Genomic DNA, 72089 nt, shown 5'->3' with positions numbered 1-72089 from the left:
TAATAATATTCAGGGGTCAGCGATAGCGGGGGCGGCAGATTAGGGGTTAATAAGTGTAAGGTTAGGGGTGTTTAGACTCGGGGTACATGTTAGAGTGTTAGGTGCAGACGTAGGAAGTGTTTCCCCATAGCAAACAATGGGGCCGCGTTAGGAGCTGAACGCGGCTTTTTTGCAGGTGTTAGTTTTTTTTTCAGCTCAAACAGCCCCATTGTTTTCTATGGGGGAATCGTGCACGAGCACGTTTTTGAAGCTGGCCGCTTCCGTAAGCAACTCTGGTATCGAGAGTTGCAGTGGCGTTAAATATGCCTGTACGCTCCCTTTTTGGAGCCTAACGCAGCCATTCTGTGAACTCTCAATACCAGAGTTATTTAAAAGGTGCGGACAGAAAAAAGCCAGAGTTAGCTACGCGGGTCGTTACCGACAAAACTCTAAATCTAGCCGTTTGTGTTTTTCTTTCGTGTTTATGGATTGATTTTGAATAAAACATTCACATTTTTCTACTGGGTATAACTTATTCCCTACATAGTGGTTCAGCTGTGCAGATCTTTGCAGGGGTCTGTAAATCTTTAGTCTTCAAAGGGTCCAGAAGATTTGCTTCAGGAGGAGATTTTCCTGAGGCAAAACTTCTAGTTACTTTGGAGAGAGTCCAATGAAGATCTATTTCATGTGCAATATCAGATTTTCCTTGTCAAACTATGGCACTCCTGCAGCTTTCAAATTGTGTCAAAGGTTGTATGGTCCTTGAGGCCTAGTTATTATGCAAAACTGTCATGCCACTTAGAAATATGATGATTAAAGGTGCAGTAAAGTCAAAATTAGTTTCATGATTTAGATCATGTGATTTAAAACAACTTGGCAGTTTACTTCTATTACCAAATTTGCTCTGTTCTCTCTGTATCGTTTGTTAAAAGTCTGTACCAGCAGTATTTTAAACAATGTTTGTTGTAATATTATATCAAGTTTCAAATACTGCTGATATAGTAGTATGGACACATGGACGCAACTCAATTCCTATGAGCCTACCAACGGTTATTCTTTATCAATGATACAACAAGAACAATTCAAATTTGGTAAAAGAAGTAAATTGGAAAGTCGTTTTATCTAATGACATGCTCTATCTGAATCACCACCAATTCTGAATGCCTATACATCTATGATCTTGGGAGAGACTGAGGAAGACAGCGGTCAGATGTAAGGCAAGTACTTATGTAACATATATTTTTGTATTGTAATTCTGTTTTTGCAGTTTTGTTTGTTTATATAATCTATCTGAATCATGAAAGTTTAATTTTGACTTGAGTGTCCCTAAGAATCATATGCAAAAAAAGCATGGAGCAACCCAAAATATGTAATTTGGAAAAACACCCACAAATTAATTAATATAGCTGCAAGCAGCAATAGAGGTGGCCAAGCGCATCACCTTTGCAATGGCATACAAGCAGCTAAGTCACTTACGCCTAGATTACGAGTTTTGCGCTAAAAGTTGCGTTATTTCACCCTCCATAGGGCTGCCATTACAGGTTTCTGAAAATTGTAATCCAAACCTGCACAACGGAGAGCTACATGGATCCCTTTGTCAATACTTGTAAGTTATCTTCATTAGGCACGGGTGGAGAGAGGGTATAGGGATCATATCCTAAAAAGATTAATTAACGAAAATATACAGACGGCAGCCACTTTTCCCAGTGCATGTAGACAATGAATCCAAGTTTTGGGAAAAGAAGAAGCGCTCCAAGCCCATAAGATAAAAAGTTCAAAAATGTATTATATCTTTTAAAAGCAGTCAGGCACAGAGAAAAGTGCAAAAACCGGTAGTTGAACAGGTGATACAGCAAACGTTTTGTGCGCATAATTATAATAAAGTTTTTAGGACCGTAAGTTACATAACTCACTAAGGGACACAGTGATTCCCACGACAATAACCTTTGTGAATAAATAGTCTGCTGCCTCAGAATATTTAGAAGTAAGGAAATGTCATATGTAGCACAATTTCACTCAGCATTCATGTAATATACACCTTTAAACATATATGACACACGCCTAAATGTCTCTATAAATGCTTATCCAGGCCATACACCTATGCTTGGTAATTATAACCTAATCCGGAAGTATCCAGCCTGCTTCTGTATACGTTCTGAGCGCATTATATTCAAATCTCTGACTGATCAGCTGTTCTCAGTCGAATTCCTCACAGACTCTTCAGCTGTTAGCGGTGACGTCACACGCCATCTCGGATCTTCTCTCAGCTAGCTGCTTCATCTCTCGTAATGTTCTCATTCCGGGGTTGTTTCAAAAGTAAGTAATTTCCTAAAGTTTACTTACCGACATGTCTGTGTTCTATCTGAACTTACTTCAGTGACTTTTGCTTAGATCGTTTCCTGAGATTCACAGTAATGATCATTCAGCTTAACAAACGGATCAGCATTTGTTTCAACTTGCTCAAGCATCAGCTCATTCACTTATGTGGATTCTTATCCATATATTTATACTAAATAAAGTTTATCCTGATTATTTATTCATCTATTCCTGACAGTTTCTATTGTAAGATATCCAACATTGAACACCTTTGTTATTTGTCAATATTGGTTTGGTGGTTACATGTACACAGGTAAGCTTCTTTGTAAACTTAACAAGATTTGTGTGACAGTATGCCTGCACCTTATATCAAATGTTTGTATCCCTGAACATACAAAGAATCCCTGATCCCCAGTAAGATTTTTTACTTTACTCCTCCTATGTATTCAGGGAAACTTCCAAATTTTTGTTGTGGTTCAAACATCTAAAAATACAATGCTCCTTTTTCCTAGGTGGTCATCTCTTGACAGTATTACCAAGCTCAAAAAACAGTTTAAACTTTTTTTTTTTAATTTCACAGGTAAGTTTTTATTTATTTTAAGATAGGGATATTTTTATAGTTAGTGGATGATAGGTTTAGGGGTTAATAGTTTAATTTATTAGTGGCGATGTGGGGAGGCTGGCGGTTTATTTTTTTTTTGAGTGCAGGATTGATGTTGCATTACAGGCTAAAATGCTTGCAGTAGAGCTATACTGACACAACTTGTAATGGCTGCATTACTGTTTTTACGCTGAAATGGCCATTTTTTTCAGCATTAAAATCATAACGCAAAACTTGTGCGTGCTCGTCCAAGCACTTACGCAAACGGTTGAAACTCTTACTCAAGGCCTAACTACTCTCCAACACTTACGCAAAGGGTTGAAACTCTTACTCAAGGCCTAACTACTCTCCAACAAGAGAACATAATACTTAAGAATTACATCAATTAAAAAATTGAGTCAGTTAAACATTCTGATACCCCCCCAGAGCCACATCCTAGTCCCCCTGAGAAGTTTTCTGGCGATCGCAAAGAATTTATAGAATTAAAAAAAACACCAGTTTGCTATAATTTGCTCTGAAACCAAAAACAGATATTCTCTACCTTTAATTCAAGAACTAAATGAAAGACTCCAGGGAGCGGTATATTTCACCAAATTGTATTTAAGGGGGGCATATAATCTTGTACGCATAAAATCTTGTCTTGTGAATGGCTCACGGCATGTCAAACCCTTTATGGGTTATATGAATATACCGTGATGCCATTCGGGCTATGCAACGCCCGAGCCACCTTCCAGTACCTGATTAATGACATTTTCAAAGACTTACTCGACTTATATCTGGTGATTTACTTAGATGACATACTGATTTATTCTAAGTCACTAGACGACCATGTAAAACATGTCAGTGTTGTCCTATCAAGGCTACCTGAAAACTCTATGTTAAACTGGAAAAAATTATTTTTCATGCTAAAGAAATTACCTTCTTGGGATATACTATAACTCTGAAAGGTATTAACATGGAAGATGATAAAATCACAGCTATAAAAAATTGGCCTATCCCAACCACAAAAAAACAAGTTTAGGGGTTCATGAATTTTGCTAATTTTTATCGAAAGTTCATCAAATACTTTGCACAACTTAAAAAACCCCTGGCAAACCTCACAAAGTCTACCATAAAATTCTATTGGAATCTCCAGACCTAATCAGTTTTTGAAAACTTAAAGAATAAATTCACCTCTGCTCCTATCCTCCGCTTCCCTAACTCAAATCTGCATTATGTTCTTGAGGTTGATGCCTCCAATTCAGCAATTGGAGCCATTCTTTCTCAAAGAGAAAGTCTTACAGAACCTCTGCATCAAGTTGCTTACTTTTCTTGAGTTCTTACATCAGCTGAGGAAAACTATCCAATAGGTGAAAAAGAACTTTTAGCCATAAAATGTTCATTAGAACATTGGCGACACCTATTAGAAGGAACATCTTCCCCAGTCCTAATCTATACTGATCATAGGAATCTACACTATCTGAAGAGTAATCGCACCTTAACTTCATGTCGAAGATGGTCTTTACTACAATAATAAGCAACTCTATGTTCCTCCAACTTTAAGAAACATGATTCTATGTACTATACATGGCTCTCCTCTCACTGGATACACAGGGGTCAATAAAACACAAGAAATTCTCAAAAAAATTTTTGGTGGCCACAACTTAACAAGGATATTGAGCATTATGTATTGTCCTGTTATGGTAGTGGTTGACTTGTTTAGTAAAATGGTACACTTTATACCGTATCACAAACTCCCAATGGCTTCTGAAACTGTTCAACTTATGATCTCCAACATCTTTAAATTACATGGACTTCCAAACTCCATTACCTTTGACAGAGGTTCGCAGTTCACCAGTAAATTCTTGGTCCCAGCTCTGTCAAACCCTAAGTATCTCTAAAAGACTTAGCACTTCATTTCATCCCCAAAGTAATGGGCAAACAGAGAAAACTAATCAATGGCTTGAACAATACCTGAGATGTTTTACATTTGCCAGACAGGACAATTGGACCTCTCTACTAACCTACGCTGAGTTCTCCTTCAACAACACTGTTCATACCTCTACGAAACTTTCACCGTTTTACATTAACTACGGATTCCATCCAACTTTTCATTGGGAGACTACAACCGACGATGTTTGCCCTATGGTGAATGACCTGATAAACACTATCTCAGACTCCTTTGCCCTCACCAGAGATAACATAAACTAAGTAAAATATCTATAAAAAATCTACTACGATAAATATAAAACACCTTCTACTAATTACTCCATAGGAGACTATGTTTGGTTGTCCACTCGCAATTTGAAATTACCATACCCAGTGGGAAAATTGTCCTCTGTGTATGTGGGACCTTTTCCTATTGAACGAATTGTGAACCCAAATACGGTTACCCTTTTGCTACCTGATTCCATGAAATCGCACCCCACATTTCATGTCTCCTTACTGAAACCCTATAGGCGACTCAGTGACTTTGATGTCAATACTCCCATTGTACCGAACTATCCAGATCCTTCCATTGAATACAAAGTTCATTGCATCTTAGATTCCTGCCGACATTGTGGGCAACTCCAGTACTTGATCCACTGGAAGGGTTTTCCTGTGGAGAATAACTCCTGGGAGCTTACCTCAAATCTATCTGCTCCCAGGCTCGTTGCTCAGTTCCATCGTAGGCACACGGATAGACCTACATCAGATCCCCAGAGTTGATCTTTGAGGGGGGGTCCTGTCATATGTAGCACAATGTCATCTGCTTTCACTCAGCATCCATGTAATATACACCTTTAAACATATATGACACCTCCTTAAATGTCTCTATAAATGCTTATCCAGGCCATACACCTATGCTTGGTAATTCTAACCTAATCCGGAAGTATCCAGCCTGCTCCTGTATACGCTCTGAGCGCATTGCAAACAAATCTCTGACTGATCAGCTGTTCTCAGTCTAATTCCTCACAGCCTCTTCAGCCGTTAGCGGTGACATCACACGCCATCTTGGATCTTCTCTCAGCTAGCTGCTGCAGCCGAGGCTGCTTCATCTCTCCCCTGAGTCCGGACACTCTCGTAACATTCTCATTCTGTAGTTGTCTTAAAGTAAGTCATTTCATAAAGTTTACTTAACGATATGTCTTTGTTCTATCTGAACTTACTTCAGTGACTTTTGCTTAGATTGTTTCCTGAGATTCACGGTAATGATCATTCAGCTTAACAAACGGATCAGCATTTGTTTCAACTTGCTCAAGCATCAGCTCATTTACTTATGTAGATTCTTATCCAAATATTAATACCAAATATTAATACTCCATAAAGTTTATCCTGATTATTTATTTATCTATTCCTCACAATTTCTATTGTAAGATATACAACATTGAACACCTTTGTTATTTGTCAATATAGGTTTGGTGGTTACATGTACACAGTTAAACTTGTAAACTTAATAAGATTTGTGTTCCTGTATGCATGCAACTTATATCAAATGTTTGTATCCCTGAACATACAGAGGATCCCTGATCCCCAGTAAGATTTCTTACTTTACTCCTCCTATGTATTCAGGGAAACTACCAAACATATTCCATATATATATATATTCAAGCTGGGCATAAATGATTTTGCAGTTGTAGTTCAAACATCTAAAGATACACTGCTCCTTTTTCCTAGGGGGCCAACTCTTGAAAGGAAAATGCACAGACCTCACACTTGGGGCTAGATTACAAGTGCGACGCAATGGATTTTGCGCTAGTGCAATCGAGATTTTGCAATCCATTTTTCTTCCGCTGGTATTACAAATCAGGAGAAATCGTGAATGCGCTAACGCAATTGCCTTTTCTGCTTCAATCTATACCGCGATCTAAGAGCTCTGGTTTTATGACAATAAAAAGTTGCACAAAACACAACAAAAATACATTGCAAAGTATACCTACACCCATAAAATACACTATTAACCCCTAAACCGCTATCCCCCCACATCACCAACCCAAAATAAAACTATTAACCTCTAAACTGCCATTCCCCCACATCACAAACTAACTAAATAAACTATTAATGCCTAAACAGTCATCTCCCACATCGTAAACTAACTAAACTATTAACCCCTAAACCGCCATCTCCCCACAACGCAAAGTAATTAACATCTAAACCTCCTAAACTAACACCCCCTAACTTAACCCCAATTAAAATACCCATAAATTAACTAAAAAAATATCCTAACTACCTTAAAAGAAATAAAAATTTAATTTTACTTGTAAAATTAAATTAAAACCTAAACTTACCCTAAAAAAAAACTACCATTACTTACAAAGAAAGACTGTTGAATTTGATGAATCCCAAAATAGTGTGGGAGTTTGTGTATAAAGCACTTTCTCATGTATTTAAATATTGAGAGTAAGGGGTCCTAATACAAAACATCTGATGCGGTTTACAATGCAGAATAATATTTAAAAAAAAAACATTAAAGGGGCGTAAAAGTAAAAACGTTAAATTTTTATGATTTAGATACAGCTTGTTAATTTAAGAGACGTTTAAATTCACTTATAGTATAAAATGAACTTTGTAATCCAGGTATCATTTGTTGAAAGCATATATACATATCCTCATAAGCAGCAATGCACTACTGGGAGCTAGCTGGTGATTAGTGGCTACACACACTTGTCTCTTGTCATTGGCTCAGTAGATGTGTTTAGCTAGCTCTCAGTAATGCATTGCTGCTCACTAGCTGACTTTAAATATGTGCTTAGTTCTTAATTGCTTTGCAAAGTTTAAACGTATATGGGTCAATTTAAATCTTTCTGATCCTTTTTATCAACTGTTTTTCATTTCTCCATACGTGTTTTTCAAGCTCTGAGAAGGGGCGTATTTTGGCCTAGGCAAACTAGGCACTTGCCTAGGGATGCAGATTTTTGGTGGTCAGAATTTTTGAATCTCACTACACATACACACTCACTGCACAACGCACACACACACACTTGAACATGAACATTTACTTTGAAAATGCCATGAAACAAAAAGTCACGTTACACCCTATCCAAAAAATATTATAGCCTAAAACCTGGGGCAGCAGAATTACGAGTGCCTAGGGCAGCACAAAACCTAAATACGCCACTGGCTCTGAGTGGTCACAATTCGAGCTATAACACCATTTCCATATTGGGAATGGATCGGATGTGACCAGATGATTTGCAGTATATTTCATCAACAAAATGGACACTTTGAATTAAACACATAAATAGTGTTGCTAAAAATGCAAAACTAGCCTTTTCAGATGTTTGCCAGCATTCCAATGTGATTTTGAATAATTTTACTTTATTTAGCATGTGTAATACACTCTGAAAGGGTCACAGATGCCGTTATATACACACACACACATATATATATATATATATATACTGTATATATATATATATATACTGTTTGCTGTCCCATCTTGTTTATTGATCAGCTGCACGTGTTTTTAACTTATCATATTAAACAGAAGTCTCAAAAATTGAGTTTTAAACACCCCATTTTACAATATTTAGAACCTTACATTGCCATCGTCTTACAGTAATCCACAATCCTCTTCATGTACAGTGAGGTTTGGAACTTTTGCAGATGTTTTTAAATTCATCACTTAGCTAAGATGAAATAAGTTGCGGCCACTTTCGTTTATACAAATAGCATTACGATTGTTTAACACTTTTTAGAAACTCCGCTTTACCGAATTGCAAAATACATGGGGGCCGAATTATCAAGCTCCGAATGGAACTTGATGCTCCTGTTTACGCGCGAGCCTTCAGGATCGCTGGAAACAGAAGTTATGAAGCAGCGCTCTTAAGATCGCTGCTCCATAACTTGTCCGCCTACTCTGAGGCAGCGGACAGAAATCAACCTGATCGAATATGATCGGGTTGATTGACACCCCCTGCTAGCCGGGGGAGGCATTGCACAAGCAGTTCACAAGAACTGCTTGTGTAATGATAAATGCTGACACTAGCCTATGATGTCGGCATTTATCCATGTGCGACGGACATAACTCGCTACATTGTATCATGTCCGCTCACACTATGATATATTGGTCCCCAAGACTCCATTATTCCATTGGCATCCTTTACCAGTAGTTTAGGCTGCCATGCAGAGTCTACACTTTATCAACATAGATTTACACCTTGTTAGTTGCAATTTCTGTTCAACGGCCAAATTCCAACCATCATTTTCTTTATTTAGAGGAGCTAATTTGAACTTGAGTTTGGAGATGAGAAGGTTTGCAGAAAAGATAAGATAACAAAATGTGAATTAGGGACATACATGTGGCAAGTTTAAGCTTGTGAAGTCTGCCATGTGTTTTTCAGTTTTCAGGACTGTAAAATTATGTATAGTTAAACAACTTTACGGAATACTTTCATGATTTATACTGCCCCCCCTTTTTCTGAAATTATGTCTTAAATTACAGAAAGGGGGCAAGATAAATAATGAAAGTATACTGTTAAGTTGTGTCGCTAAACATAAGTATTTTATATCGCAATCTCAAAGGGTTTACTGTCCCTTTAAGTGGATTTGGACTCCTCCGACAAAGGGTCCTTTTCTTTCTCAGTGTTTCTTTTGGATTGTCTTTATAAAAATATCAGTTAGTTTTATTAATATTGAGATCTTTGATATATTGCAACAGCACTTAAGTGCACAGTATATGTAATACGATTTACACATAATATGCCTATATCATACACATCAGGGATTGTATCTTTAAAAATGCACCTGCTGCAGACACAAGAAAAAAATCTGTAAGCTGAGAAGAGTAAATTGGATATTTCTGAGCTTTGTAACCTCAGTATACTTGGTACAAGATCAAAGGGTTTTCTTTGTAGTTTTCTTCCTAAGTGAAAGTGGACTGTGTGGGAGATTTTGCTGCCCCTTCCAACCCGCAGAGTTAAATCCCGAAGCTAAACAATGTTCACCACATTTATAAAAATCTTAATTCCAATTAATATACCAAGAAAGAGCTTCACTTATTTGTTGCATTAACTTGTTATCATAAACCAGGGTTCTCTCTGTCCAAAGCTACCTTTTGTATCCTCCCTCCCTTTTTTTACAGAAAGCACATTTGTCTTGTTAGAATCCTACAGTACAATACTTGCATTTTTGCACATATTATAATATGAAAAGGCAGAAATTTGAAAGAAACCGTTTGGCCACTCTATGACTAACTCTTGGTTTCAATTCACAGAGTTATTTTCTTTCTCAGGCCTTTGGAATAAAGAAACTGATTGAATAGTTCTTTTCATCTCTCCAAACTTCATTTTACAAAGCGACAAAGTGCCTTCAAAGTAGTTCCTGCGAAAAGGAATGGATGTATAGTTATGTAAGGAGTGTACCACACACTCTACCACCTTCAAAACGAAGGGTTTTATTTTGTCGGTTTAGATGCTTAAGCTGCAAGATTCATGAGGAGACAAAGAACAACAATTCTATTTACAAAAAGACTTTGCAGAAAAGAACTAAATGCTGTGCCATTAGCATCTTAATGTTGAATGCTTTAGAACTAATGGTGTTGCATCAAGGCCCATGGTGAATTGTTCCACTTTATATTTTCCTCTCACAGAAGATCAGAATACCATGAGGACCACAGAACAAACCATACTGTCTTCCCACTGTCTCCCACTGGTTCTATTGTACACTTGAGCATTTAAAAAAGAAAGGCGAATCTTACCCCTTTTCAAAGTGGATTCATATTTCTGAGGTCCTGTAGAGTATCTGCAAGGAACTTACCAATGGCAAGTGCACAGGAGTACTTTATATAGAGAACTCCCAAAATGGGCACTTGATGAGTTATGGGCTCAGAGGCGTAACTAGAACTCACTGGGCACCAGGGCAAAGTCCGTGACAATGCCCGCCTCAGTTGAACAGCACCACTTCCAAAGCATAGCTAATATTATATATATATATATGTATATATACATACCTATATATTACATCTAAATTAGAAAAAGAAATAAAGAAAAAAGAAAGTGTACCCTAGTCAGCAACCAGTAAAAAACTGGCCAACCACAGAGCAGATTATAAGTAGCACTAACTATGCTCAAAGTAAAACTGATCTCGGCCACATTAGTGCGTGTATTACAAGTTGGAAGCAAAAAGGTAATGCGTGAGCAAAAGACAGAGGTGCACTAACTTCATAACTTCGGATAGCGACCATGTTATTGCATCCTTCTTCCCTGTAGGCTTTTATGGGGTGCACTACAATAAAAACTATTAGTTATCACTCACTCGCTAACTCAACACTGGGATAAACCAACTGTGCTAAAGCCAATGGTGTTTCAGATACTTTTCATTCCTATATTCCTAGGTTGCACTAGAGCAAAGTCCACCTCGCTAACCCTTATCTAGTTAATGTGTTTTGCCATGGACTTATGAAGTTGGGCGCCAATGTTAGCGCTGTCCAGCGATATTGCGCATCTCATCCCGAGCTATCATTAGCGCTCAGCTTGTAATCTGGCCCCACAAGTTTTGCAGTATATGTTTTTTTTTTTTTTTTTTTTTTTTATAAATTTTTTATTAAGGTTCACCAAACAAATCACAAAAAGTTGAAACAGACATCAGTACACTACAAAAACATCATAGTTCCATTGACAATGATTGGTACATAATTTTAAAGATACTACGAACTGAGAGTTGTAACAACCCAGCTTTACAATAGTGAGACTTAATCTTCAGTCCATTATAGTCCTTTTCATTTAGGAAATGTACCGTGAGTGAATGGTCTCTTTCGGACCCTATTTGAGAGGTGAAACCTCATTTTCCTTTTTTCGTTCAAAACAAATGTATGACATTGTATATGCATATACTAGAGGTGACCGGAAGATTCCGGAGAGTGAAAGAGAGAGAGTATTAGAATAGAAGGAATGAGGAGGAGAGGGGGAGGGGGGGAGAGGAGGGGAAGAGGGGGAAAAGAAAAAAAAAAAAAAAAAAAAAAAAAAAAATTAATGACAAAGGGGAAGGAGGTAGGCCCTAGTCCCTAACTAAGTGGTCAACATCGCTATATAGTTTTGTTCCAATATGCTACTAAAAGTTCATGGATATCTAATTTGTGGACTTTCAGATAATGGTATCTCTCTAGCAATAGCAGATCCTCCACTTGACTCCGCCATTCCTGTTCTGAGGGTATTGTTTGTGTTTTCCAGTATTTTGGAATGATCTTTTTGGCCGCTGTCATCATAAGCAAAAACAGTGCTCTTTTGCCCCTTGCTGTTAGTTGGGGTATAGAGCAGAATATTAATGTCTCAGGCACTTGCGGAACCGCTGTACCCAACACTTCCGACATAGCCTGGAACACCGCTCTCCAGTAACAAGTCAAGCGGGGGCAACTCCACCAGATATGGAGGAGAGAACCCACTTCCCCACACCCTCTCCAACAAGTGTTAGTTGTGCCGGGGAACATCTTGCTCAATCTTAATGGTGTCAAATACCATCGGCTAGTAAGCTTAAGGTGAATTTCTTGTACTTTTGCCGAGACCGAGGAGCACTTAATGAGCTTAAATGCTCTTAACCACGTTTCAGAATCAATGTCTTGGTTCAGTTCTCGGTGCCATGAGATTGTGTATGATGGGAGAGAGGCTGTGGAGGGAGCAGCAATGAGTTTATATAATTTGGAAATCAAGTGGGTAGGGTAACTAGTTTGTGTGCAGAGCTTCTCGAAGTGTGTGAGGGTTCTTCCGAAGTCTGGTCTGTGTTTGTGGTGTGAGATGTAGTGCATCAGTTGGTTATAGTGGAGCCATGAGGAGAATATTCCCCCATGTGTCTCCGCTAAAGTCTGTTGTGTTTTCAGCTTACCCTCCTCAGAAATGAAACTGATAGATCCAGTCCTGAGAGGATATGGGGTCAATATTTTACTTTTCAGCTTATGGTAAGGAAGATCAATGTTTTCTATCAACGGAGAGAGCGGACCTATTTTTGAAGATATATGTGTCGTGGTGGACATGATTCTGTCCCATTCCGATAGAATATGTGTTGTGATGAGGTATTGTTGAGTGTGTTTAGGTCTCTGTTGTGCCGGGGTCCAGGCCAGAGTTGCTACGTTATTTACCTTAAGTATATCTCTATCTATCTGGAGCCATGTCTTATTCTCAGTATTATGAGCCCATTCTGCTATGTGGCGGAGAGCTATTGCTTGTTTATAAGCTAAAAGATTCGGGATCCCTAACCCCCCGTTATCTCTAGGAAGGTATTGTGTTTTCTTTGGGACTCTAGGGTGGGTACCAGCCCATATAAATTGGTCTATTATTTTTTGTAGTTGAGAGAGATAGTTGTCTGAGAGTTGTATGGGCAGTACCTGCATTAGATATAAAATCCGGGGAAGGGTATTCATTTTTATCACCCCTATCCTTCCTAGCCAGGACAGGGGTTTGTTTTTCCAGGAGGATAAGTCTCGTGTTATATCAATTTTCAGGGGGCAGTAGTTAAATTTAAAGAGATCTTGGGTGTTGGATGTCAGTTGGACACCCAGATACCTTAGTGTATGTGTGGCCCAGGGAACTCCATAGGTGTCTTTAATGTCCTGTATAATTTTGTGGGGGGTGTTGATGTTCAATATTTCTGATTTTGATATGTTAAGTTTAAAGTTAGATACATTCCCGTAAGCTTCCAGCTCTGCCAGTAACTCCGGCATGGAGCTTTCCGCCTCTGTCAGGGAGAACAAAATGTCATCCGCGTACAGTGCTTGTTTATGTTCTATGTGACCTATTCTGAGGCCCTTGATCTTAGTGTTGTTCCTAACTTTCTGGGCTAGAATTTCTATTGAGATGGCAAAAAGCAAGGGGGATAGTGGGCAGCCCTGCCTAGTTCCGTTCTTTATGAGAAAAGGCTCTGATAGGGTGTTATTCACTCTTATCTTCGCATTAGGATTGGAGTACAAAGAGAAGGCCATATGTAGGAAAGATTCCGGAATTCCCATCTCAGTCATAGCCCGACGCAGAAAAGACCAGCGAACCCTATCGAAGGCCTTCTCTGCGTCAGACGAGAAAAGGACCATAGGTGTACCCGAAGCCTTAGCAAAATTAATGAGATGAATGGTCTTGATGACATTGTCTCTGGCTTCCCTACCCGGAATAAATCCGGATTGATCACAGGATATCAGATTGGGGAGATATTTGTTTAATCTGGTAGATAAAATTTTAGCTAGGATTTTCATATCAGTGTTGATGAGGGAGATGGGGCGGAAGTTTTCAGGACGAGTTGCGGGTTTGCCTGGCTTGGGGAGAACAGTGATATGGGCCTCTAATAGATTTTTAGATAGAGATGGGTTACTTCTTAAATCATTAAATAATTTTAATAGATGGGGGGACAGAACTTCCGATAATTTCTTGTAATAGCTCATTGTGTAACCGTCTGGGCCTGGGCTTTTCCCTGATGGGGAATCTTTGATTGCCTGTTGTATTTCTTCAATTGTGATGGGTGATTCTAAGTGTGTTTTCCCTTCGTCATTTAAGGTGGGCAAGTCCAGTCCCTGAAAGTAGCTGTCAAGTTGGTCAATATGTTCTGAGGGCTGAGCCTCTCCCTGTGTTTGAGCTCCAGATTGGTGTATGTTATATAGATTGCTGTAGTAGTGTCTAAATGTGGACGCTATGTTTTTATTGCTTTTCATTAAATGACCCTCCGAGGATTGGAGGCTGTGAATATAAGAGGATAACTGTTTTCTCCTCAAACATCTAGCCAAAACTTTGCCTGGTTTGTCCCCTCCCTCATAGTAGTGTTGCCTCAAGTGGAGAGCGTTACGTTGGTGTATTGTTATCAGGTGTGCTTTTAACTCCGCTCTAGCTTTAAACAAGTCGTCTCTAAGGGTATCGCTAGTAGTGTTACGTTTATGGGCCGCTTCTAGAGTTCCCACTCTATTCAGAAGATTTGTGTGTTTCTCTCTAGTTTGCCTATTGATCTTAGCTTTACGCTTGATGAATATACCCCTCATGACGGATTTATGGGCTTCCCATTCGCATTGGTGCGAAGCTGTCGAGTTGTCATTAAGCAAAAAGTATTCCACAACTTCCTTTTTCAGGTCTGCAAGCGCAATGGGGTCTTCTAAGAGGGTATCGTCCAGTCTCCAAATTTTGGATGTTATAGGAAGGTCAGGCCATTGAACTGAGCAGGTGACTGGTGCATGGTCAGTCCAGGTTATTTGGCCAATCTTACATTGGGTAGTCAGTGATAAGCCGTCGGCGTCAGTAAAGATATGATCTATCCTAGTGTAGCAATTGTGAGGGGGTGAGTAGTAAGAGTAATCTCTGGTTTGTGGATGTAAGGTCCTCCATGTGTCATGCAGGTGTAGGTTGTGAAATAGTTGCTTTATAGTTTTCAATTTGGACCTAGGGATAGATGAGACTCCTCTAGATGAGTCCATGCCTGGGTCAAATGCCAGGTTGAAGTCTCCCCCCAGGAATAAGGTCCCCTTGACCTTGTCTAAGATCAAGTTTGAGATCTTTTTAAAAAAGGTGGTGTGATCCTGGTTTGGGGCGTAGATGTTCAGCAATGATAGTTGTTGGCCGTATAGTTGACCTGTCATTAGGATATAACGTCCCTCAGGATCTTTATCAATTTGTGCAACCTGAAAGGGGAGGGATCTATGGATCAGGACACCCACCCCTCCCTTCTTATGGGGTCCTGAAGCAAAACTGGTGATGGGATACTGCGGGGTATTCCATTTAGGTTCCTTACCTTTCTGAAAGTGAGTTTCCTGAACCATAAGGATCTGGCTTCCTAATCTAGAAAACTCCCTGCATGCTATAGACCGTTTACCAGGACTGTTAAGGCCTTTGACATTAATAGTAGTAATTAGCAAGTTATGTTCTTGAAATCTGCTCAGTTTACCCGCCATGGTTGGGTTCCGTGTTAGTGGGGGGGAAGAAAGAAAGAGAAAAAAAAAAAAAAAAAAAAAAAAAGGGGGGGGGGAGGGGAAGGATTAAGGTGATTAGGGGTATTTAGATAATTGATGAGGAGGAAGGTTTAGATGAGATAGAGCGCTCAGAGGTCACGAGAAAGTGGGGGGGTCAGGAGGTAAGAAAGAGAAAGGAAAAAGGAAAAAAAAAAAAAGAGAAAGAAGTGTGAAATAAGAACACTTGTTAAGAGTACAAGTAAGAAAATAGAAAGTAAAGACACCTGGAGGGGGTATCTCTCTGTCCGGCTTGTTAAGGGATAGGGCTGAATAATCATTGGTTCCAAAAGGCATGTCACTTATGTTAAGTTGAAAAGGGGGAGAATGAAAGACGAGGTTGGAGGGGGAAGGAGGGTAGGGGAGAGGGAGGGAAGGAGGAGAAAGAATGTAAGGGAAAGGAGGGGGAGAATAAGAACAGCAGGAAATAGGTGGGGTTACTGGAAGGGAGAGTAGAGTAGAAGAGAGCAGGAATCGCCCCTTTCTGCTGTCTCGTGTAGATAGGATTAAAATTTAGTCTATTGTTCCCCCCCTATACTGAGCGTATCAGGCCTTGGGGGGGCCTGGGATGCTCTCAACAAACAAAACTGGTTATACATGTAAACAAACAACATTTCAACTGTCATAATAGAATGTAGGAATCTAGGTTACTGCTAATCCATTTTAATTAGACATTTCGAATAGGTTGGAGCAGTATTGAGCTCCCGTTTTTGAATGTTTCTTTTCTAGTTTTCGAAGGAATAGGGGAAGTGGAGAGGAGAGGAAAGGAGAGGGGGTGGGGGGAGCAATTGGGTGGGAAAAAGGGATGGGGGGGGGAGGGATGATAGGGTAGGGGGGAGAGGGGAGGAGGAAGGAAGGGAGAGAGGAGTTTGGAAAGACCTATTTAACTGTCTGGGTCATGTTTACAATAACTCACATCCTACCTTTCAACCCCAGTGTGGGGTGTTATAGGCCTCAAAGGGGTCTAAAAGACCATAACAGCTATAAACATTTGAACATATATAAATATCAAACTTTAAGAACAATATTACTAACACTGCTTTTGAAAGAGCAGAATCGTGAACACATTAAATACACAACAAAAAGCTTTGGTGACACAGCAAATAGTTCTTAGTGCAAAAAAGGATACATATTCACTTGCAGGGAGGGCCCTGCATTGTCCTGCTAGGGTGTCTAGAAACATAAACTTTGAAGCTCAGGTTTCACTGGCAGGCAAAAGTGTGAAGGTAAGTTCAGTCACTTTAAACTTTATTATTTTTTAACTCTCCAACTATCTTCTGTTTCTTTTCTTCTTATGCTTTCCCCTGTTCCCAGTTTCTTCCAGTGTCACTGGGAAGTGATTTCTCATGCAGAGGAGGTCGGTGGTAATAGGGGGAGTTATCATAGAATTCACCAGGGCCTTTTAATTTGATGCAGACTCATGTATAGAGGCTTGGCGGGGTCTGTGGTTTTCTGGTAAGCCGGGGGCTGGCCCACTGACCTCTTTTAGAACGAATGGAAATGAGAGTTCTTTGCATAAGGAGTCAAGATCGTCCCCTGGTCTAAAATTAGCTGATTTATTGTTGTAGGAGACTATGAGGGATACAGGAAAGCCCCATCTATACTGGATTTTGTGTCTCCTTAATGCTGTGGTAAGGGGGGCCATTTCTCTCCTTTTTTGTAGTGTAGCTTGAGAGAGGTCAGCAAATAGAGAGATTTCCTCTCCTGCGTGATAGATTGGGTGTTTGGCCCTTGCGCAGCGGAGAAGGTCCTCTTTGTCTTTGTATCGCAGGAATTTGACTATGATGTCCCTTGGTGGTGCCTTTGGGGGTGGTTTAGATCTAATAGCTCTGTGAGCTCTCTCAATAGGGATGTCATCTGCAGCTGGGTCATCTTTTATAATTCTAAATAATGCTTGTAGGTAGCCCTCTATAGCAGGAGGGAAAACAGTCTCTGAGACTCCTCTTATACGCAGATTACTGCGTCGGCACCTGTTTTCTAGGTCTTCTAGTTTGTCCGCCAGAATGTTGATCTGGTGGGATTGTTCAGTTAATTGTGTAGTGTTTGTCTGAACTTTTGTTTCTGTAGATGCTTGTTTTTCTTCCAAGGTGACTACCCTCTGATCTAGTGCCCCTATGTCCCTGCGTAGGTCTCCAAACAAGCTTCTCATCTCCTGCATGACTTCCCTGATGTCCTCTTTTGAGGAGAGATGTGTAATGTCCTTTTTTGTTAGGTACATGTCTATGGGATTCTCCTCTGGTTCCATTTGTAGGGGCCCAGGTATGGGAGAAGGTGGCTTATCTGCTGTAGCAGTTTGTATGTGGGTCTCCGCAGGTTTGAGGTAGTGGTTTAGGGTTTTGTTTGCAGCAGGTTTATCTGTTTTATTATTCTTTTTGCAAGGCATCACATTAGTAACAGGGAGCAGTCAGTTCAGGCAGCAAACGGATCAGTGTCCTTTTCTGCAAAAGCAGGCCTCTGTTTTAATTTAGGATTGTAAATATATGAGAAGCTGTGGAATAGTATCGTTCTAGGATTGCTGTAGGGGGAATGAGGGTGTCCGGTGGCACTGTATGTGATACAGATGAAAGTTATGCCTCTGGTCTATAGTTGTGGGTTCTTGGTTATAAGGGGGGTAGTTTGCTTAGGGTGCCTGAGTAATATTATTCCCCAAGGTTATATTACTTATTTTGAGTGTGAATTCAAGATTCCCCCTGTCTCTGTGTGTGAACTACTCACTATCTCCCACCGAGCCTATTGTTGCTGTATTTGGGAGAACGAGTCCCCGGTCTGGTGGTGCAGGCCCCTGTTGTGGTTTCGTTGTTAGGGTACTCACTGCTGTGTCTCAGGTTATCTCCGGAGCTTCCCTGGCCTGTTCCGTCTTGTAGGCGATCGGAGGAGAAGTGATTGCAGGTGGCCACGCGGGAGCAAGATGGCGACCGGGAGATCTGCGGTTAGTTCAGTATGCCCCAGTTTGGAGTGAGTTGTCCGCCGCCCGGTGTTGAAGGCTTTACACTGTCTTGATGTGATCCCGGCTAATGAGGAGTTTGGAGTATGTGCTGGCGAGGGGATCCAAGAAGTAATGGTTGATGATATCGGGTGGGAGCTGTCTGCAGTTAGTCCCTCATTCCTCCGGCACCGATAAGTTACTATCACCGTTATATTTGGTTAAATAGCGGCATTGAAAGGGTTGTGGGAGCTTCAGGAAATCCAATGGAGGGGATAGGGGGGAATTCAGAAGCTATTACATGCTTTTGGAGCTGTTTTTGCCGGGAAGGGAGATAGGAGCTCTAGCAAAATGCAGCCATCGTCCAGCGTGGCTAAGCTCCGCCCTCTGCAGTATATGTTTACAACAAAATAGATACAGTAAATTTAACAGACAAATGGCCAGATTACGAGTTTTGCGTTATGAGCTGTGCGGTACTAACTTGCACGTTATAGTCACTGCTCACTTACCTACAGCGCTGGTATTACAGGTTTTTACAAACCCGACGTTAAAAGGCAAGAAGTGAGCGTAGAGCAAAATTGTGCTCCATACCGCACTCCAATACCAGCGCTGCATAAGTCAGCGGTGAGCTGGTTGTACATGCTCGTACACGATTTCCCCATAGACATCAATGGGGAGAGCCGGCTGAGAAAAAGTCTAACACCTGCAAAAAAGCAGCGTAAAGCTCAGTAACGCAGCCCCATATGATTCCTACATTTTATGTTTACACCTAACACCCTAACATGAACCCTGAATACATCGCCGCCACCTATATTATACTTATTAACCCCTAATCTGCTGCCCCCAACATCGTCGACACCTACATTATATTTATTAGCCCCCAATGTTGCCGTAACCTACCTACACTTATTAACCCCTAATCTGCTGCCCCCAAAGTTGCCGCCACTATAATAAACATATTAAGCCCTAATCTGCCGTCTCTAACATCGCCGCAACCTACCTACATTTATTAACCCCAAATCTGCTGCCCCCAACGTCGCCGCCACTATACTAAATTTATTAACCCCTAAACCTAACCCTAACAACCCTAACTTAAATTAATTAAAATAAATCTAAATAAAACTTACTATTAATAACTAAATCATTCCTATTAAAAACTAAATACTTACCTGCGAAATAAACCCTAAGATAGCTACAATATAGCTAATAGTTACATTGTAGCTAGCTTAGGGTTTATTTTTATTTCACAGGCAAGTTTGTATTTATTTTAACTAGGTAGAATAGTTACTAAATAGTTATTAACTATTTACTAACTACCTAGCTAAAATAAATACAAATTGACCTGTAAAATAAAACCTAACCTGTCTTACACTAACTCCTAACCTAACCATACAATTAACTAAATTCAAAACAATTAGCTAAATTACAAAAAAAGAAATTAAAAAACAAATTACAAGCAGGGTGATGGCAGCATAAAACTTGGCTCTGATGCTCCACACCCGGTTAATATCTATAAATCATTATCAACATTCTTAAATTTGATAACTTTTGTAGCTGATCTTATTGAAACAACATCCTGCACCTTTTTGAGGGCGGAAAATATCCTGGGGCTGAGCTTTCTCTGTCGCCATACCGGGGCTTTCAAACTGAGGCCTGGTCTGCATCGGCACCCTACTGCGACACGGAAACGTTGAACCGACTGACGGGACAAACCCGCTCCTCTGAGTACACATAGAGGACAGCGGAATTGCGGATACTCACACAGTGGCCCTGTGGGGGGTATAACGATCCGCTCCTAACTGGGTCTAACCTTAAATGGCATTGGCTGCTGGCAGCTGCACCGCATCACGGAGGACGACGACACACGGCGATCAGCACAGAGGCTGAGAAGCTATTACCGGAGACCAGTTGAATACTTACAAAAGCCGGTAAGAAACCTCCTGCACGAAATATTCTTACACCTCACGCCCCACACACAGAACTATCATAGCAAAGACAGCCTCCGCATATAATACACAGTCCGGTGAAAAGCCTCACACTGAAGGATAGTTGGTGCACCAGGGGCTTACTTTTATATTTTACCTCAGGCCTCTGACCGCAGATCACTAAAGCCATCCTTATATCACAGAGCCACGTGGGGCCTTTACCAGCTTAATCGTCTGCACCAACTTAGCAGGCCTGCTGCAAAATTTCACTGTGCTTTCCCTGTCATTTTCCTAGAACACCGACTGAGTACTGGTCTAGAACACACAGACAAACATGACCAGCAGGAAAAACAGCAATAAACCTGACAAGGGAATCAAATCCTCCAGCCTCACTAATTTCCTCAGGGTTAACCCACCTAACTTAGAATCATCAGACTCCAGTCCCCCCTCTCCTACCCACATGGCTGCTGAGTTACCCAACACAGAGACCCCACATCAGCAAGTGTACCTTACAAGACATGACCTCAATACCATTTCTTCAAAGGAGGACATAAATAAAGTTCTCTCAGAAATGAGGGCCCTGTTTGGAGACCTAAAAAAGGATATAACCCAGGTTACCCAGCAAGTGCAGGCCTTAGAGGCCAAACACGAAACCCTTCAAACTACAGTTACCCCTAACTCCCAGCTGCTTAGTGACCATGAGGAGCACATTCAGTTTTTACTTTCAAAAGTTGAGGACTTGGACAATAGGGGGCGTCGCAATAACATAAGGATAAGGGGGGTCCCTGAATCCGTTTCCTCCACGGCCTTAGAGGGTTATCTGTAGGACCTGTTTCGTACACTGAAAGGTACACCAGAATTGCCAAGCATACCCATTGAGAGAGCTCACAGGGCCCTTAGACCTAGGCCCCCACCCAAAGCCCCACCAAGAGACATTATTGTTAAATTCCTTAGTTACAAGGATAAGGAAACAATCACATTAAAGGCGAGAAACATCAAAAACATCACCCATGCAAGAATCCCTTTACAGATTTTTTCTGACCTTAGTCTAATCACGCTACAGAAAAGAAGGGATCTCAAATTCATCACCTCAGAACTCCAGGCAAATGGGATACAATACAATTAATGGCTTCCAAAAATGGTGCTCAGGCCACATATAGGTCCCCCACTGACCTTTCTGAGTTTTGCAGGACACTTGATATAAACATCCAGCAACCGGAGCCTTCAGGGCTCCTTCCCAAGACTTTCCACCTCAAAGCTTCAGGGGCTCCTTTCGCACAAGGGACACCTGAAAAAATCTAGCCTCTGAGACTTTATTATCAAATTTAGTTACAACAGGGGTAAAGGTTGTCATTACTTCCCCATTGCATTGATTATGCCCCTGGAGACGCTATAATCTGAAGTGGCTTGGGTTTAAATGTTACTGTTTGATTGTTAATTGTTCTTTTTCCTCTTACAGTTGCCTAGGTTGGGATTTAACATGATTAGTAGCCTGATGATGCCCATTGTATGTGGATATTATTGTGCTTCCGGGGAAGCCGGGGGCCCACCGAGATGTTTCACACAATTCCACAAGTATGTTGGTTGTTTTTAGCACTATACCAGTTAGACATAGATGTCTGATGGCACATACCTCCCAGTTACCCTCATCCCACCGCAAGATGTCTCACCCATGCCCAGCAATTGGTTCTAGGTTATTCACTAATTCATAGAACTCTTACTTTCCAAGCGATTTGCCCTGTATGACCTTATGACTAGTGTCCACACTACACTAAAGCTCAATTTACATACCATAATTTGCCCATTGCCTTAGACAACTGAAAGGCTGGGTTCAAATATACTCCCATCCTCTAACCACCCAAGGAAGTGCCAGATCTAGTTTCCTCCAAATCCCTATGGGCACTTGCCCGAGAGCTGAGGGGACCCTTGGGGTAAGGGCTTATACCCGACTCCTCTGGGGAAACCCTACATATTCAGGACTTAGGCCTGGGAAATAAAATCCCTCCCGGGAGGAGCTACCTCACTAGTCTAGCTTTTATTTACCACGGTCCTATACACGAAAGGGGTTGTACTTGTTTTTGCAAATGTACTTGTTTTTCAGGCTTTTTATTTACGAAAAATGTTGTACCTGTTTTTGCATTTGTATTTTTTTCTCAGACAGTTTAAGTTGATTCACAAATTATGTGTTATATTTATTCATTGACCGGGTGTGGAGATACTGACCCCACACTTACTTTACTTTATCCTCCTATCCTTTCCTCTTACAGGTGTGAGGAATTGTATAAGTCTTTCTTCTTATTGTTCTTTTCATACTACTATAATCTTGTTTCTTCACTAAACTAATCTCTTTCTTTATACCTATCTCTATCCTTCTTCCTTCCTCCCCCCCCTATTTCATCCTCCTTCTTTTTTTTTTTTTTTTTCTCTCCACCAACCCATTCCCTCACTTCCCCCTTGTTCCTTGAACCCCCAACATCAACAAACACTTAGGGAACAAAATGGTACCCCAAACAGCCCATAATCTTTCTATCATGTCCCTAAACGTCAAAGGGATTAACATACCGGAGAAGAGGTCTCATCTCTTAAGAGATGCAGCTAGGCTGCATTGCAACATTTTATTCCTGCAGGAGACGCACTTCAAAAGAGGCAGGGAGCCAAATTAGCTGCACTCCAAATTTCCTCAGACCTTTTTTGCATCCGGCCCCTCTAAAAAGAATGGAGTGGGGATACTTATCCATCACTCAACGCCTTTTATTGCCCAGCAGGTAGAAAAAGACCCAGAAGGCCGCTATTTAATAGTAGTGGGCACCCTGCATGGCCGCCCAGTCACTCTAGCTAACGCCTACTTCCCCAATCAAAACCAACACAAATTTATGTCGACACTCACTAACAAAATATTGGACCTGCTGAAGGGAGCTTTGCTCCTCGCAGGAGACTTCAATTTGCCACTTGACCCTCAACTAGACACCTCCAGGGGTGTGGCCTCCACTCCAAAGAGAATCATTAAACAGTGCAACAGTAGATTGGAGGAACTTGCAGTTCATGACACTTGGCGTACCCAATACCCTACAAGACGAGACTACACATTCTTTTCCCATCCCCACGACTTATATACCAGAATAGATGATATATTTACGGACCAGTCCACACTGGCATCAGTGTTGAACACTCAGATTATGCCCATGACCTGGTCAGATCATGCCCCGTTATTTGTAGACTGACATGGCCCACAGCACCTGACCGGCCCTTTATTTGGAAATTTGACGATTTTATGCTCAACAACCAACTAATTAGAAGTAAGATTGAAAACACTCTGACCGACTATTTCACTCTGACCGATACACCTAAAATCCCTAAACACACAATATGGGAGGCACATAAATGTGTCCTGAGAGGGGAACTGATCAAACAAAAAGCCATTCTGGCGAAACAGACCAGAGTTAGGTACTCTTCCCTTCTATCTAATATAAGAGAATTAGAAATTAAACACAAAAAAGATCCAAAAGACAACACTACCCTCTCCGCACTGATACAAGCTAGAAAAGATATCCAAGACATTCACATGACTGAACATCAGAAAATGGCATTGAGGACTCAACAAAAATACTATGAGTTTGGTGACAAACCTGGGAAACTGCTAGCAAGAGCCATCAGGAGAAAGACCCTGAAATCACACATTCACTCCCTAGTCGACAAGCTAAACAATGTACATACAAACAGTCCGGATATAGCTGAAATCCTAAGGACATATTACTCTGGCCTATATAATTTGAAGGGCTCCCTCTGCCTCTCATCAGAAGATGACAACAGACAGCTTCCCCCCGACATGAGTCTATATCTGAATTCGGTCACATTACCCACTCTGTCACAGACAGAGGCAGAGGTTTTAGATGCTCCCATTTCTCCTGAGGAAGTACTGCATACCATTGAGGGCTTGCCTTCTGGCAAAAGCCCAGGCCCAGACGGCTTTAGTGCCAAGTATTACAAAATCTACAAAACTGTGCTGGCCCCTCACTAGGCCTGCTTATTCAATTCTATAGACACCGCTCAGGGCTTCCCCCCTTCCATGCTTCTGGCACATATAACGACTATTCCCAAACCGGGCAAACCACCTAATAAACCTGAAAACTTCCGCCCAATTTCCCTCCTTAACGTGGATATTAAGATATTTGCGAAAATCCTCTCAACTAGGTTAAATAAATTCCTACCCAATTTAATATCACCTGACCAGGTGGGTTTTGTCCCGGGCCGTGAGGCGAGGGACAACACCATAAAAGCAACCCTACTTGGAAACTATGCCCAATTGAATGGGATCCCGGCAATCTTGGTATCCACCGACGCCGAGAAAGCCTTCGACAGGATCAGCTGGAAGTTTCTGAAAACGGTCCTGTCGAAGATGGGGTTTGGCCACACCTTCACACACAGAATCTTTTCTCTTTACACAGGCCCCTCAGCACAGGTCAGGGTTAACAATATTCTCTCTGACCCATTTAGTATAACAAATGGCACTAGGCAGGGGTGTCCTCTGTCGCCACTGCTGTTTGTGCTGGTGATGGAAGTTCTGGCCCAAAGAATTAGAAGCAATACTAAGATAGGGGGAATTAAAATTAGGGACCAAGAACACAAGCTGTCCATGTATGCGGACGATGTCCAACTATCATTAACGGACCCCTGCGGGTCACTCCCCGAGGCTTTACGAGAATTTGAGGAATATGGTAGACATTTGAAATTCCATTTAAACAAAACCAAATCTGAAATTCTAAATATTAACCTCCCTCCAAAAGAACTTAGCCAACTCTCTTCCTTATGCCCCTTACGTATCCAGACACGCAAACTAAAATACTTGGGGATTAATGTCACCCGATCTGCGGAGGGACTCTTTGAGGCAAATTATACAAACCTGCTCACTATGATTGCGGGTGATCTTTCCTCGTGGAGAAACAAGCCCATCTCCTGGCTTGGGAGAATAGGCATTATCAAAATGAATATTTTACCCAGAATATTGTACTATCTCCAGACCCTTCCAATCCCCTTACCATCCCATTTTCTATACAAACTACAAAATGTGCGGGAGGAATTCATATGGAGGAGGGGGAGACCGAGAATTGCACGAAAGACCCTATATCTGTCAAAAGAGAGGGGGGGCCTGGGAGTGCCTCACCTGGCCTTATATAAAAACGCCATCCTCATGCAACATCAAGTAGAGTGGTGTCATAATCTTCGAGATAAAACTTGGGTCCAAATCTGCAGAGCAATCTTGGGTAAACAGAACACTGGACTGTTGGGGTGGATCTCACCTAAGACCAGACCGAAACTTATTAATAACTACCCCTTTCTCAAAGAGTTTTTTACATGCTGGGACAGATTACTAATAGAACATCCACACATCTCCACACACCTCTCGCCTCTTACACCTTTCTTAGGCAATCCAGATATACCCTTTACTTGTACGCAAAGAGTGGTGGCAGATAAAACACAGGTGTCACAGGTATCCTTCTATCGACTCATTACAGATCATAAACTTAGAAGTAGGAATGAGCTGGAGAAGTCCAGTCTCGGTCTTTCTTGGTACTTTCACACTCAACTTCAGCATTATCTGACGACACATAAAAAACCGCACAACATCACTAGGAACCCAACTACCTTCGAATCCCTGTGCCTTCTCCCGCATACACCTAAACATATGATCTCTATCGCCTACCACTTGCTTTCCTCACATACTGGCACCCCACTGCCTACTTACACACGACAGTGGAATAGGGAGCTTAACCTACCCCTGACAGATAAAGACTGGGGGAAAATATTTAGAGTGCATGCAAAGACATCGGTCTCAGCAAAAGTACTGGAGTCTAACTTCAAATATTTGTCTGGATGGTATCTTACTCCTGCCAGACTACAGAAAATTTATAAACAGACTGATGGGAGGTGTTGGCGGGGGTGTGGAGAATCAGGTACCCTTCTACACATTTGGTGGGGTTGTGACGCCATAGGACCATACTGGCACTTATTACTGGTTGCAATGGAAAGGGTCATTGGGACCTCCCTGCCAAGATCACCTAGCCTTCTTTTGTACCATGGCCTTCCCAAATTTAAATATAAGGCCACAAAATACCTTTTCTACCTAATGCTCAACAGTGCAAAATCCCTTATCCCTAAAAATTGGAAAAATACAAATGTGCCCACATTGAGTGACTGGGTTGACCAAGTAAACAGATACCTTTAACTAGAGAGATATAGATATATGAGAGACGACAGGATAGAAATCCATGAATACATGCTGGAGATGTGGAAACAAGGGAGGCCGGACTGCAGTTTGGTGGCCTAAACCATTACAGATAGGGGCGGCATGGTAGACCTGTTGTCTACAATGTGGCCCTGTATAGAATCACCTCCTCCTTTTAGGAGATATGTCTGATTTCCCTTCCTTCGCACCTGCCCTCCCCCTCCTCCTACTCATCCCTCTTCCCTTCCCTCTTCCCCCTCCCCCTTTTTTTTTTTTTCTCTCTTCCTAACTCCTCCCCTTCCTTCCTTTTCTACATTACTTTCTTCCTTTTCCACTTACCTCGGACATGGGTCTGAAAGTTACCCCATGACCGAATTTCCATTATCTTTTCTGACTAAAAATTGTTATACAATTATAATATTGTTCTAGTACATCGAGATGAGCATGAATGGGCTTTCAGAATCTTATCTGGACTTTCTACTAAACTTAACCCATTCATTGATACTACATCTTTACGCAGCCTAATGGACTCTATAGAGTCACCCGTACATGTAATCCTGTATCTCATGATTTTTGATGTACGTATTTTGCTTGTTTATTTTCTGTTTATTCTTCAATAAAGCTTTGAAAATAAAAAAAAACAACAAAAAAAAACAACAAATTACAAGATCTTTAAACTAATTACACCTAATCTAATAGCCCTATCAAAATAAAAAAAGCCCACCCAAAATAAAAAAAACCTAGCCTAAACTAAACTACCAATAACCCTTAAAATGGCCTTTTGCGGAGCATTGCCCCAAAGAAATCAGCTCTTTTACCTGTAAAAAAAATACAAACAACCACCCCAACAGTAAAACCCACCACCCACACAACCAACCCCCCAAATAAAACCCTAACTAAAAAAACCTAAGCTCCCCATTTCCCTGAAAAGGCAATTATATCTTAGTTTACGAACAGATGAGTTAGCTATCAGGTGACTGGTAGTATATAAATATCAAATTCGTATACCATATGTAAGTATCAACATATATTCTTAAGTCCTATAGCCCACCAGTTAGTATGTAAAGTAAAACTAAAGAGCTCCTATATTATTTATGGCAAACCCTCCAAGATCAACACCCAAACAACCACCCCATTGCTACGGAGATAAACGGTTTTATATATATATATACAGGGAGTGCAGAATTATTAGGCAAGTTGTATTTTTGAGGATTAATTTTATTATTGAACAACAACCATGTTCTCAATGAACCCAAAAAAACTCATTAATATCAAAGCTGAATAGTTTTGGAAGTAGTTTTTAGTTTGTTTTTAGTTATAGCTATTTTAGGGGGATATCTGTGTGTGCAGGTGACTATTACTGAGCATAATTATTAGGCAACTTAACAAAAAACAAATATATACCCATTTCAATTATTTATTTTTACCAGTGAAACCAATATAACATCTCAACATTCACAAATATACATTTCTGACATTCAAAAACAAAACAAAAACAAATCAGTGACCAATATAGCCAGCTTTCTTTGCAAGGACACTCAAAAGCCTGCCATCCATGGATTCTGTCAGTGTTTTGATCTGTTCACCATCAACATTGTGTGCAGCAGCAACCACAGCCTCCCAGACACTGTTCAGAGAGGTATACTGTTTTCCCTCCTTGTAAATCTCACATTTGATGATGGACCACAGGTTCTCAATTGGGTTCAGATCAGGTGAACAAAGAGGCCATGTCATTAGATTTTCTTCTTTTATACCCTTTCTTGCCAGCCACGCTGTGGAGTACTTGGACGCGTGTGATGGAGCATTGTCCTGCATGAAAATCATGTTTTTCTTGAAGGATGCAGACTTCTTCCTGTACCACTGCTTGAAGAAGGTGTCTTCCAGAAACTGGCAGTAGGACTGGGAGTTGAGCTTGACTCCATCCTCAACCCGAAAAGGCCCCACAAGCTCATCTTTGATGATACCAGCCCAAACCAGTACTCCACCTCCACCTTGCTGGCGTCTGAGTCGGACTGGAGCACTCTGAACTTTACCAATCCAGCCACGGGCCCATCCATCTGGCCCATCAAGACTCACTCTCATTTCATCAGTCCATAAAACCTTAGAAAAATCAGTCTTGAGATATTTCTTGGCCCAGTCTTGACGTTTCAGCTTGTGTGTCTTGTTCAGTGGTGGTCGTCTTTCAGCCTTTCATACCTTGGCCATGTCTCTGAGTATTGCACATCTTGTGCTTTTGGGCACTCTAGTGATGTTGCAGCTCTGAAATATGGCCAAACTGGTGGCAAGTGGCATCTTGGCAGCTGCACGCTTGACTTTTCTCAGTTCATGGGCAGTTATTTTGCGCCTTGGTTTTTCCACACGCTTCTTGCGACCCTGTTGACTATTTTGAATGAAACGCTTGATTGTTCGATGATCACGCTTCAGAAGCTTTACAATTTTAAGAGTGCTGCATCCCTCTGCAAGATATCTCACTATTTTTGACTTTTCTGAGCCTGTCAAGTCCTTCTTTTGACCCATTTTGCCAAAGGAAAGGAAGTTGCCTAATAATTATGCACACCTGATATAGGGTGTTGATGTCATTAGACCACACCCCTTCTCATTACAGAGATGCACATCACCTAATATGCTTACTTGGTAGTAGACTTTCGAGCCTATACAGCTTGGAGTAAGACAACATGCATAAAGAGGATGATGTGGTCAAAATACTCATTTGCCTAATAATTCTGCACTCCCTGTATAGTAAACTACTCGTTCCTAATTTAAAAAAAAGAGCTCCCATAAGCTCTAAGTCTAGCACCTAACGCGTTTCGCCCGTATTGGGATTTTTCAAATGCGGCGGGCCACCCTTCACTGGGAAATTTAAACCCGGTATAGACCGGAACTTCTGACTTCATATAATTCCGATAGGACAACATACATATCAGTCATCGTCGCTAATTGAAGAAGGTTTTGTGGAGAATTTCTTAAGGAGGATTTCATTGAGTTGTATGATGTTGTCTTTAAGGTGGATTTATGCTTGTGTATCAGTTTAAACTGATGCATATTCCATTAGTTGTTATACTTAAAAGAAGTATATAAACAACTGAAAGATAAAAACTGCTATATTAAACTTTTCAATAATCCCATGATCATTATTCACCAAAAATACAGCAAGTTGATAACTGAAGCAGCATATGAGGGAATAATTAATGAAAAGGAGAAAAAATACCTAAATGTATTTAAACCAAAAACTGCAGCATTTTACCTAATACCAAAAATACATAAGAACCAAGAAAATCCAGCAGGGAGACAGATTGTCTCGGGCATTGGGTGCTTAACCGAAAAAACTAGTGAATATATAGACTTCTGGCTAAGAGAATATGTTACAGAGCTCCCCTCATATGTACAGGACACCATGCAGGTACTTCAAAGACTTAATAACATCACTCTAAATGCATTAACTTGGCTAGTAACGACTGATGTAGAGTCAGACCTCGCTGAATACGGCAAGCAATACGCTCGCTATATTCAGCATTGCACCAGCAGCTCACAAGAGCGGCTGGTGCAACACCGCCCCCTACAGACTCGCGGCCAATGGACCGCCAGCAGGGGGTGTCAATCAACCCGATCGTACTCAATCGGGTTGATTTCCGGCGAGGTTATGGAGCAGCGGTCTTTGTGAAAAAACTAGTGAATATATAGACTTCCGGCTAAGAGAATATGTTACAGAGCTCCCCTCATATGTACAGGACACCATGCAGGTACTTCAAAGACTGAATAACATCACTCTAAATGCATCAACTTGGCTAGTAACGACTGATGTAGAGTCACTGTATACATCAATTCAACATAGGGATGGTATACAAGCAGTTTGCTATTTTTTGGAACAGAAGTCCGAAGAGGGTAAAGAACATGACCACTTCATCCTTAAATTACCAGAATTTGTATTAACAAACAATACATTCATATTTGAAAATCAACATTACTTGCAGATTCGTGGCACGGCAATGGGCACTGCATGTGCCCCAACTTATGCGAATCTCTTTCTAGGCTGGTGGGAGGCAGAAGAAGTTTTCATTGACACAAATAACTTGTATACAGACCTAATACCTATGTGGATAAGATACATAGACAACATCTTCTTTATTTGTGAAGGTACATATAAAGAACTCCTGACATTCCTGGAAATACTAAATAGAAACAACTTAAATATTAAACTTACATATGAGGCTAGTCAGAGTGACATAAATTTCCTGGACTTAACAATTAAGAAAGATCCTGAGGGTAACATCCAAACAGATCTATATAGAAAACAAACGGCGACTAACAGCCTTCTATATATTACCAGTGCACATGCACCAGGAACCATTCGAGGTTTACCGACAGGTGAGTTTCTCAGAGTACGGAGGAACTGCTCTGAGGAGAGTACATTCCAAAAGCAAGCCAAACAGCTAACCTCACGTCTAACAGAAAGAGGCTATAGCAAAAGAAATGTAAAAAGAGCAAGAATTAGAGCTCAGAGAACCAACAGACAAGATCTGCTGTACAAAAAAACCTATAACTCACATATAACTCACATACCCCTGAAATAGTGCAAATAATATCCAAACACTGGGAAATTCTAATGACGGACCCCATTCTAAAGAAATGTTTAGGAGAAAGACCAGCAATAAGTTACAGACGGACAAAAAATCTGAAAGATATTCTGTCTAGTAGTCACTTTCAACGTAAGAAAACGAAAACCTCATTTAACCCAGGATCGTACAAATGTGGAAATTGCAGTACCTGCAAATATATCAAGAAAACACTGAATATAGTAGATAGATTTGGTAAAATCCACAATATTTGTCGATACATCAGTTGACAAACAGAAGGTGTTATCTATGTACTCCGTGGCACATGTGATAAATACTATGTTGGGATGACAACGAAAAAATTGAGAACTAGACTTATGGAACATCTAAGAAATATTAAGAATGCAGCGAAAGATAAATCAGAAGGGAAATCCCTTACTAGTGTAGCTGCACATATTCTGGAATTCCATGGCCCCTATTTAAGAAAGTCTGGCGGACCTGATCTCGCTGAATACGGCGAGCAATACGCTCGCTGTATTCAGCATTGCACCAGCAGCTCACAAGAGCGGCTGGTGCAACACCGCCCCCTACAGACTCGTGGCCAATGGGCCGCCAGCAGGGGGTGTCAATCAACCCGATCGTACTCAATCGGGTTGATTTCCGGCGATGTCTGTCCGCCTGCTCAGAGCAGGCAGACAGGTTATGGAGCAGCGGTCTTTGTGACCGCTGCTTCATAATTGCTGTTTCTGGTGAGCCTGCAGGCTAGCCAGAAACACGGGGCATCAAGCTCCATTCGGAGCTTGATAGATAGGCCCCCGTAACTCAAAACAAGATGACATCCTCTGTTGGGGAATAGAAAAAGTGAGCATAGGAATTAGAGGAGGAGATTTTGAAACTGCTTTATTTATTTGTGAAGGTACATATAAAGAACTCCTGACATTCCTGGAAATACTAAATAGAAACAACTTAAATATTAAAATAACATATGAGGCTAGTCAGAGTGACATAAATTTCCTGGACTTAACAATTAAGAAAGATCCTGAGGGTAACATCCAAACAGATCTATATAGAAAACAAACGGCGACTAACAGCCTTCTATATATTACCAGTGCACATGCACCAGGAACCATTCGAGGTTTACCGACAGGTGAGTTTCTCAGAGTACGGAGGAACTGCTCTGAGGAGAGTACATTCCAAAAGCAAGCCAAACAGCTAACCTCACGTCTAACAGAAAGAGGCTATAGCAAAAGAAATGTAAAAAGAGCAAGAATTAGAGCTCAGAGAACCAACAGACAAGATCTGCTGTACAAAAAAACAAAAATAGGTGACAATAAACCCAGATTGATTCTCACCTATAACTCACATACCCCTGAAATAGTGCAAATAATATCCAAACACTGGGAAATTCTAATGACGGACCCCATTCTAAAGAAATGTTTAGGAGAAAGACCAGCAATAAGTTACAGACGGACAAAAAATCTGAAAAGATATTCTGTCTAGTAGTCACTTTCAACGTAAGAAAACGAAAACCTCATTTAACCCAGGATCGTACAAATGTGGAAATTGCAGTACCTGCAAATATATCAAGAAAACACTGAATATAGTAGATAGGTTTGGTAAAATCCACAAAATTTGTCGATACATCAGTTGCCAAACAGAAGGTGTTATCTATGTACTCCGTGGCACATGTGATAAATACTATGTTGGGATGACAACGAAAAAATTGAGAACTAGACTTATGGAACATCTAAGAAATATTAAGAATGCAGCGAAAGATAAATCAGAAGGGAAATCCCTTACTAGTGTAGCTGCACATATTCTGGAATTCCATGGCCCCTATTTAAGAAAGTCTGGCGGACCTGATCTCGCTGAATACGGCGAGCAATACGCTCGCCGTATTCAACATTGCACCAGCAGCTCACAAGAAAGGCTGGTGCAACACCGCCCCCTACAGACTCGCGGCCAATGGGCCGCCAGCAGGGGGTGTCAATCAACCCGATCGTACTCAATCGGGTTGATTTCCGGCGATGTCTGTCCGCCTGCTCAGAGCAGGCAGACAGGTTATGGAGCAGCGGTCTTTGTGACCGCTGCTTCATAAACCGCTGCTAGCCAGAAACACGGGGCATCAAGCTCCATTCGGAGCTTGATAGATAGGCCCCCATAACTCAAAACAAGATGACATCCTCTGTTGGGGAATAGAAAAAGTGAGCATAGGAATTAGAGGAGGAGATTTTGAAATTGCTCTATTAAGAGCAGAAAGTAGATGGATTTATCTACTTAACTCAACACATCCATCAGGCCTAAATGAGCAAAATAACTACTATGTATTTTTATAAAAAATAATAATCATCAGCCTATGTTGAAATGTGAAATGCATTACATCAATCAAATTTATCAGTCAGGACCTTCATTATGCTAAAGACCAAAAAATGAATTGAAGCTGAGAGAATAAACCCATGAGATGGGTAAATATAACTATAATGAATCAGCACCTTAGGTAGAAATGTGAAATTAAGTATACTTACTGAAAAATACAATTGAGGATCTACAATAAGACAAAAATCAGATGAATGTTTTGGTTTAAATCATTCCAAACAGTATGATAATGTTGAATTGAAAAGCACTTTGTACAATCACTATCACCGTAGCACACAATGGATATATCTTTAATAGGGATATCAATAATTCAAAGCACTCTTATTGTAGATTCACATCACTTTATTAGAAAGCCTCACAAAATGGCATCCTAAAACTCAGTCATCAACACTTTATGGTAACATCTAATTTGTTACAATGTGTCCACCTTCTACTGGTCATAGACCATTTAATTGGGTTATTAAAATTAATATGATAACCCCGTATAATCAGGGTTTTTTTAGGCTGTTCAACAGACCTTTCACGTTTGTACACATATTTTTATTCTTTCACTCATCATTTTTACATGGTTGTTTTTTATCACTTCATATAGGATTATTTAATTTTTAGACACACAGTCACTACTGTAAGGACTATTGTAAAAAATAAGTCCTTACTAAATAAACTAGAACACAATATATCTTAACATACTGTAATCATGTAACACCCAAACAGTAATGTACATACTTGAAAAATAACTAACACCTAACCTTAAGCTCTTTCCTTTAAATCAGACACTGTCCATATGGACATCTATCTTACAAAATATACCTACACACAAAACAAATGTAAGATTTCAATGATAGAAATGAGGGACAATTTCAAATTGAACAGTACTGTATGATCCTGCAAATGACCTATTCAAAAACTACCAGAAAAACATCATAACAAGAGGTAATCATTCAGATATGAAGATTTTGGGGTTATTTTAAGACAATATACAATTTATATAAAAAAAACTCAATGAAAATATAACACAATTAAGAGAAAGGAGGAAACAGTCCCTTTCACACACATACATCATTAATATTATAGAATTAAAAATTGAAAAACCATAAATAAACAAAAAACTGATATGTATGTCGTTCTATCGGAATTACATGAAGGCAGAACTTCCGGTCTATACCTGGTTTAAATTTCCCAGTGACGGGCGGCCCGTCACCTTTGATAAAGCCCAATACGGGCAAAACGCGTTAGATGTTAGACTTAGAGCTTATGGGAGCTCTTTTTTTAAATTAGGAACAAGTAGTTTACTATATATATAACCGTTTATCTCCGTAGCAATGGGGTGGTTGTTTGGGTGTTGATCTTGGAGGGTTTGCCATAAATAATATAGGAGCTCTATAGTTTTACTTTATGTACTAACTGGTGGGGTATAGGACTTTAGAATATATGTTGATACTTACATATGGTATAAAAATTTGATATTTATATACTACCAGTCACCTGATAGCTAACTCATCTGTTCGTAAACTAAGCTATAATAAAGACAACTTCACTTAAGGCTCTACACTTCTAGCGACACACAGAATATACATATTAGCAGTGGACTTACGATATCAAAGATAGGAGATCTTAATTGAAACATATAACACTAACATCAGTAGGATACTATAATACTCTCTAAAGTACATATCACAATGATACTTTGTTACTTCCGTAACACTCTTTTTACTTAAACTGCCCCTTTGGGGAGCTCACATGGAAAATATCCCGTATATCTTAGAGTACACACTATTATTAACCATAATCTTGGAGACTGAGAATTAGTGATGTCGCGAATAGTTCCCGCCGAACATAGCATGTTCGCGTTCGCCTCGGCGGGCGAACATATGCGATGTTCGATCCGCCCCCTATTTGTCATCATTGAGTAAACTTTGACCCTGTACCTCACAGTCAGAATACCCATTACAGCCAATCAGCAGCAGACCCTCCCTCCCAGACACTCCCACCTCCTGGACAGCATCCATTTTAGATTAATTTGGAAGCTGCATTCTTAGTGAGAGGAGGGACAGTGTAACTGCTGCTGATTTAATAGGGAAATCGATAGCTAGGCTAGTGTATTCAGTGTCCACTACAGTCCTGAAGGACTCATCTGATCTCTGCTGTAGGGACAGCACCCCAAAAAGCCCTTTTTAGGGCTAGAACATCAGTCTGCTTTTTTTTTTTTTTCCTGTGTAATCTAATTGCAGTTGCCTGCCGCTGTCAGCGTGTGTGTCAGCCTCACAGCGTATACTGTACCCACTTGCCCAGTGCCACCACTCATATCTGGTGTGACAGTAGTGTACATTTAAAAAAAACAACACTTTTTTGACTGTGAAATAATAGCAGACAGCTGCCAGTACCCAAGATGGCCACCAATAAGGCAGATGGGGAGGGTTAGAGAGCTGTTTTGGGGGGGATCAGGGAGGTTGGGGGCTAAGTGGGGATGCTACACCACAGCATATGTAAATATGCTAAAAAAAATTAAATTTTTTTTAAAAACCTTTTATTTTAGTACTGGCAGACTTTCTGCCAGTACTTAAGATGGCGAGGACAATTGTGGGGTGGGGGAGGGAAGGGAGCTGTTTGGGAGGGATCAGGGGGTCTGATGTGTCAGGTGGGAGGCTGATCTCTACACTAAAGCTAAAATTAACCCTGCAAGCTCCCTACAAACTACCTAATTAACCCTTCACTGCTAGCCATAATACACGTGTGATGCGCAGCAGCATTTAGCGGCCTTCTAATTACCAGAAAGCAACGCCAAAGTCATATATGTCTGCTATTTCTGAACAAAGGGGATCCCAGAGAAGCATTTATAACCATTTGTGACATAATTGCACAAGCTGTTTGTAAATAATTTCAGTGAGAAACCTAAAATTGCGAAAAAATTTAAGTTTTTTTAAAAATTTGATCGCATTTGGCGGTGAAATGGTGGCATGAAATATACCAAAAATGGGCCTAGATCAATACTTTGGGTTGTCTACTACACTACACTTAAGCTAAAATTAACTCTACAAGCTGCCTACATGCTCCCTAATTAACCCCTTCACTGCTGGGCATAAAACACGTGTGGTGCGCAGTGGCATTTAGCAGCCTTCTAATTACCAAAAAGCAACGCCAAAGCCATATAAGTCTGCTATTTCTGAACAAAGGGGATCCCAGAGAAGCATTTACAACCATTTATGCCATAATTGCATAAGTTGTTTGTAAATAATTTCTGTGAGAAACCTAAAGTTTGTGAAAAAGTTAACAATTTTTTTTTTATTTGATCGCATTTGGCGGTGAAATGGTGGCATGAAATGTACCAAAATGGGCCTAGATCAATACTTTGGGTTGTCTACTACACTACACTTAAGCTAAAATTAACTCTACAAGCTGCCTACATGCTCCCTAATTAACCCCTTCACTGCTGGGCATAAAACACGTGTGGTGCACAGTGGCATTTAACAGCCTTCTAATTACCAAAAAGCAACACCAAAGCCATATAAGTGGAACAAAGGGGATCCCAGAGAAGCATTTACAACCATTTATGCCATAATTGCATAAGTTGTTTGTAAATAATTTCTGTGAGAAACCTAAAGTTTGTGAAAAAGTGAACATTTTTTTTTTATTTGATCGCATTTGGCGGTGAAATGGTGGCATGAAATATACCAAAATGGGCCTAGATCAATACTTTGGGTTGTCTACTACACTACACTTAAGCTAAAATTAACTCTACAAGCTCCCTACATGCTCCCTAATTAACCCCTTCACTGCTGGGCATAAAACTGCAAAGCATGGTCAGTGCAGGTATATCACCTACACTGCGCACTGTGAAGCGGGCATAACCCTTACACTTGTATGAAAAAATTCTAGTGGTCCCCCCTCAAGGGAAACAAGGTCTTAAGCAATGGTAACTTGTGTGGATTGTGCGATAGTGGTTTCAGTACTTACCCCCAATCTTCACGGCTTACAAACCTGGCACGGTGAACATGATGAGTAGTAGTGCCCTGTGTGTGACTGGATTACCCCAGTGGCCGTGGGTCCATGCACTTTAGCTTGGAGCCTCCTCGCTCGACAAGCCCGCTTCCCCGCACGCCGCCTGTTTCACACTCCTAGCGGCACTCAAATATGACGTCACTACCAGGTGCCGACTTACCTGGGGGGCAAGGGGATTCCTGGTCCTCCGATATTGGTCTCACTGACCTCCTCTCGGTCACCTCGTACAAATCCTGGCAGGTAAATCCACAGGGTCTGGGAAACAAATGGGCTGCAAGTCCAGAAATCGGCTCAAATGCAAATATTTAGAAGAAAAGTCCGGAGCCGCAGCAATAAACTATAGAGTTTTTATTTAACAATAAAACATAGAGCTATGAATACGGCGATAATGCCGAAATGCGTAAGCTTATCATATAACTGAAGGGCATGTCAGTATCTATCTGTTACCAGACCTGTTTTATTGTTAAATAGAGCTATGAATACGGCGATAATGCCGAAACGCGTAAGCTTATCATATAACTGAAGGGCATGTCAGTATCTATCTGTTACCAGACCTGTTTTATTGTTAAATAAAAACTCTATAGTTTATTGCTGCGGCTCCGGACTTTTCTTCTAAATATAACCCTTACACTACCTGATCGATACAACATCATACCTGAAGTTTTAAAGCACGTTATTCCAAACAATTTAGGAGTGTTAGGTGATTTATGCCCTTTATGGATTAAAACCAGACTCTGCATCAACTATGTAATTTTCCATGGGAGTTTTGCCACCATGGATCCCCCTCCTGCATGCCACAGTCCAGGTGTTAGAGCCCTTGAAACAACTTTTCCATCACTATTGTGGCCAGAAAGAGTCCCTGTGGGTTTTAAAATTCGCCTGCCTATTGAAGTCTATGGCGGTTCGCCCGGTTCGCCCGTTCGCAAACTTTTGTGCAAGTTCGCGTTTGCCGTTCGTGAATCCAATTTTTTAGGTTTGCGACATCACTACTGAGAAATTGAATCGGAATCACTATGTGGCACCTTGATATCTTTACAAGTGTTCATTAAACTATAATCTTTCACTACTATTAAGCTGCTTATAGATACTGCAGTCTCCTAAGATAGAAATTGGATACACTCCTAAAATAGAAATTGGATACACTTAACCTACTACAAGTGATAACGTGTTAAAAATCGTAAGAACTTATGTACTAGAAAGTCCTATATTAGTTATACCAATACAAAATTACAGTTATAAAAGACATCCTGATGAACTATTGCAGCTGATGGAATATCAGCAACTGTACATACATGTGTTTAAGCACTACATACCTATTTTTCAATCTACTTTATAACTGTTGATTGTAGACACCAGTGCACATTGGATATACTACTCTAATATCCAGTGACACTGGAACTAGTATATTTATGACATAGGTGGCCCCCCCAGCTATACCCCTTTTTAGATCAAATATAATGGATGCCCTATTGGGGGATTTCTATCCTTGTTACCCCAATAGGTATTTATAATTAATGTGCAATATCTTCAACTCACACCCATTGAAACATTGACATCATATTAATATATGCTGATGATATTACCTTAATATTTACCTTGGCTATCAGAGGCCTATTTGCATAATTTAGATATATTAAGGTAACTTATTAGTGACTACTCCATCCTAGGTTTTTAATTCTCTGTAAACCCTTTTTTACCAATAATTTATTAAAAGTTATGTTTTAATTTAGGCATTTTAAATTCCGCCACATAGTCAGGACAGTGAGTTCTAATCTCGCATTCTTTAGTGGAAATCTCTCTTGTATTTCCACGTATTGTATTATATGTATTTTTTGTGCGTAGCACTCCTCCCCTCATATACTAGCACAACATTGAGCTGTTACAAATTGTAATCTACCATTGTGTAAATACTAGGGAGCGTGTCCGCATGTAGTGCCATTACTCCAATCATTAGAATTTATTAAATAGTTAATAACTATTTAGTAACTATTCTACCTAGTTAAAATAAATACAAACTTGCCTGTAAAATAAAAATAAACCCTAAGCTAGCTACAATGTAACTATTAGTTATATTGTAGCTAGCTTATGGTTTATTTTATCGGTAAGTATTTAGTTTTAAATAGGAATAATTTAGGTAATGATAGTATGTTTTATTTATATTTATTATAATTATATTTAAGTTAGGAGGTGTTAGGTTTAGACTTAGATTTAGGGGTTAATAAATTTAATATAGTAGCGGCGACATTGGGGGCGGCAGATTAGGGGTTAATAAATGTAGGTAGGTGGCGGCGATGTTAGGGACAGCAGATTAGGGGTTAATAATATTTAACTAATGTTTGCGAGGCGGGAGTGTGGCGGTTTAGGGGTTAATATGTTTATTATAGTGGCGGCGATGTCCGGAGCGGCAGATTAGGGGTTAATAATTTAATTTCAGGGTTTCCGGTGCGGGAGGGCCTCGGTTTAGGGGTTAACAGGTAGTTTATGGGTTGTAGTGTACACTGTCAGAAAAAAATGTGCAAAAATTGTACCTTTAGGGGTACAACAGCTTGTCACTGGGGCAGTACCCTCAAAGGTACACCTGCTGTACCCTTTAAAATGGGTACAAATTGGTACCCTTGCAGATTGTACCTTTCAAAGGCAAATATGTACATTTGGTGACTAGATTGGACCTTAGTCCTATGGTACCATATTGTACCCTTAAAAAATTGTGCAAATTTGGCCTTTTAAGGGTACTGCCCCAGTGACAAGCCCTTTGTACCTCATGATGGCAAATTTGTACTCAACACAGCTTATTACAAATGTTGTTCCATTATTTTTGTTATATAACATTCAAATATGCATTCAATTAATGTGTACATTTTCAGGCAGTATCATAATAGCCACACTGCAGCTTTAAAAAAAACTTTGTATATTTAACTGTAGCCATGTAGCAATTCCAAAGACTGCTACAGAATAGTGATGTGCAGTTCATGAACGAATCGTTCATTTGAACTGGTTCTTTTTACTGAACTGTATGAATCGGTTCACCAGACTGAACAGTTCAGTTCCACAGGCAGCATGTAATATGATCCTAGAGTGAGGTCTCTGTTATAACTCTGCTTCTGCTATGAATCACTGAGACCTCACTCTAGGATCATATTACATGCTGTTGAATCAGTGTACTGCATCAGTGTACTGTGTACTTACTGTTAACTCAGTGATTCATTAGCAACTGTGTTATAACTCTGGTTCTGCTATGAATCACTCAGTTGCTAATGAATAACTGAGTTAACAGTACAAAGTACACTGATTCAGTACACTGATTCAACAGCACAGCACTCATATATATCATCCTAGGCTAGAGTGAGCATTGCAAATTAACTTCCCGATCCCCCCCCCCAGGTTTTTAAGTTCTAACTAGCATTAAATTGTAATGTCTAGATTATTGTAATTATTTGTGTTTTAAATTGATTAAACTTTATATATAATTTTCAGGGGAAAATTATTAAGTAGATATGTTTTTTGAGGTGTTAACTGAATCGGTTCATGAACCGGTTCAGTTAATCGAACTGTCCGAAATGAACCGATTCATCAGGATGAACCGAACTTCACATCACTACTACAGAACCACCTGATTGAGCCAGGCTAAACAACCAGTTCCAAAAAGAGCTACTCAATGTGATTTATATCACTCTGTACTAGACTCTAAAGATACCCCACTTAATTTAGGGTGACATGCCACATAAAACATAAATATATAGAAAACATATAGAAAACAAGATAATAATAAAATATAACTCTAACAAAAAGAAGGGGGATTCAGGGGAGGGATAAATAATAAAACTCACAACCATACATTGAATGGTCACTCTATGCAAAATATATGCAAATGAGTATATTTCCCCAGTACACATTTTGGTGATGAACCTGCTACCAATAGATGGAGCTGTGTTACACATGTCAAGGAACTTTCAACCAACAGATGGCGCTATGGTGTATTACACATTGTCCGTGTATGTGACTGGGCAATGGTTACAATTTTTTTTTTTTTTTTTTTTAAAAACTGGTTCTTAAACAGCTCTTGTTTATTTTATAGAGTTTAAAACATTTTTTTTCTTTGTAATTTTAGTTAATACATTTGCTTTATGTTTAAGAGTTAACATCTTGATGCTCTAAATATAAACATTAAAATGTTAAGTGCTTGTTTCCTATTTAGAACCAGCAACACAGTATATATGGGTTATTAAAGGGACAGTTTAGTCAAAATTAAACTTTCATGATTCAGATAGAGCATGAAAATTTAAACAACTTTCCAATTGTCATTTATCACTAAATTTGCTTTGTTCCCTTGGTGGTATTTTTCAAAAGCTAAACCTAGGTAGGCTCAAACTGATTTCTAAACTGTTGAAAACCGCCTCTTAGCTCAGAGCATTTTGAAAGTTTTTCAGTTAGACAGTACTAGTTCATGTGTCATATAGATAACAATATGCTCACTCCCATTTAGTTATTTAGGAGTCTTCACTGATTGGCTAAACTGCATGCCTGTCAAAAGCACTGAGATAAGGGGCAGTCTGCAGAGGCTTAGATACAAAGGTAATCACAGAGGTAAAACATATATTATTATAACTGTGTTGGTTATGCAAAACTGGGGAATGGGTAATAAAGGGATTATCCATCTTTTTAAACAATAACAATTCTGGTGTAGACTGTCACTTTAAGTATTTTTTTTTTGCTTTGCCCACTTCTTGCATATTACCAACAACAATTGAACATAATTATTTTGCTGTACAACATGTATGTTGCATTCGAATAGTTCCCGGCGAACATAGCATGTTCGCGTTCGCCGCGGCGGGCGAACATATGCAATGTTCGATCCGCCCCCTATTCGTCATCATTGAGTAATACTTTGACCCTGTACTTCACAGTCAGCAGGCACATTCCAGCCAATCAGCAGCAGACCCTCCCTCCCAGACCCTCCTACCTCCTGGACAGCATCCATTTTAGATTCATTCGGAAGCTGCATTGTTAGTGAGAGGAGGGACAGTGTAGCTGCTGCTGATTGAATAGGGTAATCTATAGCTAGGCTAGTGTATTCAGTGTCCACTACAGTCCTGAAGGACTCATATGATCTCTGCTGTAAGGACAGCACCCCAAAAAGCCCTTTTTAGGGCTAGAACTTCTGCTTTTTTTTTTTTTTCCTGTGTAATCTAATTGCAGTTGCCTGGCTGCCAGCGTGTGTGTCAGGCTCACAGCATATACTGTGCCCACTTGCCCAGTGCCACCACTCATATCTGGTGTAACAGTAGTGTAGATTTAAAAAAAACAAAAAAAAAAACACTTTTTTGACTGTGTTAAATAATAGCAGTCAGTTTCCTTCGCACGTGTGCGTTTAAGTGCCTGCCTGCCTGCCTGCCAGGGCACAGTGTCACCCCAGTGAAACTCATATGTGGTGTAACAGTAGTGTAAATTAAAAAAACAACAACACTTTTTTGACTGTGTTAAATAATAGCAGTCAGTTTCCTTCACACGTGTGGGTTTCAGTGCCTGCCTGCCAGGGCACAGTGTCACCCCAGTGCAACTCATATGTGGTGTAACAGTAGTGTAGATTTAAAAAAAACAACACTTTTTTGACTGTGTTAAATAATAGCAGTCAGTTTCCTTCACACGTGTGCGTTTCAGTGCCTGCCTGCCAGGGCACAGTGTCACCCCAGTGCAACTCATATCTGGTGTAACAGTAGTGTAGATTTAAAAAAAAAAAAAATTTTTGACTGTGTTAAATAAAAGCAGTCAGTTTCCTTCACACGTGTGCGTTTAAGTGCCTGCCTGCCAGGGCACAGTGTCATCCCAGTGCAACTCATATGTGGTGTAACAGTAGAGTAGATTTAAAAAAAACAACACTTTTTTGACTGTGTTAAATAATAGCAGTCAGTTTCCTTCACACGTGTGCGTTTAAGTGCCTGCCTGCCAGGGCACAGTGTCACCCCAGTGCAACTCATATCTGGTGTAACAGTAGTGTACATACCTGATGTTTTAAAGCACGTTATTCCAAACAGTTTAGGAATGTTAGGTTATTTATGCCCTTTATGGATTAAAACCAGACTCTGCATCAACAATGTAATTTTCCATGGAAGTTTTGCCATGGATCCCCCTCCGGCATGCCACAGTCCAGGTGTTAGTCCCCTTGAAACAACTTTTCCATCACTATTGTGGCCAGAAAGAGTGCCTGTGGGTTTTAAAATTCGCCTGCCTATTAAAGTCTATGGCGGTTCGCCCGGTTCGCCCGTTCGCGAACAGTTGTGGAAGTTCGCGTTCGCCATTCGCGAACACAAAATTTTAGGTTCGCGACATCACTAGTGACAGACAGTTATGTGAATATGAATAATTGAGCTGTACAAATGATATGGACTTGCAGGGTTTGGCAGCCTTGAACCACCCATCGCCCTCAACCTTTTAGTCACACAAGTGATTGTACCTTTTTGGGGGGATTAAATGGTACAGACATGGACCCTTTGACAGTTGGAAACATATTTGTACCTTATTTACAGCTAAATTGTACATATTAGTTCCTTAAGGTGTAATTATGATCCATTGAGGGTACAACCACAGCAGTTGTACCCTAAGTGTTCACAAACGGACCCCAACCGTACCCTTTTTTCTGACAGTGTACTTTTTAGCACTTTAGTTTTGAGTTTTATGCTACAGCGTTGTAGTGTAAAACTCATAATTACAGACTTTAAAATGCGGTATGAATCTTAACGGGGTAGGCTGTACCGCTCACTTTTTGGCCTCCCAGGACAAGCTCGTAATGGAAGTCCCATAGAAAAAAGACTATACGCAATTTGTGTAAGTTAATTTGCGGTAAAGCCAAAAAAGTGTGCGGTGCCCCTAAATCTGCAAGATTCGTAATACCAGCGGTAGTAAAAAAAAAGCAGCGTTATGAGGCTTAACGCTGCTTTTTTTACTCATAATGCAAGACTCGTAATCTAGCCGAGTGTGTGCTGATAAAGTATTTTAAGATGATTTACGATAATTCTATTATCTTGCGCAAGTGCATAGATGCCGTTTTTTATGTATATATGAATATATGTATCAAGGTCTGGCGGACCTGATCCGACACTGCAGATTAGGTCCGCCAAACCTCGCTGAATACGGCGAGCAATACGCTCGCCGTATTCAGCATTGCATTGCTGCTGGTGCAACTCAGCCCCCTGCAGACTCGCGGCCAATCGTCCGCCAGCAGGGGGTGTCAATCAACCCGATCGTACTCGATCGGGTTGATTTCCGCCGATGTGTGTCCGCCTGCTTAGAGCAGAAAACACGGGGCATCAAGCTCCATTTGGAGCTTGATACATATGCCCCATGGTCTAGATTCATTTAAACTATATTCAGCACTATTGTATACTCCCTTGGTTGAGGGCAGGAAAAGCATTAACATATTTATATTTATTTCATAGATATATACTTGCCATCTCCTACAGCAAAGAGATCTACATGAAATGCGAGAAAACAAAAATCCCACAGTAACATCTAGAAATGGGGTTAAAGGGACAGTGTACATTTATATTAATACATGTTTTACCTCTATGACTACCTTGTATCTAAGCTTCTGCAGACTGCCCCCCTATTTCAGTTATTTTGACAGACTTGCTTTTTAGCCAATCAGTGCTGATGCCTAGGTAACTCCACCGGTTTGAGCAAAATGTTATCTATATGACACACATGAGCTAAAACCCTCTAGCTTAAAAAAAAATGTCAAAATGCATTTAGATAAGAGGCAGCCTTCAAGGGCTAAGCAATTAGCATTCAAGCCTACCTAGGTTTAGCTTTTAACTTAAAATACTAATGGCTAGATTACGAGTTGTGTGTTAGGGCAAAAAAGCAGTGTTAATAGGTCATAACGCTTCTTCTTTACTCCCGCTGCTATTATAAGTCTTGAAGGTTTAGGGTCACCTCACACTTTTTTGGCTTTACCACAAAACAACTTACGTAAACTTCGTAAAGTCTTTTTTCTATGGGACTTCCATAGCGCCGGTATTACGAGTCTGTCCTGGGAGGCCAAAAAGTGAGTGGTACACCCTACACCGTCAAGAGTCCTAACACATTTAAAAGTCAGTAGTTAAGAGTTTTATGGTACAACTCCGTAACATAAAACTCATAACTAAAGTGCTAAAAAGTACACTAACACCCATAAACTACCTATTAACCCCTAAACCGAGGCCCTCCCACATCGCAAACACTATAATACAATTATTAACCCCTAATCTGCCGCTCCGGACATCACCGCCACTATAATAAACATATTAACCCCTAAACCGCCGCACTCCCGCCTCGAAAACATTAGTTAAATATTATTAACCCCTAATCTGCCGTCCCTAACATCGCCGCCACCTATCTACATTTATTAACCCCTAATCTGCCGCCCCCAACGTCGCCGCCACTATACTAAATGTATTAACCCCTAAACCTAAGTCTAACCCTAACCCTAACACCCCCTAACTTAAATATAATTACAATAAATCTAAATAAAAAATAATATTATTAACTAAATAATTCCTATTTAAATCTAAATACTTACCTATAAAATAAATAAACACTAAGCTAGCTATAATATAACTAATAGTTACATTGTAGCTAGCTTAGGGTTTATTTTTATTTTACAGGCAAGTTTGTATTAATTCTAACTAGGTACAATAGTTATTAAATAGCTATTAACTATTTAATAACTACCTAGCTAAAATAAATACAAATTGACCTGTAAAATAAAACCTAACCTAAGTTACAATAACACCTAACACTACACTACAATTAAATAAATTAACTAAATTAAAAACAATTAAATAAATTAAATTAAATTAGCTAAAGTACAAAAAAACAAACACTAATTACAGAAAATAATAAACAAATTAAAAGATATTTAAACTAATTACACCTAATCTAATATCCCTATCAAAATAAAAAAAGCCCCCCCAAAATAAAAAAAAACCCTAGCCTAAACTAAACTATCAATAGCTCTTAAAAGGGCCTTTTGCGGGGCATTGACCCAAAGAAATCACCTCTTTTACCTGTAAAAAAAAAATACAAACAACCCCCCAACAGTAAAACCCACCACTCACACAACCAACCCCCCAAATAAAATACTATCTAAAAAAACCTAAGCTCCCCATTGTCCGGAAAAGGGCATTTGGATTGGCTTTGCCCTTAAAAGGGCAGTTAGCTCTATTGCAGGCCCAAACCCTAAACTAAAAATAAAACCCACCCAATACACCCTTAAAAAAACCTAACACTAACCCCCTGAAGATCGACTTACAGTTCTGAAGGAAGTGACAGAAGTCTTCATCCAACCGGGCCAAAGTCCTCAATGAAGCTGGGAGAAGTCTTCATCCAAGTTGGGCGAAGTGGTCTTCCAGACGGGCAGAAGTCTTCATCCAGACGGCATCTTCTATCTTCATCCATCCGACACGGAGCGGGTCCATCTTCAAGACATCCGACGCGGAGCATCCTCTTCAAACGAAGTCTTCTTACTGAATGATGGTTCCTTTAAGTGACGTCATCCAAGATGGGAGCCAGTCTGGAGAAGTCTGGAGTGCGATGAGGCAACCAGAGAGGAGGAGAGTAGGAGGTCATGAGCAGAGAGAAGGGGACGGGAGGGAGAGTATCTGGAGACAAGGTCTGAGATATAGGGGGGGGAGCAGTGCAGTTAAGGGCTTTGTATGTCAGAGTGAGAATTTTGTGTTTGATCCTAGAGGCAAGAGGAAGCCAGTGAAGGGATTGGAAAAGAGGAGCAGCAGATGAAGAGAGACATGTAAGGAAGATGAGTCTGGCAGAGGCATTCATTATGGATTGTAAGGGAGCTAGGTGGCAGGTGGGGAGACCAGAGAGGACAGAGTTGCAGTAATCAAGGCGGGAAAGAATGAGAGAGTGGATTAAAATCTTAGTTGTGTCTTGTGTAAGGAAGTGTCTAATTTTGGAGATGTTTTTAAGGTGGAAGCGGCAGACTTTAGCCAAGGACTGAATGTGAGGAGTGAAGGAAAGATCTGAGTCAAATGTGACCCCGAGACATCGGGCATGCAGGGTAGGGGTAATGATGGAGTTGTCGACAGTTATAGAGATATTGGGGGTGGAGATTTTGGAAGAAGGGGGGAAAATGAGAAGCTCAGTTTTGGAGAGATTTAGCTTGAGGTAGTGGGAGGAAATCCAGGAAGAGATGTGAGAAAGACAGTTAGTGACACGGGTTAGCAAGGAAGGAGATAGGTCTGGTGCAGAGAAGTAGATTTGGGTGTCATCAGCATACAAATGATATTGGAAACCGTGGGACATAATTAGGGAGCCTAGTGATGACGTATAGATTGAGAAGAGAAGGGGACCGAGGACAGAGCCTTGCGGTACTCCGACAGAAAGTGGTGACGGGGCAGAGGAGGCCCCAGAGAAGGCTACACTGAAGGTACGGTTTGATAGGTAGGAAGAGAGCCACGAAAGGGCTGTGTCACAGATGCCGAAGGATTGAAGGGTTTGGAGCAAAAGAGGGTGATCGACAGTGTCAAAGGCTGCGGACAGATCAAGGAGGATAAGCAGAGAGAAGTAGCCTTTTGATTTTGCTGTAAGTAGGTCGTTGGTGACCTTAACAATAGGTTTTATTTTACAGGTACTTTTGTATTTATTTTAGCTAGGTATTTATTAAATAGTTAATAACTATTTAATAACTATTGTACCTAGTTAAAATAAATACAAACTTGCCTGTAAAATAAAAATAAACCCTAAACTAGCTACAATGTAACTATTAGTTATATTGTAGCTACCTTAGGGTTTATTTTATAGGTAAGTATTTCGTTTTAAATAGGAATTATTTAGGTAATAATATTAATGTTTATTAAGATTTATTGTAATTATATTTAAGTTAGGGGGTGTTAGACTTAGGGTTAGACTTAGGTTTAGGGGTTAATACATTTGTATAGTGTCGTCATCTTTGGGGGTGGCAGATTAGGGGGTTAATAAATGTAGGTAGGTGGCGGCGATGTTAGGGACGGCAGATTAGGGGTTAATAATATTTAACTAATGTTTGCGAGGCGGGAGTGAGGCGGTTTAGGGGTTAATATGTTTATTATAGTGGTGGCGACATTGGGTGCGGCAGATTAGGGTTTAATAAGTGTAGTTAGGTTGCGGCGACATTGGGGGAGGGAGATTAGGGGTTAATAAATATAATGTAGTTGTCGGCGATGTTGGGGGCTGCAGATTATGTGTTAATAAGTATAATGTAGGTGGCGGCAGTGTCCGGAGCGGCAGATTAGGGGTTAATAAGAATAATGTAGGTGTCGGCGATGTCGGGGGCGGCAGATTAGGGGTTAATAAGTGTAAGATTAGGGGTGTTTAGACTCGGGGTTCATGTTAGGGTGTTAGGTGTAAACATAAAATGTATTTCCCCTTAGGAATCAATAGGGCTGCTTTACTGAGTTTTACGCTGCTTTTTTGCAGGTGTTAGACTTTTTCTCAGCTGGCTCTCTCCACTGATTCCTATGGGGAAATCGTGCATGAGCACGTACGACCAGCTCACCGCTGAGTTAAGCAGCGCTGGTATTGGAGTGCTGTATGGAGCACAATTTTGCTCAACGCTCACTTCTTGCCTTTTAACGCCGGGTTTGTAAAAACCCGTAATACCAACGCTGTAGGTAAGTGAGCGGTGAGACAAAACTCCTCGTTAGCACCGCACAGCTCATAATGAAAAACTCGTAATCTGGCTGTAAGAGAACAAAGCAAAATTAATTACATGCCCTATCTGTATCATCAAAATTTATTTTTGACTAGACTGTCACTTTAAGCAATGGCATTGTTTAAAATGTTTTTATTTCATACTTTAATTTTCTTGATTCTAAGGGGACGATTTATCAAGCAGCGGATGCTACTTATTTCGCCGGAAACAAGATTTAAGAAGCAACGGTCTTAAGACCGCTGCTCCTTAACCCGTCAGCCACCTCTGAGGTGGCGGACTGCAATCATCCTGATCAGATACAATTGGGATAATTGACAACCCCTGCTAGCGGCCGCCAGGGGGGCGGCATTGCACAAGCATTTCATCAGAACGTTTCAGAACGTTTCATATTATATCTTTGTTCAACCCCTTGAACAAAAAGATGAAAGTCTTCACTTCAATTGCATCTCAGTTGTTTCATTTTAAATCCCTTGTGGTGGCGAACAGAACCAGAATTATGAAAATTATGTCAGTGTCCAATTATTTATAGACCTAACTATCAGGCCCATTTATCAAGCTCCGTATGGAGCTTGAAGGGCCGTGTTTCTGGCGAGTCTTCAGACTCGCCAGAAACACAAGTTATGAAGCAGCGGTCTAAAGACCGCTGCTTCATAACCCTGTCCGCCTGCTCTGAGCAGGCGGACAGGAACCGCCGGAAATCAACCCGATCGAATACGATCGGGTTGATTGACAGCTCCCTGCTGGCGGCCGATTGGCTGCGAGTCAGCAGGGGGCGGCGTTGCACCAGCAGCTCTTGTGAGCTGCTGGTGCAATGTTAAATGTGGAGAGCGTATTGCTCTCCGCATTTAGCGAGGTCTTGCGGACCTGATCCGCAGTGTCGGATCAGGTCCGCAAGCCCTTTGATAAATGGGCCCCTTTGTCTCAAGTGCTAGAAAAAAAGGCAGGAAAATTACTTTAACATAGAGATACATACATATATATGTCTATTATATTTACAGTCATATATAAACATATAAAAACATTAAAGTATATACTGTATACACATATATATATTTATATGTATACAGTATATATATATATATATATATATATATATATATATATATATATATATATATATATATATATAATAAAAAGTTTATATACACTTCTTTGGGAGTGCTGCCAATATGACCATGGGTCATATTGGCAGCACTCCGAAAGATGTGTATATAAACTTTTTGTAAGGTGTGCTAAATCAAATTTTGTATTTGTATTAAAGCATAATCAGGGAGACTGACCATTTCCCATTGGTTAAAGCACCCCACCCAAGCTCAGGTGTGCTCATGACAGTGTAATAGAGTTGTGAATATTAAGCCAGGGAGTCTCATGCTATTATGAAGAGTAAAAGCAGGAATGATTCAGCCCTCTGAAGCAAAGGACTGTAGTGTTCAGATCAGTCTATATTGGGGCACCTTGTAAGTGGTGACTGGCTAAGCAGAATATGGCCATATTGTGTGACTAAGATCCCAATTTTATTTAAAAAAGAATAGTTGTCTCTTGATGTTTTTTGCAGGCAATTTTTTGCAGCAGTTCAAAAAATATGTTGTGCTTTTGAAAATAGATGTGCGCCAATACCTTTTTGTTTATATATATATATATATATAAGTGCATTAGAGCCCTTTGCCATGAACCCCTTAATGACCAACGACGTGTACGTCGTCGGTCTGGGAAAGCAGTGAAAGTGATCCTGATCGCTTCCAGCCGCTTTACGGTTATTGCAGTGAGGCCACGATATTGAGGCATCCTGCAATAACACTCCTTTGCCATCTGATGCAGAGAGATGGCTGGTATCGTTGGTGGGTGGGAGCCGACGCAGGAGGCGGGTGGCGGCCATCAATGGGCCCTGTGATGTGGAGGGGGGCAGGATTGTGTGCGGGGGTAGGCAGGGGCGCGCACGGACGCGCGCGTGCTTGGGAAGGGAGCGGGTGGGAACCGCTACATTACAGAATTTTTTTAGTGGAAAGTAGGATAAAGGGAGGAGGCAAGTTGAAAAAATTGATTAGTTAGGGGGTGGGGGTTGGTCTGTGGCGGGGAAGCTACACTACAGAAAAAAAAATAAAAAACATTTTTTTTTTGCAAACAGGGTACTGGCAGACAGCTGCCAGTACCCAAGATGGCCCCAAATAAGGCAGAGGGAGAGGGTTAGAGAGCGGTTTGGGGGAGTTCAGGGAGGTTGGGGGCTAAGGGGGATCCTACACAGCAGCATATTTAAATATGCTAAAAAATAAAAAAAATCAAAGATACCTTATATTTTATTACTGGCAGACTTTCTGCCAGTACTTCAGATGGCGGGGACAATTGTGGGGTGGGGGAGGGAAGGGAGCTGTTTGGGAGGGATCAAGGGGGGTGATGTGTCAGGTGAGAGGCTGATCTCTGCCCTAAAGCTAAAATTAACCCTGCAAGCTCCCTACAAGCTACCTAATTAACCCCTTTAATGCTAGACATAATACACGTGTGATGCGCAGCGGCATTTAGCGGCCTTGTAATTACCAAAAAGCAACGTCAAAGCCATATATGTCTGCAATTTCTGAACAAAGGGGATCCCAGAGAAGCATTTACAACCATTTATGCCATAATTGCACAAGTTGTTTGTAAATAATTTCATTGAGAAACCTAAAGTTTGTCAAAAAATTTGTGAAAAAGTGAACAATTTTTTTTATTTGATCGCATTTGACGGTGAAATGGTGGCATGAAATATACCAAAATGGTCCAAGATCAATACTTTGGGATGTCTTCTAAAAACAAATATATACATGTCAAGGGATATTCAGGGATTCCTGAAAGATAATAGTGTCCCAATGTAACTAGCGCTAATTTTGAAAGCAAAGAACATGTAAACATTGGGTATTTCTAAATGCAGGACAAAATTTAGAAACTATTAAGCATGGGTGTTTTTTGGTAGTTGTAGATGTGTAACAGATTTTGGGGGTCAAAGTTAGAAAAAGTGTGTTTTTTTTCCATTTTTTCCTCATATTTTATATTTTTTTTATAGTAAATTATAAGATATGATGAAAATAATGCTATCTTTAGAAAGCCAATTTCATGGCGAGAAAAACTATATAATATGTGTGGGTACAGTAAATGAGTAAGAGGAAAATTACAGCTAAACACAAACACTGCAAAAATGTAAAAATAGCCTTGGTCCCAAACAGACAGAAAATGGAAAAGTGTTGTGGTTATTAAGGGGTTAAAGGGACACTGAACCCATTTTTTTTTCTTTTGTGATATAGAGCATGCAATTTTAAGCAACTTTCTAATTTACTCCTATTATCAAATTTTCTTAATTCTCTTGCTATCTTTATTTGAAAAAGAAGGCATCTAAGCTAAGGAGCCAGCAAATTCAAAAATCAAGAATGTAAGTTTAGATGCCGGACCATTTTTGGTGAACAACCTGGGTTGTCCTTGCTGATTGGACAGCACCAATAAACAAGTGCTGTCCATGGTACTGAACCAAAATTTGCTGGCTCCTTAGCTTAGATGCCTTCTTTTTCAAATAAAGATAGCAAGAGAACGAAGAAAAAATGATAATAGGAGTAAATTAGAAAGTTGCTTAAAATTGCATGCTCTATCTGAATCGCGAAAGAAAATTTTTTGGGTTCAGTGTCCCTTTAGGTAGATGAAAACATGATAAAACATATGCATACAATATTCATACTTAAAGATTTTAACTATCGCCAAGATTTAGAGTTCTGCGGTAGCTCTCAAAACCAGCGTTAGGGGGTCCTAACGCTGGTTTTTACCGCCCGCTGGTATTTAGAGTCAGTCATTAAAGGGTCTAACGCTCACTTTGCAGCCGCGACTTTTCCATACCGCAGATCCCCTTACGCCATTTGCGTATCCTATATTTTCAATGGGATCTTTCTAACGCCGGTAAGTCCGAATGAAGGTTCCTTTAAATGACGTCATCCAATCGGATTGAACTGACGTCATCCAATCGGATTGAATCTGATTGGCTGATTCCATCAGCCAATCAGAATTTTCCTACCTTAATTCCGATTGGCTGATAGAATCCAATCAGCCAATCGGATTTCGAGGGACGCCATCTTGGATGACGTCATTTAAAGGAACCTTCATTCGGACTTAAGACGTCGGAAGAAGAGGATGGATCCGCGCCGGAGGTCTTCAAGATGGAGCCGCTCGACATCGGATGAAGATAGAAGATGCCACTTGGATGAAGATGGTTGCCGGTCCGGATCTCCTCTTCTGCCCGGATAGGATGAAGACTTTGGATCCTCTTCTGGACTTCTTCAGCCGCTTGATAGAAGACTTCAGCCGGATGATGGATCTCCAGCCCCCGCTTGGGCTTGGTTGAAGATTTCGGAGCCTGGACGGATCGGTCATACCCGGTGTGGTGAAGATAAGGTAGGAAGATCTTCAGGGGCTTAGTGTTAGGTTTATTTAAGGGGGGTTTGGGTTAGAATAGGGGTATGTGGGTGGTGGGTTGTAATGTTGGGGGGGGTATTGTGTTTATTTTTACAGGCAATAGAGCTGAATTATTTGGGTCATGCCCCGCAAAAGGCCCTTTTAACCCCTTAATGACCACAGCACTTTTCCATTTTCTGTCCGTTTGGGACCAAGGCTATTTTTACATTTTTGCGGTGTTTGTGTTTAGCTGTAATTTTCCTCTTACTTATTTACTGTACCCACACATATTATATATCGTTTTTCTCGCCATTAAATGGACTTTCTAAAGATACCATTATTTTCATCATATCTTATAATTTACTATAGAAAAATTATAAAATATGAGGAAAAAAATGGAAAAAACACACTTTTTCTAAAATTGATCCCTAAAATCTGTTACACATCTACAACCACCAAAAAACACCCATGCTAAATAGTTTCTAAATTTTGTCCTGAGTTTAGAAATACCCAATGTTTACATGTTCTTTGCTTTTTTTGCAAGTTATAGGGCAATAAATACATGTAGCACTTTGCTATTTCCAAACCACTTTTTTTCAAAATTAGCGCTAGTTACATTGGGACACTGATATCTTTCAGTAATCCCTGAATATCCCCTGACATGTATATATTTTTAGAAGACATCCCAAAGTATTGATCTAGGCCCATTTTGGTATATTTCATGCCACCATTTCACCGCCAAATGCCATCAAATAAAAAAAATCTTTCACTTTTTCACAAATATTTTCACAAACTTTAGGTTTCTCACTGAAATTATTTAAAAACAACTTGTGCAATTATGGCATAAATGGTTGTAAATGCTTCTCTGGGATCCCCTTTGTTCAGAAATAGCAGACATATATGGCTTTGGCGTTGCTTTTTGGTAATTAGAAGGCCGATAAATGCCACTGTGCACCACACGTGTATTATGCCCAGCAGTGAAGGGGTTAGTTAGGGAGCATGTAGGGAGCTTGTAGGGTTAATTTTAGCTTTAGTGTAGTGCAGTAGACAACCCCAAGTATTGATCTAGGCACATTTTGGTATATTTCATGCCACCATTTCACCGCCAAATGCGATCAAATTGAAAAAAATGCTACATTTTTCACAATTTTATGTTTCTCACTGAAATTATTTACTAACAGCTTGTGCAATTATGGCACACATGGTTGTAAATGCTTCTCTAGGATCCCCTTTGTTCAGAAATAGCAGACATATGACTTTGGCGTTGCTTTTTGGTAATTAGAAGGCCGCTAAATGCTGCTGCGCATCACACGTGTATTATGGCTAGCAGTGAAGGGGTTAATTTGGTAGCTTATAAGGAGCTTGCAGGGTTAATTTTAGCTTTAGTGTAGAGATCAGCCTCCCACCTGACACATCACACCCCCTGATCCCTCCCAAACAGCTGTCTTCCCTCCCCCGCCCCACAATTGTCCCCGCCATCTTAAGTACTGGCAGAAAGTCTGCCAGTACTAAAATAAAAGTTTTTTTTTTGTTTTGTTTAAAAAAAAAAATAATTCTGCTGTGTAGGACCCCCCCCCCTTAGCCCCAACCTCCCTGATCCCCCCAAACAGCTCTCTACCCCCCTCCTATGCCTTATTGTGCACCATATTGGGTACTGGTAGCTGTCTGCCAGTACCCAGTTTGAAATCAAAAGTTTATTTTAAGATTTTCTGTAGTGTAGCTTACCCCCCTTAACACCCAACCTCCCACCCTCTCCCAGATCATTAATATTTTTTATTTCCACCCTCTCTCCCACTGATTCCCACCTTGTGCCTCTTCCACTTCAATTCTAACTTTTGGCCAGTTTGACACATGCACGCGCGCGCACGCTCCCGTGCACGTGCACGCATGCTCCCGAGCACGTGCACGCACGCGCACACACGATCCCGCCCCCCTCCTCTACTGATAGCCGCCCACTCGCCTCCCTGGACACGCTCCCACCCACCAACGATCATAGCCGATGCAGAGAGGGCCACAGAGTGGCTCTCTCTTCATCGGACTGCTTAAAAAAGTTATTGCAGGATGCCTCTATATCGAGGCATCACTGCAATAACATGAAAGCAGCTGGAAGTGATCAGGATCGCTTCCACTGCTTTCAAAGACCAACGACGTGCAGGGTACGTCCTTGGTCGTTAAGGACATTTTTTTGGAGGACGTACCCTGCACGTCGTTGGTCATTAAGGGTTAAGGGCTGGTAAGGTAAAAGAGCTTTTCTATTTTAATTTTAGAATAGGGTAGGGCATTTTTTTATTTTGGGGGGCTTTGTTATTTTATTAGGGGGCTTAGAGTAGGTGTAATTAGCTTAAAATTGTTGTAATATTTTTAATATGCTTGTAAATATTTTTTATTTTTTTTGTAACTTAGTTCTTTTTTATTTTTTGTACTTTAGTTAGTTTATTTAATTGTATTTATTTGTAGGTATTGTATTTAATTAATTTATTGATAGTGTAGTGTTAGGTTTAATTGTAACTTAGGTTAGGATTTATTTTACAGGTAATTTTGTAATTATTTTAACTAGGTAACTATTAATAGCTATTGTACCTGGTTAAAATAAATACAAAGTTGCCTGTAAAATAAATATTAATTCTAAAATAGCTACAATATAATTATAATTTATATTGTAGCTATATTAGGATTTATTTTACAGGTAAGTATTTAGCTTTAAATAGGAATAATTTATTTAATAAGAGTTAAATTATTTTGTTAGATTTAAATTATATTTAACTTAGGGGGGTGTTAGGGTTAGACTTAGCTTAAGGGGTTAATCCATTTATTAGAGTAGCGGCGAGGTCCGGTCGGCAGATTAGGGGTTAATAATTGAAGTTAGGTGTCGGTGATGTTAGGGAGGGCAGATTAGGGGTTAATACTATTTATTACAGGGTTTTTGAGGCGGGAGTGAGGCAGATTAGGGGTTTAATAACTTTATTATAGTAGCGATGAGGTCCGGTCGGCAGATTAGGGGATGATAATTGTAGGTAGGTGGCGGCGACGTTGGGGGCGGCAGATTAGGGATTAATAAATATAATATAGGGGTCGGCGGTGTTAGGGGCAGCAGATTAGGGGTACATAGGGATAACGTAGGTTGTGGCGGTGTACGGAACGGCAGATTAGGGGTTAATTGTATAATGCAGGGGTCAGCGATAGCGGGGTCGGCAGATTAGGGGTTAATAAGTGTAAGGTTAGGGGTGTTTAGACTCGGGGTACATGTTAGGGTGTTAGGTGCAGACTTAGGAAGTGTTTCCCCATAGGAAACAATGGGACGTGTTAGGAGCTGAACGCTGGATCAGCCAATCGGATTGAACTTGAATCTGATTGGCTGATTCCATCATATAAAGGAACCTTCATTCGGACTTAGGACGTCGGAAGAAGAGGATGGATCCGCGCCGGAGGTCTTCAAGATGGAGCCGCTCGTCATTGGATGAAGATAGAAGATGCCACTTGGATGAAGATGGTTGCCGGTCCGGATCTCCTCTTATGCCCGGATAGGATGAAGACTTTGGAGCCTCTTCTGGACTTCTTCAGCCGCTTGATAGAAGACTTCAGCCGGATGATGGATCTCCAGCCCCCGCTTGGGCTTGGTTGAAGATTTCGGAGCCTGGACGGATCGGTCATACCCGGTGTGGTGAAGATAAGGTAGGAAGATCTTCAGGGGCTTAGTGTTAGGTTTATTTAAGGGGGGTTTGGGTTAGATTAGGGGTATGTGGGTGGTGGGTTGTAATGTTGGGGGGGGGGTATTGTGTTTATTTTTACAGGCAAAAGAGCTGAATTATTTGGGTCATGCCCCGCAAAAGGCCCTTTTAAGGGCTGGTAAGGTAAAAGAGCTTTTCTATTTTAATTTTAGAATAGGGTAGGGCATTTTTTTATTTTGGGGGGCTTTGTTATTTTATTAGGGGGCTTAGAGTAGGTGTAATTAGCTTAAAATTGTTGTAATATTTTTAATATGTTTGTAAATATTTTTTTTTTTTGTAACTTAGTTCTTTTTTCTTTTTTGTACTTTAGTTAGTTTATTTAATTGTATTTATTTGTAGGTATTGTATTTAATTAATTTATTGATAGTGTAGTGTTAGGTTTAATTGTAATTTAGGTTAGGATTTATTTTACAGGTAATTTTGTAATTATTTTAACTAGGTAACTATTAATAGCTATTGTACCTGGTTAAAATAAATACAAAGTTGCCTGTAAAATAAATATTAATTCTAAAATAGCTACAATATAATTTTAATTTATATTGTAGCTATATTAGGATTTATTTTACAGGTAAGTATTTAGCTTTAAATAGGAATAATTTATTTAATAAGAGTTAAATTATTTTGTTAGATTTAAATTATATTTAATTTAGGGGGGTGTTAGGGTTAGACTTAGCTTTAGGGGTTAATCCATTTATTAGAGTAGCGGCGAGGTCCGGTCGGCAGATTAGGGGTTAATAATTGAAGTTAGGTGTCGGCGATGTTAGGGAGGGCAGATTAGGGGTTAATACATGGTTTTTGAGGCGGGAGTGAGGCAGATTAGGGGATAATAATTGTAGGTAGGTGGCGGCGACGTTGGGGGCGGCAGATTAGGGGTTAATAAATATAATATAGGGGTCGGCGGTGTTAGGGGCAGCAGATTAGGGGTACATAGGGATAACGTAGGTTGCGGCGGTGTACGGAACGGCAGATTAGGAGTTAATTGTATAATGCAGGGGTCAGCGATAGCGGGGTCGGCAGATTAGGGGTTAATAAGTGTAAGGTTAGGGGTGTTTAGACTCGGGGTACATGTTAGGGTGTTAGGTGCAGACTTAGGAAGTGTTTCCCCATAGGAAACAATGGGGACGCGTTAGGAGCTGAACGCTGCTTTTTTGCAGATGTTAGGTTTTTTTTCAGCTCAAAATGCCCCATTGTTTCCTACGGGGAAATCGTGCACGAGCACGTTTTTGAAGCTGGCCGCGTCCGTAAGCACCGCTGGTATTTAGAGTTGCAGTGTCGGTAAATTATGCTCTACGCTCCCTTTTTGAAGCCTAACGCAGCCATTCTGTGAACTCTAAATACCAGCGGTATTTAAAAGGTGCGGGGAAAAAAACCATGCATAGCTAACGCACCCCTTTGGCCGCAGAACTCTAAATCTAGCCGTATGTATTTACTGTAAATATTTCACATTTGCTAAGGCGAATATGCTATTTTGTTTGTTTCTATGGGAAACGCAAAAATGCAATGGAGTTTGCATGACCTCTGGTGTTAGTTTTTTTCTCCATTGATTTCTATTGGGGCATATATACATGTGCACGCAGAAAATTAAGTTAGTTTTTTCACACTATTCAGCGCAAACTACTTTTTTTTTTAAAACTTGTAATACAAATGCAACCCAACTAGCGCAAAAAGCTGAACTCTAGTGGAGTTTCGCAATTGTGAAAAAAAATACTGCGCCACTTCTAATCTAGCCCTATATGTATCTATTTTATATTAACATATGCACCACTTTATGTTTAATCTTTTTAATGCTCATGTTTTATAAAAACATTTTTAACACATTTCATGATCATTTTGATAACTAATAGGTTAACAATATCAGCTTTGTATGCTGCATATATTACAAGATGAATACGTCTACCAGCACACCTGGAAATCAAGTAACGTTATGAATTTCAGTTGATCATTTTCTTATTGGTCTATTGAGGATTACTTCTGTGAACCTGCCAAAACACAGTGCAAAAACATCATTCTGGATCCGTTACTGCTATTTCTCATCATTATAAGTAGAAAATCCAGATGTTGTGATACTTCTCTATGTGTCTATCAAAGGCTCTAACAGCATTACTCAGTGGAGGAATTTGAATATATGAGTAACCTATCAGCAATGTTTGCCAGATAATATGTAATAATCTAAGTGGCAGAAAAGCCCAAATTAAACTTTAATGGTTCTGATTGAGAGTGTAAATTAAATATATTTATATTTTGTTATCTTTGTTATCTGTTAATCTTTATTGAAGAGCATATCTAGTATAATATAGTAGGATCTGGAGTGAGGATGTATATTGAGTACTATGGCAGCAGTTTTTGCAACAATGCAACAGTGTAATACATTGTGCTCAATACACAGCTTAACTCATGATCCTACCTAGATATGCTCTTCAGCAAAGGATAGCAAGAAAATCAAATCAATTTGATAATGGAAGTAAATTGGAAAGTTTATTATTTAATTTGTTTATTTGAATGTTTTATCTGAATCACAAAAAAATGACGACTAATTTCTCTTAAACAAACATATATAGCAATAAGATTGGCATCTAGGCCTACATACTGAAGCTAAATGACCATTTAAACCATTATTGCAACCTTCACAAATACTCGGCATATGGAAGAAAACAGTTATTTGGGTAGAGAAAAGCATCAAATATGGAAATGGAACAGAATTATTTTTTCATCTGACAACCTTTTATTATTATTATTATTATCAGGAATTTGTAGAGTTCCAACAGATTCCGGAGAGCTATAAATATAGGCTGTATACAAGATAACATTTATAGGGGCCAAATAGGAAGAGGGCCATGGCAAGAGTTTCACTGCTGTCGTCGGCTTTTATGAAGGTGATCTACAAACAGCAGGGCTCATAGGCTTACATGCTAAGGGGTCCAAGGAGATAGCAATGTAGTTAGGAAAGATTAGTGTAGGTTGTATGCATCCCTGAATAGTAGAGTCTTTAGGGAGCGCTTGAAGCTTAAAAAACTAGGGTAAAGTCTTGTGGAGCGAGGAAGAGAGTTCCACAAGATGGGATCCAGTCTGGGAATGTAAGGAGGTAACAAGAGAGGAGGAGAGGAGGAGATTGTGAGCAGAGCAAAGGGGGCGGGAGGGAGAGTATGTGGAGACAAGGTCTGAGATATGTGGGGGAAGAAGTGCAATTGAGGGCTTTGTATGTGAGAGTCAGAATTTTGTGTTTAATCCTTGAGGCAAGAAGAAGCCAGTAAAGGGATTGGCAGAGAGGTGCAGCAGATGAAGAGCAATGTGTAAGGAAGATGAGCTTGGCAGAGACATTTATTATGGATTGTAAAGGAGCTAGGTGGCAGCTAGGGAGACCAGAGAGGACGGAGTTGCAATAGTCGAGGCAGGAAAGGATTAGAGACTGGATTAAAATCTTAGTTGTGTCCTGTGTAAGGAAATGTCTAATTTTAGAGATGTTTTGAAATTTGAAGTGGCAAACTTTAGCCAAGGTCTGAATGTGGAGCATGAAAGAAAGATCTGAGTCAAGTGTGACCCCAAGACATCGGGCATGCGGCATAGGGGTAATGATGGAGTTATCAACAGTTATAGAGGAATGGGGGGTGTAGATTTTTGAAGAAGGGAGGAACCAATAGAAGGTTTCTTGAGGATTGGTGTGACCAGTGCGTGTTTTAGAGATGAGGGAAATATACCGGTGCTGAGGGAGAGGTTGAAGATATGTGTGAGTATAGGGGTAAGGGTAGAAGAGAGGGAGGGGAGTAGCTGTGAGGGGATTGGGTCGAGGGGACAGGTAGTGAGGTGAGAGGACAGTAAAAGGGCAGAAATTTCTACCTCAGTAACAGGGGCGAAAGAGTTAAAGTTATGGCTATGTGGGTTTTGGATGATTATGAGCATTTGAGGGGGTTGGAAACTGGTAGTATGTTGAGAGCTGATTTCATTTCTGATTGAGTCAATTTTGTTATTGAAGTGGCTGGCAAAATCTTGAGCTGAGAGAAAAGTTGTATTAGGTGGTGGGGGGTGGGCGGAGAAGAGAATTGAAAGTGGAGAACAGACATTTTGGGTTTGAAGAAAGAGTAGAGAGAGATAAGAGTAGAGAGTTAATGTTGCTTATAGAGATTAAGGGCAGAATCCCTATTAGACTTGATTAGTACAAAAATATGGATTTATAAAAAATAAGCCACTTTTATTGATTAGTTTATTTATCTGTTATTATATATTTACTCTACTATTCTTTATGAACAGTGAGAAGGGAGATCATAAAGTCGTTTATTTAGAAACCTAGTATTATTTAGAAATTATATTAAACTAAAGGGATATTGTACTCTAAAATGTTCCTCCCTTTAATGTGTTCCCAATGGGTCCTTTTACCTGCTGGTGTCTATTTAATTGTTTACCTTGTTATTTGAAATATCTACTTTTGCCCGTAGAAATCACTACTTATACTAAAGATTTGAATAATAAATATATTCTCTGTAGAAAAGCAATGCAAACGGGAGAAAATAACCCTAATTAATCTCCCTGTAGGGGTTGGAGAGATATTTTTGTATCTGAAATAGCCTGTTGTGCCCATTGAACCATAATTAGCATTTCAATATCTACCTGCTTTACATGCAGGTTCAATCCATTTTTGTGGGCATATCCTTGAAAATAACTGGTGATGGTTTTAATGAGCAAAATACAATATTAAATCACAAATATAAACAATGAAGAATTTTCCATACTTTTAATTCTATGCAGTAGGTATAAGGGAAAACATATTTAATATTACTTTTAACTAATTAAATACCTATACCAACCAGAGATTTGCCATAAAGTTACTGAAAAAAAGATAAGATGAAGTCAAATTAAAGACACATATAAATCAGAATTAATTGTTCATGATTCATACAGATAGAGCATGCAATTTTTAAATTCATATCTGTTGTGAAATTTACTTTGTTATCTTGGTATTGTTTTTGAAAAGCATACCTATAAATCGTCAGAGGCAAAAATGCACTACTAAGAGCTAGCTGGTGATTGATGGCTACATACATTTGTCTTTTGTCATTGGCTCATCAGATGTGATCAGCCGGCTCCCAGTAGTGCATTGCTTCTCTAGACCTGACTTTGACTATGGGGGATATTTATCAAAGCCTCAGCTGAAAATACTCTGGAATTCCGCGTCATAATTGTCGCGAGATTGATCCGCCGTAGTTATCAAAGCGTCAAGATCGGCAAATGTTGAAATTTGTGACGTAACATATGATCCCCCGATTCTCAATCTGACGCACATCGATGCAAGTTATATACCTGTGGAATTCAAGCAGAAACGTGTTCATTCGCCCTCCTATACGACACTATTTGAAGCTCTCACGAAGTTATCAAAATTTCTACAGTTACGCTTGTGTCTTTTCTGACTCAGGTTTTCAATCTGCCACCCTTGAGGTCGTGGATGCCATAGAACTCAATCGGAGATTGAAAACACAGAAAGCTTATGTTCGATGCTGCAAGAGAATGAAGTATATTACATAATAAAAGTAAATTAGAAACTTTATTAAAATTGTATACCCTTTCTAAATCAAACAATGGCTACACATTTGGTGCACTAGTAGATATAGGGATAAAAATGAAAAATACATTACTACTGATGGATTATGCTACAACTTTGTCTCTCATTACAAATCAAGGGGACAATATTATTTCTACATATTTGGTGCAAAGTTTTGCCCCAAACTTGTCGCACTAATAGATATAAAGATAAAAATGAAATAAATACACAACATAATATAGCTAACTTCCTTTTTATGTGCATCATGTTTAAGCCATGTAATACAAGTCCCACTTTCCACTTTGCGTCATATTTGATGCAACACTTTTCGCACCAATTATGACGCAAACTCCTAAATAGCCCACACACTAGGGAATTTTTCAACCACTTTTGATTGGAATATGCATAATCACATGATTTATGACATCAGCCAATCTGATTCAAATACACATTATAAACTATCACTAATAAATAGAATTGCTCGATACTTGTTTCATTGTTCACTCATCAGAACTTGTAAGTGCCATTTGTTAAATTGTGTATTATACTTTGAAAGTATGTATATGTGAAAGATAAACATTGATGCTGACATTAGGACACACAGTGTAAAATTTTAGACAAGGATTTTAAAATTCGAATTGATGTTTGATTCAATAGAATCTTAAGCTGATAGCTCAAAGGGATAGCCCACCTAACTTTAAACTGTCATGATTCAGATACAGCATACATTAAAATCACCTCTTTACTGTCATGCTATTTTCAGTGTATTTCTTCCTTCTCTTGAATTTATTTTTCACTAAGAAATGTCATCTTATATGCCAGGCCATTTTATGTGAAGGGGTGTTTTTAAAAAAAAAATAGATTTCAATCAGGAGGGGTTAGACAGTTGCAGAGAGAAACCTGGCCCAGCTCTTAAAGGGACAGGAAACCCTGAAATATTCTTTCATGATTTGGATAGAACATACAATTTTAAACAACGTTCCAATTTACTTCTATTATCAAATTTGCTTAATTCTCTTGCTATCCTTTGCTGAATTAACAGCATTGCACTACTGGCAGCTAGCTGAACACATCTATTTAGTCAATCACAAGAGACAAATGTGTTCAGGCACAAACTAGCAGCTAGCTCCCACTAGTGCAACTTAAATGTTTTCTTTCCTATCCCTTTAAAATATCCATAGATTTCAAATAAATACATATGATACTCTACTGAAAAAACATAAATCACAGATATGTGAGTTATGTCAAAAAAGTATGCTTCTCTGCACTGAATGTGTGTAAAAGTTTCAATATCTTAAAGGGACATAATACTCATATGCTAAATCACTTGAAACTGATGCAGTATAACTGTAAAAAGCTGACAGGAAAATATCACCGGAACATCTCTATGTAAAAAAGGAAGATATTTTACCTCACAATCTCCTCAGCTCAGCAGAGTAAGTTCTGTGTAAAAAGGTATACTTCATCTGCTCCCAGCTGCAGTTAAAAAAAAAAAAAAATGAAGAAATGAACAGCAGCCAATCAGCATCAGCAGTGCTGAGGTCATGAACTTGACCTCAGCAGTGATCGGAACAGCCAATAAAATGCAAGCTCAATCTGATTGGCTGATTGGATCAGCCAATCCGATTGAACTTGAATCTGATTGGCTGATTCAATCAGCCAATCAGATTTTTCCTACCTTAATTCCGATTGGCTGATAGAATCCTATCAGCCATTCGGAATTTGAGGGACGCCATCTTGGATGACATCATTTAAAGGAACCTTCATTCGGCGAGTAGGCGTTGGTGAAGAAGGATGGATCCGCGTCGGCTGGAAGAAGTTTGCTCCGTTCCGCTTCGGATGGATGAAGATAGAAGATGCCGCTTGGATGAAGATGTTTGCCGGTCCAGATGTCCTCTTCTGCCCAGATAGGATGAAGACTTCTGCCGCTCCAGATGTCCTCTTTTGTTCCACCGGTGCCCGACTGGGTGAACACGACTCAAGGTAGGGAGATCTTCAGGGGGGTAGTCTTAGGTTTATTTAAGGGGGGTTTGGGTTAGAGTAGGGGTATGTGGTTGGTGGGTTGTAATGTTGAGGGGTGGTATTGTGTGTTTTTTTACAGGCAAAAGAGCTGATTACTTTGGTGCATGCCCCGCAAAAAGCCCTTTTAAGGGCTGGTAAAAGAGCTGGTTACTTTTTAATTTAGAATAGGGTAAGGACCTTTATTATTTTGGGGGGCTTTTTATTTTATTAGGGGGGTTAGAGTAGGTGTAATTAGCCTAATATTCTTGTAATCTTTTTTAATTTTTTGTAATTTAGTGTTTTTTTTTTTTTGTAATTTAGTTTAGTTTATTTAATTGTATTTAATTGTAGGTACTTGTAGTTAATTTATTTAATTTATTTATTGATAGTGTAGTGTTAGGTTTAATTGTAACTTAGGTTAGGATTTATTTTACAGGTAATTTGGTAATTATTTTAACTAGGTAGCTTTTAAATAGTTAATAACTATTTAATAGTTATTGTACCTAGTTAAAATAAATACAAAGTTGCCTGTAAAATAAAAATAAACCCTAAAATAGCTACAATATAATTATTCGTTATATTGTAGCTATATTAGGGTTTATTTTACAGGTAAGTATTTAGCTTTAAATAGGAATACTTTAGTTAATAATATTTAATTTATTTTGTTAGATTAAAATTATATTTAACTTAGGGGGTGTTAGGGTTAGGGTTAGACTTAGATTTAGGGGTTAATACATTTATTATAGTAGCGGCGAGGTCCGGTCGGCAGATTATGGGTCAATACTTGAAGTTAGGTGGCGGCGATGTTAGGGAGGGCAGATTAGGGGTTAATACTATTTATTATATGGTTTGCGAGGCAGAAGTGGGGCGGTTTAGAGGTTAATACATTTATTAGAGTAGCGGCGAGGTCCGGTAGGCAGATTAGGGGTTAATAAGTGTAGGTAGGTAGCGGTGACATTGGGGGGGCAGATTAGGGGTTAATAAATATTTATGTAGGTGTCAGCGATGTTAGGGGCAGCAGATTAGGGGTTCATAAGGATAATGTAGGTCGCGGCGATGTGCGATCGGCAGATTAGGGGTTAAAAATATTTATTATAGTGGTGGCGATGTGGGGGGACCTCTGTTTAGGGGTACATAGGTAGTTTATGGGTGTTAGTGTACTTTAGAGCACAGTAGTTAAGAGTTTTATAAACTGGCGTTAACTATTGACTTTTTTCTGCGGCTGGAGTCTTGTCGGTAGAGGGTCTACTGCTCACTTCAGCCAAGACTCTAAATACCGGCGTTAGGAAGATCCCATTGAAAAGATAGGATACGCAATTGGCGTAAGGGGATCTGCGGTATGGAAAAGTCGCGGCTTGAAAGCGAGCATTAGACCCTTACCTACACGACTCTAAATACCAGCGGGCGGCCAAAAGCAGCGTTAGGACCCCTTAACGCTGCTTTTGACGGCTACTGCAGAACTCTAAATCTAGGTGTTAGTAAGTTAAATAACTTGCTATAATAGTAACAAAAATTAAAGGTATTGAATCCTTTGTATTTTTAAATAACATAAGCTACTGTAGACCGCACAGTTCCAGGAGATCGTGAACAGTTACATGCTTAGTGCGTGTTGCCACATTCAAATAAAACTGAATATCCATAACATAACGGCTATACCAATATGTTTAAATTATTTGTTCTACCAATATATAAACTTTGTTGCTCAACTATTTTGCCATGATTCTAGAAAGTGCCACTAGAAGAGTATGCTATTATTTGAACCACCAACAAATTGTTTTTAAATTAAACATTATATCAACATAAAGGAGAGCTTGTTAAAAAGTAGGAAACCCCTGATGTGGTGTTTCACATACGCTTCCTCAGAGGGGGTTACGCGAGGCGGCAAAAAATCATGCCTTTATTGGTTTAATGCTCTTGCCTTCTTTTTTGAATTGGGTATAGGGATCCTTTGCTACTGGTTAGACCGGGTGTCAATCAGAACCGGCTAATGCTTTCATATGTCAGACATCAATTTTTTTAAATGATACTGACACTTTACAGTTACGATACTTTAAACTTCAAGGCATTATTATATGTCTTTGTATAAATAGATACTCATTGTTAATCACCATTTTGCAACGTTATATTTAAAATGGTGCTAGTTATACCTCATGATAACATAGTGAAAAGGTGCTGAATTATATACAAATAAAAACATTAGTGAATATTCCTAAGTTTGATAGTGCTAAGTAAAAAGTGTTGACTATTTCTAAGGTCACTTATGCTGACCTATCCGCAATGTTAATATGTGCTTACAACGTGTTGTATATTTAAACTAAGTGACAAACATACTTGTGATGTAAAAGGTGCTAATAATTCTGACTTAACATAAGTTGAATATGATATTAATATTAATTGCTTAAATAGTTACAAGAGTATAAAGATATATAGGGGCTAGAAATTATTCATATGCATTAGAATGATCATTATATGTATTACCTATATCAATATTGATAATATTCTGTATATAATATACAATATTAGATGTTGTTAAATATTTGACATAGGATGATGCATTCATATACAATTGTTAATTGTAAGCTTGAATTCTTTATAATGTGTGGCTTATTCTAGATTCCCCTATGATTGTATGTCTGTTTTATTATTGTTATTGTACGCTTGAGAAAGTTACAATATTATAATATTCATACATTTTATATTAATGTCTAGAAATGATAAAGTGATATGTTATGATATGATGTTAATTCATATATTAATATGTTGTGATGTGTTCATTAAAAGTTAGTGATGCCAATCTAATGCTAAAAAGGGGGGGGGGGGGGAGTAGTGGTGCTTATATGTGAAATAATTCAATAGTCTGCGACTATATCATACCTTAACTTTGGAGTGATAAGAAAGTGATATTTCTGTGATTTATTAGATTTATAAGTTTGTAACATATTATTTTTCTACTTCTGTGTAAGTGATTATCAGTGTCTTTAGTAATACATTGATTATTATTAGTCAATTGTATACCAGATTCTACTTTTATATATGTTTTATTTCCACTGTGATTTTAAATTAAAAAAAAATCATTTATAGATATACGTTGAAGTTATTATCATTTAGCCCATATTGTTTCACGCTATGCAAAAGATGTATCCATTTACATTCCATTTTCAGAAGGGTTTGTTCTATATTCCCTCCTCTTATACCTAGCTTTACCTGTTGTAACACAGTAAACTTTAGCAGTTGGTCATTGCTGTTGTGTTTAAGATAGAAGTGTTTTGCCACACTTGTTATAGTTCTTCCCTTTTCTAGGTCTTTGTTTACATTGCAGATATTTCTACTATGTTCCATAATGCTTGTTCTTACTTGTCTTGTTGTCGTACCTACATAGAACAATTTACATGGACATTGTAGAGCGTAGACTACTCCTATTGTGGTACAAGAATAATGGGCTGAAAGAAGATGTTTTTTCCATATTTGTCCTAAATTTCTTTAATTTTCCATACTTTGGAACATGTACTACATGTCCCACATTGGAACATGCCAGTGGATTGACTTTCCTTTTACGGTCTGTGGATATAATGACTTTGGACCAAAGTATCTTTCAATTTTTTTGGTCTTTTATACCCAATAGCTACCCTTTCTCCAATTTGGCTAGCTAGTAGGGGATCATTTAATAAAATATGCCAATTTTTGTTTATTACTTTCGTCACTTGTTTTATTTGTGGGTTGTATGTTGTAATTAAACGAGGTTTATTGTCAGCTTTTTTAGGATGTGGTCGTAGTAAGATCTGGCGGTCCATTTTGATCACCTGTGTATTGGCCCTTTTAATTGAGCGTTTGCTGTATCCTCTATCTTGCAGTCTACTGCTAAGTTTTTTAGCTTCTTGCTTATATACTGTGATGTCAGAACAGTTTCTTCTAACTTGTGTGAATTCCCCTTTAGAGATTGCTTTAAGGGTACTAGGAGCATGTGCACTAGTTTGATGTAGAAGAGTATTTATGGCTGTAGCTTTCCTGTACAATGCTGTACTTACTTGTCCTTGTTGATTTATTTGTATCTCTAAGTCTAAGAAATTGACTTTATGATAACTGTGTTCGTAAGTAAGTCTTAGGTTTAGAATGATGTTATTCAGGATGTCCATGAACTTATTGAGTGTATCAATAGATCCTTCCCAAATGAAAAGGATGTTGTCTATATAGCGAATCCATAATGGGATGTGCTGCATGTATGTATCATTAGTATCAGAGAAAACTGTATTGTTCTCCCACCATCCCAAAAACAGATTTGCATATGTAGGTGAACATTCGGTACCCATGGCCGTGCCTTGGGTTTGCAAGTAGAAATGGTCCTTAAATGTAAAATAATTGTGATGTAAGACAAAATGTAACAATTGCTTTATCAACTGATTATGATCCTGATTGTCAGTTACATTTGTTGCAAGAAAATATGATATTGCCTTCTCTCCCAAATGATGTTTGATACTAGTGTAGAGAGATTCTACATCAGCCATTACTAGAATTGAATTTGGAGACAATGATAGGTTTTCAAGTTTCTGAAGTACCTCCATGGTATTTTTGACATAGGAAGGTAGAGTATACAAGTATTCTCTGAGTCTTTAATCTATGTATTGGCTTGGCTTTTCTGTAAGGCTATTATTTCCAGAGACAATTGGACATCCTGGAGGTTTGTTTATGTCCTTATGTATCTTGGGAATGAGATAAAATGTTGCCGTAGTTGGATATGGCTGTGTAAGAAATAGTTTTTCTGTTTGGTTAATTAATTGGTCTTTATAAGCTGTCTCAATTATTTTGGTGAATCTTTCCAGATACATTTGAGTAGCACCTTTTACATCACAAGTATGGTTGTCACTTAGTTTAAATATACAACACATTGTAAGCACATATTAACATTGCGGATAGGTCAGCATAAGTGACCTTAGAAATAGTCAACACTTTTTACTTAGCACCTTTTCACTATGTTATCATGAGGTATAACTAGCACCATTTTAAATATAACATTGCAAAATGGTGATTAACAATGAGTATCTATTTATACAAAGACATAAGAAAAGCCTGAATAGCTGCAACATCGTTGACTGTTAGTTAACACCAGTCCGATGCTCTTCGCACCGTACTTGACGCGCATATTTTTGACAGCTTTTTTGATAAATAAGGAAATCGTATTCAGATCCGTGGCCGCGATGTTTGGTGAGCATATTGACGCCCGCGATTGCAACATAGTTGACGCTTTGTTAAATATCCTCCTATGTATTTAATCCTTTAGCAGGGGTTAAACACAGTTATATTCAATCAATAGTGCAAAAATAAAATACTCTAACATATTAGAGTATTTTCATTATGTACTTTTATATCTCTTTTATTCATTATTTCACTTGCTGTACATGTATTAATACCATGATAAATCATAATATTTTCTTATATACTTATTGATGAATATGTAAAATTATACGTAAACGAGGGAATAAGAGACCATCTGCAATTTATTCACTGAGAATATTCACATACCCTGCTTAGTCATAACCAGTTTGTTGCATAATGTACAAACGTGAATTTCTGCTCTACACAAAAAAAGCAAACAGCTGCGTGCGATTACATGTAATGAATGCTGCCAATTACATTTCAGCGCATGAAACAGATCTTGCATTATTTTACATGAATATCTGGTTAGTCCATCTATCTATACAGTAACAGAGCACTTATAGCCACTCATCAGGCCTGTCATGGGTTTAAAGGCCTTTTCTTGCATTATTAGACTTTTAAAATTGATTATTTGAGGTTCCCTGCTGTGTTTGAACTTGGTAAAAATGGTTACAAAAAGGTCTGTCTGTGATTATGCTGTCATTTATTATAGTGAATACTGATTCAAAGCTGGTAAACTGTACACGGACAAGGACATTAGCTACACATTATATTCTGATGACAATATTATACCAAATACATACAATTATCAATTATTTATAAGGCACCAACATTCCTCAGTGCCATATATATAGTAAGCACAATCAATTGTCACTAAAAAGACATATTAAAGGATAAACTCATGAAAGATAATATAATTCGACTGAAAAGGGTAATGTGTCAAAAGATTTCATGTATACTAAATATATACAAGTGCTTTGTCTTAGTAAATAAAGACTAAAATTATCAACACCCTTTATTTCTTTAATTATTTATTTATTTATTTTAATAGGAATGTATTATGGCTCATAGTTAAAAAAAAATTTGCACTTCACAGCTCAGGGAAACAGGCAGGTTTTCTAATCTCAATGCATCTCTGGTTTAAAGGGGCAAAAATGTTGTAAAAAATGTTACATTATTCTGTACTATGTAAATACTAAAGATTTATGCACACAAAAAATGATTTACCCTTCAAGCACAGCCATCCTCTTTAGTTCTGCAGTTTAGAAAAAGGCCACCTTACCATTAAGGGGCCTTGCAAAGGGGCATAGAAAAAAATCAGCATTTTTCTTTCTTGGCATAAACAGTTGTTTGTAGCATAGTAACCCAGATCACTGGTTTTCTCCAAGTACAGTCATATAGTTTAATATTCATAGCCATGAGCAGGGGGTGAACAGTGTCCAGGCACATTATAACGTAGTGATTCCTGATTCAATAAGCTTTCTTTGAGGAATGGGGAATGGATTTGAAGTGTCCCCCATTTCTCCCAGAAGGTAGCACCCCATACAAGTGGTATCCCTAGGTGCCTCATAAAATTGCTGACATCATACTAAAAGACCAACTTGATCCCCTGCACCCTACTCGATCAACACCCCTTTAAAGTAGCAGCAGACTGGGGCTCAAATCCAGTCTGGTTCTGAGTTCCAGGAGCCCATACTAGGCTGGAGAGGTTTTGCCGGCCCACTGGAGTTTACCTCATCTCCTTGACAAAATATGCATTGTCATGTACAATGTAGATAAGTTAAAGTATTGTAAATATCTTAAAAGGCATTTAATAGTTGCTTGCTATTATT

Source organism: Bombina bombina, chromosome 1 (assembly GCF_027579735.1).
Source record: "Bombina bombina isolate aBomBom1 chromosome 1, aBomBom1.pri, whole genome shotgun sequence".
Lineage (NCBI taxonomy): Eukaryota > Metazoa > Chordata > Amphibia > Anura > Bombinatoridae > Bombina > Bombina bombina.
This window is presented reverse-complemented; position numbering follows the sequence as displayed.